This window comes from Saccostrea echinata, unplaced genomic scaffold, assembly GCF_033153115.1.
Source record: "Saccostrea echinata isolate AGI-Se365-2 ecotype Australia unplaced genomic scaffold, CSIRO_AGI_Sech_v1 ptg000008l, whole genome shotgun sequence".
Taxonomy (NCBI): Eukaryota; Metazoa; Mollusca; class Bivalvia; order Ostreida; family Ostreidae; genus Saccostrea; species Saccostrea echinata.
The window spans coordinates 11,111,770-11,172,717 of record NW_026889757.1 but is presented as its reverse complement, the minus strand read 5'-3'; the positions used below and the strand labels follow the sequence as shown (position 1 = coordinate 11,172,717).

Genomic DNA, 60,948 nt, shown 5'->3' with positions numbered 1-60,948 from the left:
AGGAACATACATACACGAACATACATACACGAACAGAATTGTTGAAACTATGGCCTATAATACCTCTCCATTTTGTGCTTCTCCATAAAATACGTGAAAAAAAAAATCAATTGTTGTAAGATGAATATTTCTAAGGAAAATCCGAAGAAAGTTATCTTAATTCTAAGATAATAAATAAATATAAATAACATAATTTATAAACTTTGAAATCGGAGATACATTGCTAGGATAAATTAATGAAATGATGAAAACTTCGTCGAGCACTGTAACCTCGTGGTTCTTTCGGTATTTCCCGCCAGAGTTCCAAGTTTAATGAATATCGTTGATCCAAACATGGGTAAACGTCATTGCTGAATAAAGAAAAGATGGTTCAAAAGTTATCATAAAAGAAGATATACATATGGAATGTGAGGTCAAAAGTCTGTTGTTTTCAAGACTATAATTTGCAAACTTTTTCCGGGTTTTTCCAAATACTTGACTGTACTCGTGAAAAAAATATGGACACTTTCAAATTTTTCTCTGGTATGTCTGGTATTCTCTGGTATGTATGTACATAGATCTAGAGCAAATTCTATGGTATGTATTATGAAGTAGTGGTTCTTTTTGAAGAATTCTTCAGCAATTGGTTTTAAGGACATTCGAGTAAAACAAATAAAAAAAAAAATTCAGACACATGACAGTTTACAATAGGCCCCTTTTTTTGAAAGCTTTAAGATATTTGAAAATCGTTAAACCTTGCCCTTAAGTAAGATGAATGCAGTGGAAAGCTTAAGTACCAAGAATATATCCCATTTATATATATAATGTAAATATGAATACATGCTTACAGTGAAGTGATTCTCATTCCCTGTGGTTTTAAATCGTATTAACTAATCAGATAGTGTTCGTCTCTGGCACTTCGACATAAGCTTGTCTAACTGTACATGACATATGGTTTCTTTTGTGCACCAGCTGAGAGGTCCCGAAATTGTTAGATTGTCTTTCAATATTATTAAATTTTTGCTCAAGGTAAATGGTCCAAAATTTGGGATTGCAGAATATTGACTTACCGTGGGCTGGGTGGTGAAAAAACGAATTTCTGGATTTCTTTAATTTTTGTATTATCGCATACAACTCGTGAGAGTTTTATCTTCTTTATTTCATTCAATTGGGCTGTCAAAATAAAAAAAAAAGACTCATGAAGCATAGTGTATTTAACACAAATTCTATTATCCAATGTTTGAAAAGCTGTAAAACAGTCTTCAAAGTGTTCAAATCTGACAATATGTCATAACAGAGAGAGAGAGAGAGAATAATTTTCTTTCAGAACAATGTTCTTAGCGTAACAACTTTGTTTAGGAAATATGATTCATTTATTTACTGAGAATTTTAAAAAGTGAAGATATCAAACTAATTTTTTTCATAAATCCTGTAGATAATACAAATCGAGAACAGGACAAAAACAAGGACTGCTGAAAAACAAGAGCTAGAGTCATGTGCCTAGGAAGAGATAGTTCCTCATGTCGAACGGTCAAACACGGTGTGGGGTCTACTGAATTGATCCGGTAAACAGAGTAATAGATATAGTAATCATTACTTCGAAAACAATGGTCCGACAATTGGAATAAAACATATCAGTCAAACGGCAATCGGAAGTTCGAAACTTATTCACTATTCATTATTAACTATTCGAAAAGCGAACCGTATATTCTGTGGTGGTTTCACGATTATGGTATTTTATCGAGTCTATCTAGTTTCTTGAAAAATATTTATTAGGACACTTACGGTAATTTGAATCGTGAACCCTACACAGATTACGGTTCCCTATTCAAATAGTGAATAATGAAAAGTGAGTAAGCTTCTAACTTCTGATTGCCCAGTCAAACTTCCACTCATTGATAGGCAGTATTCAAAAGACTTTAGAATAAGCAAAATGATGACTTTAAATGAAACTGTTGAAACCCTTGTAATACCAATTTATTTGTCAGTTGCCCGCTTCGGTTTAAACATTAATCTACACAGAGATAAATGTACATACGGAAGCCATTTGGAAACAAAAACATTATATGTAGGTGATAATGGAATATTCCAACATCAATGAGAGGTTGACGATGACAAAACTGAACTCATCTTGACAGATTTTTTTTAGTTGTTAGTTTGCTATTACCTCCTTTATTATGTAAAAATAACATCAAAATATGAAACAGACGTGGCAGAACTGAGAAAACATACCTCTGTTGAATCCTATTGATAAGAATTCGTTTTCATACCAGAACCTATCACCGGTTTTTAAGTGATTAAACTGTTTTGCTACTATACAGGAAAACGTTGGCCCGAGAAGTCCTCCCGTTAAATGGCGCTCTGACAAAGCTGCAGGATATAAATCCATGTCATCTGGATGTCTATTGAAAAAAAATGTTGGGAAGAGGTTGGTATCAGTTTTCAACTCAGAGAAAATTGATATAATAATGTTATAGTAAAACAGAAAGTGTATGAGAGGACAGCTGTAAAGGAACCCTTTGCTTTTCTTAGAGATATTTTAATTGTGGATGTGAATTATTTGCTAGAACAATTCAACACAAATTGTTAAAAAGAAGTCCATCATGTTATACCTGGCAATAGCTCTATATTTACTTTATACCTGTACAGCGAGTGAAATATTGCAGCGTCTCCCTGATCATGGTCAACCATACCACCTGGACCAGGTCCAAAATGAACGACAGGTTTCAAACCACAAAATTTTCTCCAGTCATTATAACCAGGAATGCCGTGGTCCCGTCCTCTTTGAATATTCAATGCTGCCAAGTCAAAACTTTTATATTCTTTATCTAAAAACAACTTGTTTCTTACACCATCTTCTAAACACTTGTCGTCTGCAGACATTAAATCACTGACCAACCATCGTCCAATTCCGTCATATCCTCTCCCATGTCTATTATGGCTTAATGTCATGGAAGGTCGATTGAAAGTTTTCTCAATAGGTTTAACTTGAATGGGTGTGTGTGTTGCTGAAAATAGTACCTGATGGTTTGGGATTTGTGAGTGTCCAAATCGGAAGGCTGCTACTCCAAATACATTTGAAATCGATGGATTAACTTTGGGGTTATATACTGTACTGTGGCCCTCTATATTTGGTGTAAGACCGTATTTGGAACGAATGTCTTTGGGAAGTAGAAAGGTTAAATATTCTTTATACGTGATATGTTGTATCATGGCGATTACTATCTTTCTTGTCTGTTGATACAAAGTTTCATCGCTCCAATGTGGATTTATTGCTGAGAGTTCACTTGTTATTCGGTTATGTTCACGGACGAATAATAAATGTAGGTATGTCAAAGATGGCACAACCATACTTCTCTTATCTCCTGAAAAATTTGCATATTCATTTTTTTTTCATTTTTTGCATATAAAAACACAATATAAGGAAAATTTTTTCTAGAAATATTTGCTTATGTATAACACGATTTCTCTTAAGTAAACGCCTTTCGAGAATATCGGATAAAAAAGAATTTTTTATCGAGGATTCAATTTTGGCATTTTTAGCAAGAATGATAACATTATTAAAATTGAAAATTGCCAATATTTACACACTGAATTGTCGACGGATTTTTCCGTTATTTCCCGATCATGACAAGGAGCACACGGCGGATGTGACCGGTCGGCAGGGGATGCTCACTCCTCCATGGCACCTGATCCCACCTCTAATGTTCTAGAGGTCCGTGTTGCTCTGCTCCTGATTTGTATTGTTTGAATGGACTTTTGAGCTCGAATACTGTTCGTTATCTCCATATTTCATGCTAAAAATTTATTCCACATTGCAAGTAAGCTTTATTTTTCCTGGTATCCTAAACTCGTTAAAAATACTTCTTGCTAAAACTATTTAAAGACAAATTACTTAATTTCCCTCTCACTAAAAACTTCACCTCTACGATATTTCACTTTATGACAATTTCAACAATATTACATATATACTGGCGCGATTATGGGTATGACTTTTCCTCATTCTTTGCTAATTTGCATAGCAATGAAATTTGATAGTTGTTCACATCATTGATTCTTTTAACTTAAGTGCTGTATCTGCAAATTTTGAATTGATGTCTCGATGTTAAAAATAAGCTTTCACCTATTCCATGATTCATTTATCATTATTTCCAAATATATAGAAAAAGAATATTGTCCGTAAATTTAAAATTTTGTTATTCAAAATTTATACATGTCGTGTTCAAATTTAGAATATCAAAATCTAAATTTAGTAAAGAACAATACTTGACGAACCTGCCTGGAAGCAGTAATCAGACCTTTTCTGTATTATGCAATCACTCTTCTTTGCCTCTGGTAACATTTCATCTTCTGTAACCTTTAGAAGACCTATTTTTAGGGAACACAAAGGGGGGATGGAGATTAGAGAAATGTTTTCTAAATTTTATAGACAAAAATTGCACAGGAAAGTAAAAAAAAATGAAAATTTTACATAGATATTTTTCTTTCATAAAGGTGGATGCGAGTTTTTATAAGTATGTCTTTATTCATCAGATGATCTAAATATGTATTTAAGAACATATTGTTCTCGTCTTGTGTTTTTAATTAGTCTTTGGAGATTCTTAATATCATGCATACAATTCATTATCTTCACCTTTCACATACTTAAAGCACTAACTGTCTTTATAAATTTAAAATATATCTCGATTTATTGAAGAATATATTTGTAAAAGATACATAGAAAAGATTTCAAATACCGTCATAACCAGCACGCATAGATCTGGCGTCCTTGGCCGTAGCGCCATACACCATAGAACCATCTATAAAGGATGTGTGCTGATTAATCTGGTTTCGCCACTCTGCAAACAGAAGAGAACATACGTATATATACTTCTAGTGCAAAAGAATTAAATAATGAAAATATTTTTCGACTAGACAAAAATTCTTTGTATTCTCACGTATTTTTTCATATCTTTCAGAAGTTAAAGAGATTATTTCTTACAGAATTAAGTTCAGTTATCAATACAAGTATTGCACAAACCTATTCAGAACGGTTCTTTGTGATCATGCAAGGTATTAAACAAAAGTAATATAATTCAGGACATCATTGTGAATTTTTAAAACATATTTTGTGACCGTCCCTCCGCTTAAAAATAATATATTTACATCCACTGAATATTATTTCCTTTATGTCTTATAAAAACCATTGCAATTAATCAGTCCATAAACAACACTGAGCAAGTCACCTGCATAGATTTCTTAAGCAACGACTGTTCCATCAATTATGCATATAATGACATACACATCTATAATACAATATTTAACATATTGAATTTGCTTTGATTTTCTTTTTAATAAAGATATAAATATAAACAATAAAATGTCTTTCTTTCATTGTTAGTACGGGAATTAACTCGGGTTATGTATTTTTTCTGCAACAGCTCTGACATTAATTCCCGTACTAACAACCGAAGAAAGCATTTTATTGTTTAAATACATATATAAAATACATGTACTAAGTCTAGTATTCACCTGGCACGCAGTTATCAATTGGAGCCGCTGATGACCGAACAAACTCCATGCACTGGTATTTAAAATATGGGTCATCACTGGGGATTTTTATTGGAAAACAAGACTCCCTTCAATATTGAAAAAGAAGTGTGAATTCAAACAATATTTTTTTTTCATTGTAGAAATAGTACTGATTTTTTAAAATTGAAAAAACCTTTTTTATTTGAAGATGTCTTTTTTGGAAATTATTTTTTTTTACCTCTGGACTAATGTAGTTGGACTTAACTTGCAACACAAAATAGTGGAATCATTGAATCCTGCAATACATTTCAATATTAATAAGATCATAAACGCCAAAACTAGCAGTTATTTCCTTTAAGTTCATAAAATAGAATATCAGTTAATCAATGTCGCAATTTTAGATACATGTATATTTAACTCATTAAAAAGGTTCTTATCTTAGACACAAATGCCATACACATTTAAACAGTGCATCGAATTAATTAACTAAGATATTTTGAACTTGAGAGAATGTCGTCGACATGTACACCTTTTCTCTGCAAAAGATATTATGCCAATTATATAATTTATCGAATCGCCAAGACTAAACCAATTGTTAAAATAGATTAAGATTGTGAAAATGCAGTAGTTAATCAACCTTTAGTCATGGGTGTTCCGATAAAGTCATGATCCAAAAACTGTCCCCATGACATGAACATCATGGTAAGAAATCGGTCAGATGACTGGCATTTTTCCGCGCTGTGAATGGCGTTACTTATATGGCGTGCACTCGGTAACAAGTCCCCTGTGACACTTTTTAGACGAGGCCTGTTAATACCTGTAAAATAAATGATCCCTCTTTAATCTGTTAATAGAATTTTGATTTTTTTATAAAAGTGCAGTTCTGAAGAAAAAACTATATCTAACATTACTTTCTTATGTAACAAAACTATTGTTGTATTGCTTTTCTGTTTTTAAGGTTAGTTAAGATGGAAAAATATGAAATTTTCAAATGATGATTGACAGATATCTTGAACAAGAAAAAGTTCTTTGTTAACCACAATTATACATGTTTGAGTAGCAATACCAAAAATCATAGTCTCACTTTCCCAAGACTCTCGCTCTCGAGACTTTGCATAGTCTCTAGAGCGAGAGTCTGGGGAAAGCGAGACTACAAAATTCACGAAATAGTTCAGATTGCCAAGAAATTATCGCCAGAGGAACAATACAAACCGTCATGATAGGCAGGTGGGAGGTATCTTAACTGAGGGATAAAGGAGGATCCCCATTTGGGATTTTTCACGTTATTGCAAGTGCCATCCGCTGTCCGATAGTGAGCACGGCGATTACACTTTGGTTTTGGACAATTACAATGTGGGGATATAGCTTTTCGCCAAATCTTTTTGAGTCCGTTGTCTCCTTTTAGCTCCTTGAGCGAGATTCCAGACCTGCCAGATAAAAGAATTTAACCTGAGTGCAACGTCGTTTGTTTTTGTTTATTGTTTACACATCTCTCTCGAGAACTTTTCACTCATATGCATATTTGCAAAGCTGCAAATTTTGACTTATACTCGGCACTAAAGGCCATTGAGCAGCGAGGGATCTTTTTCGTGCCAACACCTACTGCGACACGGGGCCTCGGTTTATACGGTCTCATCCGAAGGACTGGTCTACACGTCCCACAGTGGGATTCGAACCCGCGACGTAAGGATCAACTCTTTACTCTGCGCCTCTAGAGCAAACGCTCTAACCACTGCGCCGCGCGGGCGACGAGTGCAACGTCGTGCGAATTTGCTGAAATTTCTGTATAAAAAAAGACATAAAAACAATCTCCAATTTAATTTTTTAGGAATTTTCAAGTTTTCGATCATTCTTTATTTAAAAAAAAAAAAAAACAAGTAATGTGTTAAAGATAAGTGGACATAATAAATACGTACGTACATTTGTTCAAAATATTTGATGGCTCTCAGGACAATAGAGGCTTTTTTGTTCAGCAGTTGTATTTTGTCTGGATCCTCGATTCCCATAAATTTGGAATGATGCCAACTGAAAGCCCCATTCTCAGGAAAACAATCGTTGCCTGTCAAGGGTAGTTACTTAGTAAATGATCATTTGTTCTCTTGGTATATATATATATATATATATATATATATATATATATATATATATATATATATATATATATATATATATATATATATATATATATATATATATATATATATATATATATCAATTAAAAAAAATATGACCGTTCAATGCCATTAAGGAACCAAGGAACCACAACAACCTTAAAAAAATTATCGATCACAGATTTTGCAACTATAAATGAAATAATTACATGTATATTAAGGTCTAATCACAAGTATAACACACGTAGATGTAAAACTGCTCGTGAATTAAAAGTGATGAACTTTGTGGCTTTTGGGCGCTACTGGACACCTGCGTATCAAATTTCTCTGGGACAGACTAGTGTAGTTAAGGATACATAACACAAACAAAATTTGATGAATGTATGACATGTCAAACGTTGCAATATTCGATCTTTTTCATTTGCATTGTATGAATTTTCAATTTTATTGCATACTTTTCAATTTGTATTATATAATTTTTTATTTGTTTTCTATAATTTTCCATTTGTATTGTATTAATTTCAATTTGTATTGTATAATTTTTATTTGTATTCTATAATTTTCCATTAGTACTGTATAATTTTTTGAATTGCATTGCATAATTTTTATGTGTATTCTATAATTTATCATTTGTATTGTAAAAAAAATCATTTGAATTGTATAATTTTTCATTGTATTCTACATTTTCTATTTGCATTTATAATTTCTTATTTGTATTGTAAAATTTCTTATTTGTATTCGATAATTTTTCATTTATAATGTATCTAAAGATTGCTTATTTATTTACGAAGGATTTCATTGTCAATTTTTAGCCTGTATCGTGTTGAAAATGATCGAGCGAGATGTTCCGGGTGCTTAAAGCAAACTGGGCTCCTATATGTATTTGCGTGCATGTTAGAGAAAGGTCATTTCGATGAAAAGGGAGCGCTTGCAGATGGCAAATAAATAATCTGTCCTAGAAAATAGAAAATGCTGTCTGAGAAAATAAATAATTTGGTCGTGACTGGTCCCCCACCCCAACCCCGGTCCTAAGAAACGGAGTTTTCGGGTTTGGTCAGATTTTCTTTTTCATCTTATTTTCCTTGTCTCTGGTCATCTTGGACATAAATTTTTTCTCCTGCAAGAGCATAAAAATAAATAATCTGATTCGATGAAATTTGCCCCCCCCCCTGAAAATTAAATGACCGTCCTTTAGCATTCTCGCAAAAAAGAAGCCCAGGTCACCAGAAACATTTCGCTTCTTGAACACTATACTACAAAAAAGACTAAAACTTGACCAATGACCAACCTTCGTAGCGTAAAAAATAAAACAATCCCTCTGATACAATACAAATGAAGAATTATCGCATACAAATAAGAAATTATACAATACGAATAAGAAATTATGCAATGCAATTAGTAAATATAGAATACAAATAAAAAAATTATACAAAACAAATTAATTTTTTACAATACAAATGGAAAATATAGAATACAAATTAATGTTATACAATCCAAATGGAAAATTATAGAATACAAATGGAAAGTTATACATTCAATCCAAATTAAAAATATATAATACAAATGCAAAATTATACAATACATATGAAAAAATTATACAATACAATTGGAAAATTATAGAATATGAATAAAAATTATACAAAACAAATGCAAAATTATCATTATACAATACAAATGGAAAAGATCGAATATTTCAACGTTTTACATGTCATATGCATGGATTGATATAAATTTTTTGATGATTTTGAATGTAAATGACCTAAATAATAAATCCCTAAAAAATAAAGAAATTGTAAGCTTTCTATGGTGCTTAAATATGCAACTTTGTGTCGTTTTCTATGTAATTCTATACAATATTTTGCACATATTATTAACATTGTGACAAAATCTTACACTTAACTCTCCCACTTTACTTTGTAAACATTATTCAGTTTACCTATCTGAATACAAATCCACGAGAAATATTGGTGATTTCTGGGAAAAAAGTTTGTTTGTGTTATTTATCCTTGTAGTTAGATACAGTATGGTCAAAGAACAATGATTTTGAAAAATACCTTGCACGAAATTTATATGAGAATGCTTGCATATTAATTTGACTTCTTGAGTCTTTGCTGACTTTGAAAGGATATTTTCTCCTTAATATCTAGAGTACATTAATATGCTAGCATATTGGTTCGCCAAGTTATAGTCCTATTGCTTCTGTGGAGAATTCTATAAATTAAATTTGTCTCTGAAACTTTGACACCTGACTGTGGTATAACCCTGTCCTTAATCTAATCTGATCCTTCACTGGTCAAAGAAGCTTCTGCATAATTAGCGTCATTATAACTGAGTTTCTAAATACATCCCGCAGATTGTTTTCATTTTTTTGATTTACCTTTATAATTGTTGGAATGGGTGTTGGCCCTTCATGTGAGCAATTTTGAATCCTTATTCAAAAATACTCTCACGCATTTTTAAAACCCACTTATCAAGAAAACGCAGTATGTACAAAGTAAGACACAAGACGTTATGCATCAAGAAAGTTAACGACGACAGTGGATACCAATAAGTCACCTGAGTGGCTCGCATGAACCACAAACATTACACATTGCAACTCGTTACCATGTGATAATTTTCAGAGAAGGTAAAATATATTTATCTAGCCCTTAGAAAAAAATTCTTCAAATTTCAAATTAAGAAGTTAAAGACTTACCTTGTAGGTAAAATTTTTTCTCAAGTGCTTTCTGTTTTTTGACATCTCTCACAGCTTTGTCTATACATTTCTTTATCATATCAGAAGTAGAGAGGAGAGTATCATAAGCATGTATGCCCTCTACTTCTGAGACAGCCCCTAATGTCACCAATAAGGCAACCATTACTGGAAAATAGGCCTCCATGACCTACATTTGTAGATAAAACGTAGTTGGGATGGAGATATCCGCTGAAAAAAATGTCTTCACTCAATATTTTTACATAAAAGTTATTGACAATAATAATATTATGAAATTTCAATTAAGTGAGCAGAAAACATTCATGCTATATTTGATTCTGATGTATGTATTTAGAAATAACAAAAAAAAGGAAACGTTACCACGTATGCTGTCACATGTAATAGATGAAGACGACAGGCCTTAAAAGTTGGAGAATTAATTAGAACATATTGATAGGTAACATAAGTTTTTATATAGAATGCTCTTGAAATAAATGCATGCAAGCTTGCAAAAATGTTTGATGAATTATTTTGTTAATTGATTGTATTAATTTCAACAAATCTGCAATAAATCAAATGCATTTGAACTAATTAAAGCTATGAGGGAATAAGATCTGACGTCCGTTGATTGCATTAATGTAATCAATATTTCATTTTTGAATAGAAAATTCAAAATTACGCTTTAGCATTTTACACGTAGGTGTGATTGATAGTTTGTTGATAGAAAGAATTAAAGGATATAAAAGTAATATATTCTATGTCCTCTAATATACTTGTAGCTTTTCATTGGGAATATTTGTTTCAAAAAAGTCTTTACAGTAATTATCTTAATGTCGAATTGAAGGCCACAGCAAGAGGACTTTATTTTCTTCATACAGTTTCTTCATGTAGCTTTTAAATAAATTCTGCTTCATAGGAATACAGAAACAGATTAATTGGCTAAAAATGAACACAGTGAGGAATTCCAACAGATTGTTGGAAGATTTCTTTTCCAAAGACGACATAGATATTGTAAATGCGGAACTTCAGAAATTCATATCTCATGCTGTGATTGTAGGCCATGAAAGGCCATGTCACTAGATACTGAAAATTTAAAATAAGTGTCTTTTATGGGTTTTTTTTAAATTTACGATACTATATTATTAACTTAAAACTACAGAAAAAAAAAATGCTTGTGGTTGGATAAAAATCACTATTAGATAATACTCTTGTTCAGTGTACCGGTCTTGTAGAGTAAGCTTTCCCTTCTTGAACCCCCTTCTGAAACTGGCTCAATAGTAGGATTCCCATCGGAAAATAAGCCCTAGAGTAGGATTTCCCCCACAGAAAAATTACTCTAGATTGGATATCCCCGACAGAAATTTAGTTTCCAGGGGGAACCCTACCCTGTGTAATAGCTACAGAGATTTCCCCCACAGCCAATTTCCCCTCAATAAAATATAATGCCTATACTTCTATATGATATACGATTTCCTCCAGACTTTTCCCCCTAAAAGAAATATGTGCCTGTACTTATATATTGGGGACACATTGATAGAAAAGTCCCTTCTATAATTTTCCCCACAGGTGCTCTCACAATAGACAATCTTAATGAAAGTTTACAAAAAAAAAAAAAATCAAAAAGCTTAGTTTAAAATTTTTAAAATGGCGACCAGTTCCTTTGAAACATACGAAATATGCGAGAAAATTGACAATTTTAGATCTCATTTTTTAAAATAACCATTTTTAAAGCATCAAATCTTATTCGTTTAATCTGGTTTTTAAACGATGTAATGTAATCGTTTGGACAAATTTCTAATAGTAGCCATGGAAACATAAAGGTGGTATTTTCTTTGAAATGGGTTTTTTCTCCAATTGCATTTCAAACTGCATGTACAAAATATTAATGTGTAAGTGTCTCTCCAAGTTTCTAGCGTTTGAGTATCCAAAACAGCTGCCGTTTCCATGGAACTAAAATGGGTGAATTTCTTTAAAAAAAAATTCACGGAATTTTGCAAATTTTAAGTATTTGCTTCGTGCTTTTAAATGCGATAATGAACTCCCCTGTAGTCGCGGGGGACATACATAAGAACAGTGCTTCTTGTTTTGTTGTTGGTTTTATTTTTTTTTTCTTTTGAAGTAGTACTCTATTGAAATACTCAATATCAATAATATAAATTCTAGAATTCTCACACACTCTTTGTAAAAAGCAGATTCATAGATAAACTACTGGGCCTTTAGAGTGAAAACAAATTATATTAACGGACAAACAGGAACCGGTACGCCAATAGAGGTGCATCGTCGCAAAACACGGCCAAAATGTACGATCCTCTCACATTATGGAGAAAGCTATATGCGATCTCCGGACCGTGGCTTGAGACGATGAGAGAGGTGTTGAGACATCGAGTCTTCCGATTTTTGGAGTGACTAAATTTACAATTTCCCATGAGTTAAAATTTTGGTTTGAGATTTTAAACTTTATATTTTCAAGCTTCATGCTGAATTTGAACAATTCTTGAGTAGAAAACACTCCTATTTCCTTTTTAAAAAAATCAGATGACTTTCATATAAACTTTTAGCTAAAATATTGTCGATATGATTTAGCATTGATAAAAGAGGGGAAATATCTTACGTTGAGAAAGGAAGACGGGGAGGGGGATTTGGTTCTAGTATGAAAATTTTCCTTGGGAGGAAGTCTATGGCACGCCGATTGCTTCAAAATTATTTTCTGCACGACCTAAAACAAGATTACGTATACACGAGTAAGTAAAAACTTACACAAAGTGAGGAAAATATACACGAAGCTATTGAAATTTACACAAACTATAGAAAAACTGCACAATCAACAAAATATTTACACGATATAGTGAGGAAATTACACAAACGTAAAAACGAAAACTGCACGAGTGAGAATACAACATCGACATAATATGCTACGCATCCTCATTGCGCACATTTCATTAATATTCATTAGAGAACAGTTCAATGTGGTTTGGATGCTTGAAACATACTATAAAATTTTTACAAAAGAAGGAGTAACGTGTTGGTAATCTTTTTAAAAAAAGATTCTTTTAAAATTCCGCTAAACTCTCAAGAATATATGTACAACGTATATTATACATGTAGATAAATTGACAGGCACACAATCTTAAACTTGTAGTATATGAACAACCCCGAATAAAAAACATTCTTCGCAGAATACTTTTATAGATAACGTAAAAAAGGGGGATGCATATTACAAGTTGTGTGTTTAATAGTTGGATTTTTTAAAGTATGTCATTCCTCTATATCGCAATTTCTCTTGAAAGTTTAAAACAATGACATATAGGCCTAAATAAAAATAAATAAAAACATGTGATATAATACAGGAGAGTTAACAACAAATCAAACTCTTCTCCACCACCACCTACTGTGTGTACTTTTGGTAATAATCAAGGATGTGCATGCGTGACCTTTTCATACAGAGATCCTTCCCTGCTGGTTCTGGAACGAAAGACACATGTACGCTAATCGATTTATAGCTATTTGACACACCAACAATACCTTTTGATTAAAGATTATATTACTAGCAATTCATAAATTTTTTTTGAAGCAATGTTGCGATCATCTGGGTTGTGGAATTTGACCGAAAACTTTTTGGACGTCAACAGTAAAGAAAATCGAGCAAATATTAATTGTGCAACTTAAATTTTAATATTGAAACGCATATCTCACTTTTGGTATATGTATGTAACAAAGTACATGTAGTACATGTAGTCTTAACTTTTGAGCAACGTGTGGTGATTTCATAAAAACTCCATGAAAATGTAGAAAAAATTATGGAACGCCATAGCTGCCTGAAGGTCATTTTCATTTTATATGAGGTGGTATAACCTTTATGTGAAGTGGTTAAGTCATTATATATAGTGGTAAAATCATTATATTCAATGAAAACTTTATTATACGCAGTGGTTTTATCTTTATATACAGTGATAAAATCATTATATACAGTGATAAAATCATTATATTCATTGATAACTTTATTATATGCAGTGGTTTTATCATTATACTCAGTGGCAATGTCATTATATGTAGTGGTTAAATAATGTAATGAAGTGATAATATCGATATATTATGTTGTAAAATCATTATATGCAGTGGTTTTTCCATTATATACATTACTGAAATCTTTCTGTGATGTGATGAATTCAATTTATACAGTACAAAAATAATTTGTGTGATAAAGCAATCATTACATTGTATGAAACCCACTGCATGTGGAGTGCCAAGTTAATTTCATTCAGTGCGACACCTTTACATGAAGTGAAAAATCTATTATGTGCAGTACTAACATCATTATATTATATAGTAAAATTATTATATATATTCCTAAAATCATGCTTTGCAGTGGTAACATCTTTATATGAGGTGGTTAATTAATTATATGATGTTGTTAATTTGTTATATGATGTGGTCAATTCTTTATATGCATTAGTCGTTTCATGTTATGCAGTGGTAACTTCTTTATCATCATCTAAACTGGTCCTCTTGCAAAAACATTTTTAAAAAATGCGCGGAGTTCCAGTTTAAAGAGTGTTTGAAAATAGGAAATCCGGGCCGTGGCAAATTAAAAGCTGGGACTATTCGAGTTTTTTCATAAAATTTTCAGACTCTTGTTTTAGGCTAATGTGTTTTCGCTGTAAAAATTGTATTTAAATACTTGGTATTTTAGATTTTCTTGACGATTTTTGGTTTCAAGTAAAATTGGTAGGCAGTTTCAATTTTCTGATTTAATATTTTATCTATTGTGCTATAAGTACTTAGTATTTTAGATTTTTTTTTTTTTTTTTTTTTTTTGGCGATTGTTGATTTCCATGTTGGTAAAATGGGTAGACTGGGTTGGCGATATTTTATGTGTGTGTGTGTGTTTTTGACATATTTGATAAAAATCTAATAAACTTAAAAATTATTCCGATGTTAAACACTGTATTTTAACTAAAAAAACTATTTATTTTTGATAGTTATTTCTTTATTTGAAAATGCTATTTTTATGCAAAATACACATTTTCATTAAAAAAAGGATTATTAAACCAGATCCGATCATCCGGGAAGAACCTGGTGCAAAACACCATAAATCATTTCTAATTTCATAATATGCAAATGTGCACTGGTACATGTATCTATATGCTAGTAGATGGAAGGAAACTGGATTACGTTAAATATGTAATTTGTTTAATACTTTTTTCGGGGGGGGGGGGGGGTTAAAATACTAATATCAACTATTTATAAGACTGTTTCTAAGACTTCAGAAAACCTTAAATCACATTGAAATGCTTAAAATAAAAATTGCTGCATGAAAACATTTCATTTTCAAGTTTCATCTTTGCCGTCGCCAACGTGGCACGGTGATCAGAGTGTCTGCTCTAAGAGACGCGGAATAAAGAGTCAATCCCTACATCACGGGTTCGATTCCGACAGTGGGACGTTGAGACCGGTCCTTCGTAAGAGACCGCATAAAGCCATAAACCGAGGTCCCGTGCCACAGTAGGTGTTGGAACGAAAAAAATCCCTCACTGCTCAATGGCCGTAAGTGCCAAGTATAGGACAAAATTTGCAGCTCTCCACTGGCAAATTGTAGCGTCTCCATATGAGTGAAAAATTCTCGAGAGGGACGTTAAACAGCAAACAAACAACCAAATTAAAATCATTTTAGCCTTTTTGAATAAAATGATAAAATTATAAGAGTTATCCTTCAAGGCTGAGGATCGGATATCCTTAAACCAAGCAACTTACGCGTGATTAAAGTCTGACACAAGGCTTTGCATTAATAGTCCTATAATTACATGTATATGTGATAATACTTTAATTAATTTATATTTTATCAAGTGACATGAAGATAATGAACAAGTATTTCGGATTTTTTATGTTTGACTTCCGGGAGATCAAATCCGATTTTAATGAACCATTGGCGTCGGAAGGAAATTGATAGTGGGGTGGCTAATTGAAATAGAAAAAAAAATCAAACCTGAAAAAAAACTTGACAAGCAAAAAAAAAAAAAAAGGAAAATTGTTCTCTCTCCAAACCCGAAAATCCTATTTCGGAAGGGGGGGGGGGGTCGAACATCTTTCAGTACCAAATTCTTTTAAACACTACCAATTACCCTTCTTTCACTACAATGAATCGTGCCTGTAGAAAATGGGGAGGGGGGGGGGCTAGACTACGCCCGAATTTTCAATGCCTATATTATGTCTACCTTTGTAAAAAAAAAAGGGGGGGTAATAGCCCCCCTCCCCCTCGGTTCCGACGCCTATGTGAACCGGTTTTTCTTAAACGTGTCATTTCACTTAAAAAATGCCTTTCAAAGAATGAATAATTTTTAACATCAGAATAATTTAAAAATTTATTAGCTTTCTGTCAAATATGGCAAAAAAAAAAAAAATAAAAAAAAATAAAAAAAATAAAAAAACAAACAAACAAACAAAAAACAACAAACAAACAAAACACGTAAAATGTCTACTTGATTGCCTACCCGATTTACCAACCTCACGGGCGGATTCAGAGAGGGCCTATGGGACCCCCCTCCCCCCTTGTGTCCAAAATATACACAAGATTTAATAAATCTATTGTTTTTTGGTTTGGCTGTGGGCTACCTACCCCGACCAAAAACTTGTCGGGCCCCCCTTTTCAAGATTCCCGGATCCACCACTGAACTTGGAAATCAACAATCGCCAAGAAAATCTAAATGACTAAGTATTTTAAAATTAAATGCAATTTTTACAGCGAATACACATTAACCTATAAAAATGAGTCTTAAAATTTCAGCACAGTTGATCAAATCAGGAAGCTGTATAATAAAATCAGAAATTAGAAAAATCTCGAATAGTCCCGGCTTTTAATTTGCCACGGCCCGGGTTTCCTATTTTCAAACACTCTTTAAACTGGAACTCCGCGCATTTTTTTAAATAAAAGGACCAGTTTAGATGATGATAAAGAAGTTACCACTGCATAACATGAAACGACTAATGCATATAAAGATTTGACCACATCATATAATAAATTAACAACATCATATAATTAATTAACCACCTCATATAAAGATGTTACCACTGCAAAGCATGATTTAAGGAATATATATAATAATTTTACTATATAATATAATGATGTTAGTACTGCACATAATAGATTTTTCACTTCATGTAAAGGTGTCGCACTGAATGAAATTAACTTGGCACTCCACATGCAGCGGGTTTCATACAATGTAATGATTGCTTTATCACACAAATTATGTTTGTACTGTATATATTGAATTCATCACATCACAGAAAGACTTCTGTAATGTATATAATGGAAAAACCACTGCATATAATGATTTTACAACATAATATATCGATATTATCACTTCATTACATTATTTAACCACTACATATAATTACATTGTCACTGAATATAATGATAAAACCACTGCATACAATAAAGTTATCAATGAAAATAATGATTTTATCACTGTATATAATGATAAAACCACTGCATATAATAAAGTTTTCATTGAATATAATGATTTTATCACTATATATAATGACTTCACCACTTCACATAAAGGTTATCCCACCTCATATAATATGAAAATGACCTTCAGGCAGCTATGGCGTTCCATAAAAAATATATAGTCGTTTTACTTATGTAAATTAAAGTTTAATTTATGTTGTTTTTAATGTATCGGCGGTAGTCTATTTTGAATAGTTAAAATGCTATACATCAATTGTGTTATAATATAAAGGAGTTAAGAAAATTTAAAATTATAAAATACAGGCAAGTAATATCGTTTTTGAAAGCGGGGGAGGGGGGGGGGTCAGATTTTGTTTTTTTTGATAACCTACCTGAAAAAACAAAACAAGTATTTTCGAAACACATTATAATACCAAATTACTTTGATTTAAACTATCCTACAACAAAGGGAGGGGGCAACCAGCTTTTCAGTGGAAATTTACAATAGAAGTAGGTTATGTTTGGAAAAAAAGGGGGGGGGGCAGACCCCTCTTGATTCTACGTGCCTGAAATATTTTCTAAGAATTTAAGGGTACATAAAATAGTCTATCGAAATCAGGATTGCAATTCAACTGAACTGTAACGATATTGTAAGACCAAATTCAAGAAGACATACAAGATGAACTTAATTAGCTGGGACTTGGCTACACATGCACATTTGTTTTCAATGCAGATTTTGACAATAATAAACACACGGTAATAAAACAAAGATTTCTTGAGGTTTATATTCATCATATGTTTTCTTATATTTATTCGTAGTCATGCTCGAAATAAAACAAGACCTGGTTGATGCCATTGATACACATGTACAATGGTGCTATTGAGCAAACTTTTTAATTATTTGTACATGTATACGTACAAAATACAAATTGCATAGATTAGGCTTTTTAACTCATTATCTGATTTTTCAAAATCGTTAGATATGCACATGAATAGTCTTTTAAAAAGTGAATCTTGTATCAAATATGTTCCTTGAATGTTATTGAAGATTATTTTCATTTTATAATTATACAGTCATGTTCTTTTTATAATGACTATAGATTTGGGTAAAAAAGTGTTAGCCTATATTACAAAAACTTAGTGTTCGGAAAATAATTAAAATTTTATGCACACGAATTCGAAATGTAAAGAGAAATTGTTGTCTTGGAAAATATTTTCCAATAAAGAACATGATTTTAATTTTATTTGCATTATTGATACAACACATTCTTTGTTCTTTCTATTTATTATAATATCCATTCCGATTTTCTTATTTGTAACATTGTACGTAGATGTATTTAGTAATTCACTATGTTTTAAAATTTCTGTGTCATTATGGTCCAACGATTTGAAACTTTAATAAATACATAGATTCAGATGTTGCTACTCTATCAATCCACGAACCAGATCCGCCACTGATGATATGTTTTACCAGTGCCAGGATCATTTGAGTAGAGTTTTGTTATTTCATTTGGACAAATTTTAAGTAACAAAACCGCATGTACTAAAGCACATAGAGTATATATATTTTCCCTTTATCTGGTCCTATTTATTAAAAGTGAAAACATTTATCAAGTAATCGCCATTACGAATGAGGGTAACGCTTACCCTTGGGAATGTCTTGTTTTTTATTGAGTAGTTTATGACTGAAAATATGCAATATCATGGAAGGAATTCATAACAGTGTAGGCTACAGATGTCCAACCAAAATTGATATTCTCATATTTTATAAGTAAAGATACATTATAATTAGAAATAAAATATTTTTTTATGTTTGACTTTAAAAACATACTGTGTATATCTAAGGTCAGGTAATTCCCACTTTTTAATCTCTTTGAAAATAAAAATATATCCAGCCAACTGAATAATTTCCTATATTCCTGAATGAAAAAAATCTGCCCAAATGAATTCATAATTAGTACAAATGAGAAGTACCAAAATAAATTCTACAATTTAATAATTATAATCAGCAATAATTCTGCCATCATTTTCATGAAAATCCACGTTATTAATTGTTTTATTACGCATGTGTTAATTTTATTTTATACAAGTACTTTCCGTTAAAGTTGTATCTATAAGTTAGAGAATTTTAAAAGACAATAGAGCGTATTACTTTTAGTTCGGAGTCGAGTACATCATATGCAATGGTACTTTTTTTTCCCCGCATTATAACACAAACATGCAATTCCTTTCTTGTCACAATTTATGTCCGGCATCATATAATACCTCCATATTTTGGCTAGGATCTCGGTCAATATAAGAAAAATATAATATCTCCGAACAACTTTTAAATTTTTTCACACGGTCCACAAGAAAACATTTCATTCCTTCGATTGGCATTAGCTAGAAATCGGATCGAGTTTTAGCAAAGAAATAAAGAAGCAAACAAACATGCATATCATCGTCAACGCCATTTTCTCTCGATTACACCCAGCATTCATGAAGAGATAAAGAGTACAGAAAACCAAGAACACAATGAATATTCTATGTGCATAATAATGATATGCGCAGTAAAATTGTTTGTGTAATTTTTAGTTTCCTCTGCTCGTGCAGTTTTTGATTTTACGTTTGTGCATTTTTTACCCCTTAATCGTGTAAAAAAATTCGGATTCGTGTATTTTTCGTTATGTTAGTGTTAAAATCTTTCAAACTATGTGCAATTTTTACCGATACGTGCATTTTTATTTTACTCGTGTATATTTTTCATCAAGCTCGTGTATAAAATCGTGATCGTTGTGCAGAAAATAATTTTGAAGCAATCGGCGTGCCATAGAAGTCCTACTTTAGAAAATAGATTCCGGTGGAAAGCTGGCTCTATGAGATATCTTACTCAACAACACTGAGGGTATGAAGTATATCTCGGTTGATCTAAAATGAAAGCACACTACTGCAATATCTACAATAATCAATATATTATCCAGTTATGTTTCTTTTATATTACCAAACTAGAAATCTTTTGATTTGAAAAAAATAATATTAATTTTGAAAAAAAAAATAAAAATTTTTTCAAGAATTTAGAGGATTTTGAAACCAACAACTAATGTAGATTATCCTTTATGAAACATAATACTAAAAACACCTAGTATGTGTACTCTTCACAACCGCATTTTACCACCGTTACTTAATATAATAAAAACATGAAGATATTTCAGGATTTTTTTTTAAACATCCGATCATTTTGATCTGAATAAAAGGAGAATGTGCTTTTCTTAAGAAGAATGGAAACTCCAAAAGTACATCTATTCTTTCAAGCTATTTTAAGTTCAAACCCAAATGATTAAAAGTCTCGTAAGAGACTTATGTTTTCTTAAGTGAAAACGGTTCAATCAGAAGCAACATGCGACATGATTGATAATTTTTACATAATAAACTATAAATAAATAAAGCTGTAAATAAATTCAAAAAATTCTGTGGCAGTAAATTAATGATAATGATAAAAATCGTTGCTCTAATAATAATATAATTAAGAAAATTTCAAGATCTTTATTATCAAGAAATTAAATAAGAAGGAGCAATAGAAATAGGCCAAGGGAAGTCAAAAATGGGAAAAAGAGAATATTAAAGTGTCTAGAATATTAGAGCGTCTCTACAGCTAGGTTAAAATAGAGTATTTGAATAATGGTTTGTATTTAAAAAGAAAACAGTTTATATTTGTAAACCTATGTGTAAACTCTTAGAACAATCATATCAATGACATTTTCTAATCGTCATTAAAATAAACGATGAAAAAGAAAGTGGAAATATTGAAAGAAAGATTTTAATTATTGTGAGGACATTTATCATCGGGGAATTATTAATTTTTCTGGCCAACACTGGTACCCAAATAAATGTTCATTTACGAATATAGACGATAGAAAAAACTGAACTATGATTTTGGCATTTCTTCCACTGCGTGGTATAGATTTATTAATTTTTTTTTTTTTGGTAATCTATTCCTCTTTATTTTAAAAGAAAAGAATGCCCCCCCCCCCACCAAAAAAGGCATAAAAAACTTAAGCTCACAAATACCAAAGACAATATTTAGGCCTTTATGTACGTTTCCACTTTGTTAAAAGTCTTGATATTTATGATTGATAATTTACGTACTCAGTTGCTTCCCTTTTTGAACGAAACAGCCTTAATGCATTTGAGCATGTTTAGAAATAAGTTTTCATTTTTTTTTTTAATTGAGCACTGTTCTCACTATGTGCCTTCAACATTTCTTTTAATTTATAAGTTATTGGCATGTTTTAGTTAGATTCTGCTTCCTTTATTTGACGCTAAATGTTTTTATCTGGGTTTGAATAAGGACTGTTCCAAGACAACGAAAATGCATAAACTACATTTCTTCTGCAAAACTATCTTGTGGTGTCTTAGTTATGATTATGCTGTTTAAGATACAAACACATCGTTTTCTGCAAAATATGTATCAAGTACATATATGGTACCAACATCTTTCAGTATCTCCTGATGAGCACAAGATAGCTTCTCAAACGCAATGCATTTTCTACACTAAAGCGACTGGGAATTAGTCATTAATGAAAGTAAAGATTAAATTTTCTGTGGAATAGGAGAGTTTTGTTAATTAAGTTAATACAGGTCAAGGCTTCAAAAAGATATGTTGAAGATATTTCAATGGGAATGGTACTCAATTCCAAAAATAGTCAGTGAAAACTTAATTCATAGCAAACCAAGGGATTTTATGGCTGTTATTCATGCAAAAAGGGGAGCAACTTAATATTTAAAAGTAAATTTCAATCATGAATGTAAAGCCTATAATAAAATTGTAAAATTCAACACATCTTTTGTTTGCGCCTTCGTTAGAGCATTTTTAAAATTTGCATTTAATTAGGTCACAAAAACATGTTAGGTTCAAAAGATTTTGAGCTTTATTTATTTATTTTCAACATATTTTATTTACATATAACAAATAACTGAACGCGGTAGACGAGTAATGTAATTTCAAAATACTTCGAATCAGGTGTACATTTTGTTCTTGGAAAACCTAACCGTGTGCCTGAATTTTCTGAAATTACGACGTTCTGGTGATTTTACTTTTTTATTACTTGTAATAAAAGGGGCTTGCATTATTAAAATTCTGAACTTTCTGATTCAATGTATTATAAGAGCTAGCAAATTAACTGTACGAAAAAATGTTTTCTTAAAATTATATATATATATATATATATATATATATATATATATATATATATATATATATATATATATATATATATATATATATATATATATATATATATGTATGTATATAAAATTTTAAGATTACATTTGATATTCCTTTCTGAGCACGTGTCAGATTGTTTGCCGATACACATTTTCTATTCATTTTTATGTCAACAAATTACTCCACACTCTATACTTCCTTTGAAAATCCATTTAAGCATCCATGTGACAAAACCGGATATGGTAACGGATCTTTCTAGAACATCACAAATATTGAAGAAATAGAGAGAAACTAAACTGTCACAGTAAACAAAATATAAAAATCGGAAACTTACCTTAAATAAACCTGTAAGGGCTGTGATCACAGAAAATCTCAAGGTGACAAGAACATGTCCACGACAAGGGTCAGTTTTAAGCCCATTAATAATTGTGTAAATGTCTACCTAAAAACTGTGTCAGATTTGTTGTAGTTACAATTGTCTGTACACACTGTTTCCCCCTCTCGACTGTCGTTAAGTAAATTATGATTATTTATGATTGATGGGAATCAATTGAAAATCCATTCAGAGCATTTATTACTTCTAATGATATATATCCTCAGGCTTTAACAGAACAAACGCAGGATTGTAAATGACACATTTTAACAAGAAAAATACATGTCCGTTCCTGTCCTTTATAGTATTGTGTAAACTTTATTTTTACACTGAAATTTACATACAAATGTATTTTTAGTGACGGTGAACTTTTTATAGTGTACTGATAATTTTGACAATAAATAATTGATTTATTTGTCTACGTAAGATAGAAGCTACAGACTACAAATTAATCTGTACTTTTATTATTTCTATTCTAATAATACAAGTATAATTATATTTAACTATGCAATTTTTTATTGTATAAACTCATATTATGGAATAAAACTTATATCTATGGCATGAAAGGTGTTTCTATGAAGCACATCGCCAACTGTAATTTGTGAAAGGTGTGAAGTTTTCACCTGCAAGCCGTCACTCATCAGACGTGAAAGTGAAAAATGTTTCCCATCTTTCGTACATGTGCGTACGCTCTTTTTACCTGGAAACAGTTGACGCAGTTACAACATTTTATAGCAATTATATCTGTTGGCAGTTTCCCAATGGATGAATCAGAGCAAAACTTCCATATATGAGACCATCAGATACAGTTCCCCTTCTCCGGTTTATAGGAGCAAATTTATTATTGTTCATCGTTGTTAGAAACTTTCTTCACAGATGAAATAATATGTACTGCAAAGTGATTGATAAAAAGACAAAAGACAATGATTGTCAAAGTAATATGACAATATTCTTGTATAATCTATCATTCACACGCACAAAAAAGGAAGTCATAAAACTACCATTTACCTTCTGTCTGGTAAAGAAACGTACCTGTTTAATTTATAATTTCTGATAAGTACATGTTCCTTCAACTTGGATATAAAAATCAAAATGACAAAAGAGTTTAATTGCAATGATAATTGAAATAGTTATAAAGATAAAAAAAAATATTTTCACATATTTATTAGTAAATATTCACAGCATTATCTTTTACCCTTTCATTTCTTCCTGCCAGTACTGAAGATCAATTCCCGGAAGTGACTTGCACGGAACCCTCGGATTTCTTCAATTGAAAGTAAATCATGATTCACTAAATTTTTTCAACAAAATATCCAGTTTCTCTAAGTTATCTTTTATTTAGTTAATCTTAAACTTGACTTCAATTTACATTATATTTATTGTTACATATTGTGTTTATTTTATTCATTATACGTAATATATTTTTCTAAGAGGTCCAACTACCTGCAAATTACATGATAAACAGTTTCATTTCATTAATCATAGCTTGTTATTAACATTCCTTTCTTCATAGTTTGATTTGAAATAAATGTTATTTTAGGGTCTCTGTATAATCAAGTTGATGCAGTTTTGAAAGACCTACCTCTCTGATACAAATGAAAGTGGGTCTCTCTGAATGTATTGAATGTCAAGGTTCTCACATAAGAGTTTAGCTAACGACGTCTTCTTAATTTCGCTTAATTGACCTGTAATGGAAAGTCACATTTAATGGTATATCGCTGCTGGTATCTTTCTGCAATTCATTCATTTATTTAAAAAAGAACATCATCAAAACAGTTTTTATTTATTCTGATTTTTGTCAAACATGTCCTCCATAGTGTTTTTGATCAATGACTCTGGATAAAGAAATAGATCATTTTAATTGCAGTTTGTTTTGTTTCTTACTTACTTAGAGTAAAGCCGGTGTAAGGATTGTAGTTTTCATACCAAAATCTGTCACCAACTTTGATATTTTTAAATTGTGTTGCAATGATACAGGCAAAAGTAGGTCCGGTGGCAGCGCCCGCTGGGATTTTTTCAGATATTCCTCCGCTAAACAGGTCAATATCATCTGGGTGCCTGAGAATATTTTCATGATGTTATAATATATGACACTGCTATAATTCAGCAGCATACATTTTGAACCTATTCATCTTGCAACATATATTTATAATGTACTAATATTATATGATATAAAACTTTTAAGAAAAGAATATATAGAAACTACATATAATGCAGTAAAAAATCAAATAATTTTTCCCCATCGATGACATAATTTTTATTTACTAAAATGGATTTAAAACTATTTCTTAAAATATATTTATAAGTACAGTAACCACAACCTACTTATAAACTTGGGATAAAAGTTTGACGACTTCCGGTTCATGATCCACAAGCCCTCCTGGAGCGTTGGAGAAGTACATAGCTGGCTTCAGTCCACAAAGTTGTCTCCAGTGATTATATGGGGGAATACCCTGCTCCCGCGCACGCTGAATGTTGAGTGCAACAAGGTCAAAACTTTCTCCTTTATTGTCCAAGAACAGAAAGTCACGAACTCCGTCTTCTACAAAGCGATCATCTTCCATGACAGGAAAAGATATCAGCCATCTTCCAAAATCAGCAAGAGCCTTTCCAAGGTTTTGTAAGACAAACTTTGGTTTATCAAAGGTTTCAAATATAGGAGCATCATGTCTAATAGTGTAATCTTTGTTTACCATTGACTGAACATTTGGAATTCTTGTGTGAGGGAATCGCATGGCTGCGGCAGAAAATCCCATCATAATAGAAACATCCTCTGAAGGATCGTACATATGATTGTAACCGTAGTCGGTGGACCAAAGGCCATACCTATCCATGTCTTCTTTCCGTAGAATTGTTGGCAGGAGATGGTTATAAACAAGATGTTGTAGACATCCAATAATTATTTTACGTGTCTCTTGAAAAATTCTTTCGTCATCCCAGTGTAGATTCAGGAGAGCCAATCCAGTTGCTATTCTGTTATGTTGTCTTAAGAATATTGTATGCAGAACAGTTAAACCGGGCACGTGATTTACCCTAAAGTCGCCTGAAAATATAATTTATGCGTATTTTTCTAACAGAAAACACATTCCTCATGCAGAGTTTTTTTCTCATAAAAACGATAATGGCAAATTTTTTGGCTAAATGAAATGAACACTTAGAATCAGATAATTATTATTTTATCAAAACAACAACCTTACCTGTGCCAAAGCAGTAATCTCCCGGTTCTTCCTGAATACAAATTGCTTCTTCTGTCGGTGGAGGAAGACCTAGTGGCGTCATCTTCATCAAACCTACCACAAAACGTTTGCTATTTATTCTAGTAATTTTCTACCTATGCTTTCATTTAGGTCTTTAAGCTTAATTAAAGTTTTCTTTATTAAGCAACTGTCCTAACTCAAAAGTATGAGGACTTGGGCGAATTTTTTGCATGTAGATTGTCGCTTGTGAAACTTGAGGAAGAAAATTTGAAGAAAGAATTTTGATAGAATGCAATGAAAAAATTCAGTAAGCTTTGCTTCAAAGATAAACGTCAGATATTGTGTGTTGTAGTTTTTTTTAAGTAATAGATTAAATAAAGATTCTTTTGTTTCATAGTCTAGTACTTTGCTAGAAAGATTGAATTAATTGAAATACTTTTATTTTGTAATTTCAGAACCTGACATAAGTCAAATGTCGTTATTTATAAGATTAATGCTTACATTTTCAGATAATTGTAAATTTGTAACTTTGTACTAAAAAAAATATTGCAATTCATCATATATTATATGGTACATATTTTGTAAAAAAAAAAATGTTGTAATGCCATATCTATGGAGTTCTAATAAAATCGAAGTTAATAAAAAAAAAAAAAACATGTCCCTTTCCTTATTTTTCCCCTACTCCCACGGTCCCATTCCCTTGTGTATGAATAAAATCACTCTTGAATTTCTGCAACTCAGTGATGTGTTTGAATGTAGCTTATAATTTCAAACCAACAATAAAAAGGAAAATCATTTTACTTAGATAATATCAATCGTTTCAGATTTCACCAATTTCCGAAGCCTGATTTAAACACTGGCTTTAAGTTGGACTGTCTGTCTTATTTATCATTTACTCAAGTTACATGTATTTCTTTTCTAAGATAAAATCTTACCCCCGACTCCAGCTCTAAGTTTAAGTTGCTCGTCAGCATCCACCCCATAAATCTGGGATCCGTCCAAGTAAGATGTGGCTTGATTCATAGGTGACCTGACCCCTAATGGAAAGACGTGTGGAAATCTCAACCAATATTTCTGCATAAGCTTTTAAATCTTTTCTGATTTATGAATGAAATTCGGTATCATATAGTTAAAAAGTATGACAGGAACACGCTTTCTTGATAAAACCTATTGCAGAGTAATTTTACAATTTTAAAGGTCAAGATCATGTGTGGTATATGATATAAAATGACACATCAGCTTACATGTATGTTGATATCCCTCCATGTCACATAATATTACTATATTTAAACATAGTTTAAAGATAAGGTAGTTATTTGCACATGATTTTATGTTACGTCTCATTTACCAATGCCCATATGCCCTGATCTTTGAAAATCATGTGCGAATATGAGTCAAGATCATGTAACATGTTTGATCATAACAAGAAGATGTTAGATATTCTTTGTTAATCAATGATTACATATTTACATTATCTACATTTCTCTATAAATTCATAATTTCTTTAAGTGTAAACCAAACTCATTTTCTCTAGGTTTCCGAACGATTACTGACCCGCATCACAGTTTTTGTCCAGTCCTGGAGTTGCTCGTACAAATGACATACAATGGTCTTTAAATCGAGGATCTCCGGAGGGGATATTTATAGGATAACACTGTGATCTGTGACAAAACATTTTGATTTAAATTGAATTAGTTCCTTCATTTAAATATCGACGAACTGTTTTTGAAATATTTAAATATTTTTTTTTTTAAATGTGACTATTAGTAATGTGAAAGAATTGAATAAACATTAATTTACTTTCTGTGATATGGAAATATTCCCAAACTGAACGAATGCGCTTTTACCTTTTCTGTAAAATGTCGTCTGGAATTCCACAACACATAATATCAGAGCTATTAAAACCTGAAATGAATGAATACATAGTGAAAAAAGCTATTGTAAAATAATTGAAATGCCGACAATACAAATTTATTTTATACGCGATGTTGCTAAATAAAGTGTTGATAGTAAAAGTGAATATCTTTTTCCACAACACAAAATTTCATAACACATAATATCCAAGCTAAATTAAAAACCGAAAAGAATGAGTACGTAGTGAAAGCAAGCTATAGCTACATAGTATTGTAAAATAATTATTTATTTAGAAAATGTTGGCAAATGAAATCAATTTTATACACCATGTTACTAAATAAAGTTTTGTGAGTAAAAGTAAATACTGTAAAATCGTTAAAATTCAAAGGGGCCAATTTTCGTTAATTGTATTCGTATTCACTCATGCCTACAAAGGAAATATAATTTTGTCACCCTAATATATTGATTCGTGAAGGATGTTAATTCGTGGATGAAAAGTACCCAGGAATTACACGAATATTGAACCACCCCGAAGGCTAATGATTCCAAAGTATCTACATCCCTCACAAAAACTGCTTTTGCTTTGTTTTATATGCACTTTTGAAACGCACCTCGTTGTAAAGGAGTTGAAATGACGTCATGTTCAATGAATTGTCCAAATTGCATAGCTAAAACAGTAAAGCGTCTGCTAGGAAGGGAACAGTGACCAGATTTATGGATGACATTACTGATCATGCGCGGACTTGGTAGAGAACATCCGGTAACGCTGGTCTGTCTTGGTTGATTGATTCCTGTTTTGAAAAAATGAACTAAGACATATTTGTAGCATGTACAAATGAATTTTCTACTTTTGTTTCAGTTTTACACTTCTACGTTTTGAATTTACCTAACTAGGTGTATATCAATTGAAAGCATGTTTTGATATTTGTATTTTCACCCACCAAGGTAAATTCAGAACTTAACAGCAGTATTTTTGTTCCCTTGTAGGTCATCAATTCAAAGACAGTACTTTCAGTACGATGCATCAAAACTGTTTTTCCCCAAAAGTTGATACATAACATGAGTCATGTCGTCATCGACATCGTCATCAGCAAAATAAAGAGCTTAAACGAACCGTCTTCGTAAGCGTTGTCCATCATTCTCCTCTGCCTGGTATAAGCAGCGCCAACGGACGAGTCGTTAAGATTATTACAGGAGCCGTCGGCAGTTCGGTATATTACCGTGGGGTCACACTTCGGCTCTACAAACGGACATGATTGAGAGACTTGCCTCCTCCATGCGTCCACAAATCCAGGATGATTCTTGAGTTGTTCGAGTGTCATACCAGTTCTGTAAAATGTGATTATTAAGCGTGATCAAAAGTTAAATTGGTATAATTGTATTTTTGAATGCATGTATTCTTAGGGAAGGTCAAATTAACATACTGGTATATTCAAACATTTGGTCAAATCTTTATCTAATAAATATGATTAAACTTATTTCTGAATTGAGAGGCTTAAAAAGATCGAAGACAAGTTTAAATGAATTAAAGATGACCATTTAAATCTTCAAGCACTAGACTCAATTTGAAATGAATTACACTTATAATTTATAATCAAATTTTGTATGCATCTATTACACCTTTTTGTAGAAAATTTAACACCTTTTATTCATTCTAGACCATATTAACATCCACTGAATATTATTTTCTTTATTTCTTATGAAAACCACGTCGTTATTTAGACTTCAACGTTGCAAAGCAAGCCCCTAAGAGATTTCTTGAGCAGTGGCTCTTACGTCAATGGAACATACAATGAAGTAAATATCAAGTATATTTAACGAACTTAATCCTACTTAATATAATTATTTAGATAGACATAAATATGAACAATACAGTGTCTCTCTTTGTTTATTCGTAGGGGAATTAGCAACTCCCTTACGTGGGTCATGCATTTTTTTTGTATTTTTCTGCAGCAGATGCAACATTAATTTCTATACTAATAACCAAAGAAAGCATTTTATTGTTTATCTCTAATATTCAAATAATTTGGTCGCCCGCGTGGCGCAATGGTTAGAGCGTCTGCTCTAGAGTAGCGGAGTAAGGAGTTGTTCCTTACGTCGCGGGTTCGAATCCCACGGTGGGACGTGGAGACCGGTCCTTCGGATGAGACCGTTTAAACCGAGGTCCCGTGTCGCAGTAGGTGCTGGCACGAAAAAGATCCCTCACTGCTCAAGTGTATAGGTCAGAATTTGTAGCCCTCCATCGGCAAGTGGTGGCGTCTCCATATGAGTGAAAAATTCTCGAGAGGGACGTTAAACAACAAACAATCAATCAATCAATCAAATAACTTGTGACCGTCACGGTAGCTCCGAGATCGGAAGTTCGTGGGTTCGAGCCCCGGCCTCAACTGATAAAAAAAAGTCGATAAAAAATGGGTCCTCCGGATGAGACCTTAAAAACTGAGGCACCATGTCACGGCAGGCGTTGGCACGATAAAGAACCCTCACTGCTCAATGGCCCTGAGTGCCGAGTAAAGGTCTAAATTTGAAGCCCTTCAAGGGTATATGATGACGTCTCTATATGAGTGAAAAATTCTCGAACGGGACGTAAAACAACATTCAATCAATCAAATAATTTGCATTTTTTGTTAGAAATCCAAGGGATGTTGAACACCTCAGAAGATCCCAGTTTGTTGTAAAAGATATAATGGTACTGTACGAGCCAAATTGGTCAGTAGGCAAAACTATACATTTTAGCTATGGACAAACAAAAATCGCTTTAGTCTTGACCTCTATCCAAGAACTTTGGTTCTAGGTCACTGCATATCATTTACCCAAAAGTATTCCTTATTTTGGGACATTAGCAGATTGAGCCATATATAGGAAAATCTGCTCAGGCAAGGATTGGACAGAATCCTTGATCCAGCTTTGACCTTTTTAGGCACAAACTTGGATCAAGGGCACATATAGACAGACATATATCATTATAAAGGGCCCACAAATCGGAATCCTGTTTAAAAATATTAGGTAGAATTCAATTTGAATCTTCAATTAATTAGGTGCACAATTATTTGCACAAATGATTTAATGATAGGTGCAAGCATTTGAAGATAGCTGCAGATATTTGAATATATTGTTATTTGGCTTTCCATAAATATTTGCTGTTTACTACTGATGTATCCACAACTTCAACTTAGACAAAATTTTCTGCTGTGTCACAGGGTCAATCGAAAGGTCAAACTACAAAAAGGCAGTGTAAAATTTTATGGCCCCAAGGTCATAAAAAATGTTAAATTATTAATTTATTTAACTACTTAGAATCGTTTTCCCTTTCTTCTTTTTTTAAAGAATTTTTTCGACAATAATTACCGTCTAAGAAGTTTCTTTGTGGCTGCCACGGTTACCCAGGCCTTGTCAGACAAGGTGTTGACCTTCTCGGCGTTTTTAGTGTACAAGAAACGGCCAAGGTGAGTGATAAAGCTCACCCCTCCATCTCTTTCATGATGATCGATACCTAGTGAAGAAAAATAAATAAAAATCAATATTTCTATAAAAATACCCTGGATTCCTAACTTCGTCATCAAGACAATAAATCTCACGGCTCAATTATCAATCTTCTGTTCGATCAAAACCTTGCGCATTTCATCTCCCAATTTGAGCATAAGCTAAAAGACATTTTAATGCTAAAATACAATACAACTGATACAGCGTTTTAAATAATAGTGTCATTACACAAAGAGAAAACATTAAAGATCCTCAATATTCTTATTTCAGACAAAATAATCCTTAAAATTTTAAGAACTATTAATTTTGTTTCGTGAAATTGTATTAATCAATACGGATAGCTTAATAAATGACTTTTTTTTTACCTTTTTTGTGCAGATTTTTTTCATTTTAAGATCCCTGCATCTTTACTATGAAAAGTAAATTCTCAGTACAATGTAAAATGAATTCATCCAAAAGTATCTACAACTAAGCATATTTGATAAAGGAAGCATTGCTGATCTAAGACAATGCAATGCTGTGTTTATCAGCTGTATTATATACTTCAATCTGGTGTGATGGTTGAATATTTGATGGGGATGGGGATAGAATACATGACATACATTTGTATTACAAACACTTTTCCCCGTGTAACTTTTTCTGAATAAAAGAAGTAAAGTTTTTAGAATATCTACATATGTATTACTTTGAAGAGAGTTTCAGTTATCCTGATGACGAACAATTTATCAGCAGTAATATCAGTCTGATGGTCTACATGAAGCTCAAATAAGAAAATGTATATCCTAATGTCCTTTTTGTGTGTTTGAATGAAATACTGAGTAAATGGAAGTGTTTGAAATTTATTAACTAAGAGTATTTTATTTTAACTTTAAAATTATCAGAATATGATCTAATACTTTTCATGGAACAGTGACGCGCTTTAGGCAATTTGCCTGACCGAAAAGCATTAGGGCATATCTTCATGAACTGTCAAAACTAAAATACCTGTCATTAATAGAATCTTACCGATATCCATCATATATTTGTCAATCTGTTTTTGTAACGTCAATTCACTGTTGGCCTCCTCTATTGCATCTTGCACGGTTTTGTAAATCATGGGGTACGAAATTTGGCGTTTCTCGCGTACCGTTTCTTCTGTTGCCCTTTGATGGAAATTATTCAGCATCAACAGAACAAGAAACGACCAGCCCCAAACCGCCATCCTGGAAGCCCAAAAAATCTCTTTCTTATTTGGGTAGAGTTGTTTCAGATGATTTAAAAACAGTATGGTCCTTATAATTTATATTTGAATTGCACAGTGATGATCTTTTCTTAAATATTTTTCTACACATGAAAAATGGTTTCCAGTTCTACATACCTATCGTCTGCTCGCAAGCACGGTTGTTGGAGAAAGCGTCCTGAAGGGTGTCGTAGTTGCACAGGATGCGCGTGATGTAAAACTCGTGTTTCGGCAAGAAAAACATGTTTCCCGCTTTAAAACACGAGGTGGTCATGTTAGTTCACAAAGACGAAGACTTAAATACAGGACTTCTTGTGTTTTTCACAGTTCATTTTTGGAAGGTAATTTGCTTTATTATCATTTAATGTGAGAAGTGGCGAGGGAAATGAGAGCAGAGGAGTGCTATTGCAAACATGACTCACTGCTTTCTTAAGTATGTCCAAGGTACACGATGATGCATGAAGCTGATACAATATATCGGAAGGTGACTTGGCATTTCCACTTAACATATCTGATTCTATACAAGAACCAAATTTTTTATCGCATCTATAAGCATAATCGAAGGGTCATTTTTTAAACAAATGACAATATGTCACCATATTTGACTTTAGTCATGTATACTTAATTTCACCTGTTAATCCACAATTTAACATCTGTAATAAACATTTTTAACCATATGTGCGTAAGAAGACTGAAACTATGCATAGATCTAAGATCAAAAATTAAATAAGATTGTCTTCATAGGCATTTAATTGTCATTACGGTTGTTCAGTATGATATTTAAAGACAACATTTAAATGTGCTTGGTCATGCATTTATTTCCCTTTTCACTTTGTGAAAGCAATGAAATCGGATAAAATTAAATCATTGCATATTTATTTCTAGTATGAAAAAGTAGTATAAATGTAAAGAAAAAGTCTAACTTTATATTAAAAGGTATAGAAAGAAATATTGTCATATCATTTCTAACTCTCTACTATCGACTCAGACGTGTCTAAGAGAGGAACGAACAGCCACTCTGTACAAGAGATTGACCATTTCTGTGTCAATTACTGTCGTGGATCTAGATCAACAAAGGTTACTGCTGTGCTCCATCTTATTATATCTATTGCTTGACCGCATAATTAAGTGCTAATATATCCGTCGTTCTAAAAGTTTCTCTCATTTCATTTAATGGAAAGAGAGAACACTGTTTAATTCTTAGAAACATTATCCGTAAATATACCATAAATCCGACACATGCTTTTAACAGAAACAAGCCATTATTGACAGTTACCTTATTTAGGCTTACATTTTACAGTTCTACTAAGCAGATGATGGTTACTTGGCCATTAAATAGTGAATATTCCGACCTGCAGATCACTCCTCGTGTAATCCTCTTATATATATCTCTGCTATCTTATTTTATTTGTAAGAGTTAGAGCCTACATTTACTGGGTATTTTTTTCTTAATCCTCAATTCTGTTTTATTTTTCAGGATCTGATTTAAAAAAATGCCATTTAAGAAATTGTAAAATTATCTACATGTAGTTATAAAAGTGTATTTATTTTTCATTAGTCTCACGAGACTGTGCAAAATGTTCTCGGTGCTTTTGGTTTGTTATTGACTTACAATACAAAATTATTATGTAGAATTTTACCTTTGTCATTCATGTAATTATATATTCATATGTCAAAACATGTACATGTATTAATTTTCATCATGGAAATCTCCATCATTAAAAATGATGCAAAGTTTTTGTATTCGTGACCTATTGTTTGAATAAAATATGAAGATAACGAACAGTATTCAAGCTCAAAATCCATTAAATCAATACAAATCGGGAGCAGAGCATATGGACCTCCAAAAACATCAGAGGTGGGATCAGGTGCCGTGGAGGAGTGAGCATCCCCTGCCGATCGGTCATACCCGCCGTGTGCTCCTTGTCATGATCGGAAAAAGAAAACAGAAAAATCCGTAGACATTTCAGTGTGTAAATAATGGCATAACAATTAGTATGAAAAATGTCAGTCAGCATTTGACTTAATGATGTGTTGTATTTGCTGACAAGGTCATTGTATCGACCATTAAACTTGCGAAATGATGACTTCAAACGAGATTGTTGATATCCTTGTTTCATCAACTTGGTTTTCAATAGCTTGCCTCGATTTAGAAATTGTTCATACGTAGAGCATGCTCTTGTGTATCTAAACAACTGGGAGACAAAAACCCATATGCAGGTGATAAGGGTATATTGCTACATAAGTAAGGGAAGTTGACGATTGAAAACTTGAAGTCATCACGTTTATCATAAAGCTTTGTTGTTAGGTCACTATTAATTTCCTTTTTTTTTAGTAAAATATCCAAATATGAAGCAGATGCATCGAACAATGTGGTATCTTTTATTTCAAGCTCAATGGGATATATCGAGTCGACATATGAATGGAAGTAACTATTGTTGATTGATAATACGTCGTCAATATATCTAAATGTCAAGTTGAAGGCCACAGCAAGTGTTTTCTACTTCTCGTGTAGAAGTATTTGAATAAATTCTGCTTCATATGAATACAAAAAAGTCGGTCTGCTAATAAGGGGGCGCAATTAGTACCCATGGGCATTCCAAGAGATTGTTGGAAGACCTGATCTCCAAAAGCTACATAGATATTGTCAATCAAAATCTCATGCATCTTTTCAAATCAACTTCAGAGTACTTGTGTGTACAATCAGAATGTTTTTCAACAAAATAATCTTTCAAATGATCAATGACAAGGTAAGTATATTTACGAGGTTAATTTGTATTGTTTGTTTGTTTGTACGTATGTTGTTTAACGTCCCTCTCGAGAATTTTTCACTCATATGGAGACACCACCACTTGCCGGTGGAGAGCTACAAATTTTGTCCTATACTCGGCACTTACGGCCATTGAGCAGTGAGGGATCTTTTTCGTGCCAGCACCTACTGCGATACGGCCTCATCCGAAGGACCATTCTTCACGTCCCACAGTGGGATTCGAACCTGCGACGTAAGGATCAACCCCTTACTCCGCGACTCTTGAGCAGACGCTCTAACCACTGCGCCACACGGGCAACTCAATTTTTATTGAAAAAGCAGCTGTCGATGTCAAAAAGCATGGATTTAATTTATCGTGGGGAATGAATGGTTGTATAAAGTGTTAAAAGTCTTACGTTTTGATGATTTTGGTAAAATTTTGTGATTTCAAATTTTCTACAGGTTTCTTGGAGCTTTCAAGTATCCATAACTGATTTACACCACTTCTCAAATATACTGTTGTACATGTAGAGTACTCCTAAAGTTTCTCCTTCACTGCTGTAAATATTTCAGTGAGGAGAAAAGAAAGAGGCTTGAATATGAATTTGTGATATCGAAAAAAATATTGTCTGATATCAAGAACTAGATTTTTAAAATATTATTTGAATTTTTTTTTTACATTAGAATATGAAAGTAATGAAAGTAATTTTTAATTGAAAATTCAACGTTTTCTCATTTTGGATTATTATTTTTCAAAATCTTATAAAACAGTAGTTTGTAAAAATATAAAAAGAAATTTGTATCAACAATTCGAATCATGAAAACAAAAATGATCTGACATTAAGTCTTAAATTTTTATGAAAGTAAATATTTATTTTCTATCGGAAAAAATAATAATAAGAAGAAAAAAGAAAAAAAGAAATAGTATGTTAGTATGGTGTGTTTGAGCTTAGGAGATGATATAACGTTTAAAAAAGCAATTTATCATAGAAAGCTATACTGCACTATGAAACATTAGAAAAAATGGACTTTAACAGCTTTGTTCTTTTTTTGCTTACATTAATGCCTCACATGTCATTGCTGAAGTGTACTTTCTCCTTCAATAACATGTTCTTCCTTTTGTAAAAGGTTAAATGGAGACCTGAAGAGTCTAATTATAGAGACTATCGAATGTATTCTGCATTTGTACAAGAATGATATTTCGGCAAGAAAGGACAATAAAAAGGAATGTTTTCCTATTCGAGCCTATTGTAGAATCGTGCTTACTTGATATTTTCCATTCAGCCATTTATTTTCTTTATTTTCCTGATATTCATTATCCCTCAACGGCAAAGTTATAAATAGAACCACCTTTTTGTCTAGGCTCTTTCATTCATTGTCCTAAGATGCTCGTTTTTTTTTGTTTTGTTTTGTTTTGTTTTTTTTTTTTTTTTTGTAAAACGCTTCTCAGAATTTTTTTGCCTGTTATTAAAAATTTTGTTTTTGAAAATTATGATAAAAAAGTTGAACAATCCAAGAGATGCCACCGGGAAAATTTATAATAACAGTTTTTACTTTGGCATTGTTTTCACATTTAATGCTACAGACCCAGAGAAATTCTATAGTAAGTTTTTTCCTCTCATCCAATTTTACTTATTCGTTTCAGCAAATTAACATGGTTTTTTTCTTATGTCGATGCCCTGAATCAACAACATAGCCTCATAATCCATCAATTTATAAAATGATCTTTGCAACAAGTGCCATTTATACACTGTAACAAGAGGTACATGGACCACAACACTAACCTAACTCGCATACAAAATAAAAATGAGACCCTTTTTTGAAGACAGTAATTTAAGTTTGAGATTTTAACAACTTTGATTTACGTACTGATGCTTAAAAATTGCAATCTTCTTGTTACCGCGGAATTAAATCTATATTCATGTAAACTTTGAAAACTAGTTGACACATTGACGTTTTAAAGATGATTTTAAAGATTGTTCCAATGTAAATCTGGGTCAATCTTTGATGCCGAATTGTGGTAGCAAACTGCTGTAAATCACTTTTTATTCGCAAGAACAAGAAAAGAAGGCGTCCGCTCGCGAAAATTTAATTCCTGCGTATTACAGTATTATCAAAGATATATACCGGTCACAGTAGCCTAGTAGTAGGGCGCTCGCTGAACATGATCGGGAGGCCCGGGTTTGATTCTCGTTCATCGCGCCGCTTCAAACCTAACACGTAAACATAGGTAGTGACTGTTCCTTCTCCAAGCGCCCGGCACGAGAGGTGAAAGTCACGGGTCTTTCAAATGAGACCTTAAAAACCGAAACCCCGTGTCACAGTAGGCGTTGGCACGATAAAGAACCCTCACTGCTTAATGGCCCTGAGTATCGAGTTTAGGTCTAGATTTGAAGTCCTTCACCGGCATACGGTGACGTCTCTATATGTGTGAAAAATTCTCGAATGGGACTTTAAACAACATACAATCAATCAATCAATCAAAGATTATATAGAACAAATAACCAGATATCGCGAAAATTCTGTCTCTCTTATAAAACATTACTATCTTGCAAAATATTGGTGATTTACAGTAAAATTATGGGACCGTGCTTTAATCAAATTTTGAATATACTCTAAATTGATATGCCTTTATGTTAAATTGACTAAATATGACTGTGGCCATGCTATAATTTAGAATCATCATTGTTCATGGGGTCACCCTTATCCTCGAATTTACATTCCCACGAATGATTATTTTATCAACGTATTGTTTCATTTTGTTTAACTGTATAAACAAGTAACCAAAGAAATTACGTCCCAAAGAACCAGCAGTTTTTTTCGTGCCCACGAATATTGACCCCTACGGATTAAAATGATTCCACAGTAATTCATAAGATGTCTTTTAAAACCTTTCTTATATATTTTTATGCTAAACTTTGATCCCATATTGTGGTTATACCAGGACAGCATGATTTGAACAAACTTGAATTTATACTACATAGCTAGCTTACATTGTATTTTTTTATCAACTGTGATTCACATGTTTTTGAGAGAAAAAAAAATCAAGATTATTATTACAAACCGTATTTCCCAATGAAAGCATTCGACCTCCTTGTGGCTACACTATGCTCTTTTGGCTATGTTTGATCATTGGGGAAGCTTTGTTATAAGTTCTGTTTTTTTCTGGTGCAGATGTTCTTGATTTTTAAATACCGGTGGTCCAACCAACATTTACTACCTATTTCATAATTATAACACTTGAAAAGAATCAGGGTTCTTATATAGAGTACACATAGATTCTTTTACCCAAAGATGCTCTGATTGAAGTTTGATTGCAATTGGTCCAGTCATACTTGTCGAGTGATACTTGAGAGGAAAATCGAAATGTGAAAAGTTTACAGACGACAGACAAATAGACGCCGGACATTGTTGTGTTCCAGACGTATCTTATAACAAATAAAACGAAAGTGTAAAGATACTAAGATTTTATTTTTTTGAGATCATACAATGTAATAAATGCAGTATTTTAACAATCCAAAGGAAAGTCAGAATTAATAGAAGATGAACAAAATGTAAGAAAGTTCAAAGGGCATATCCCTTCGTTGGAATGTTTACTGAGATCGGACACCGAGTTATCCTGAGCGGAAAGTTAAGATAAAAACAGGATTGTTTTCCGAGACCGGAAGAGAGCAATATGGCCAATACAAATTTAGCTTTTTGAATTCTGCAAAATTTTACGAATAATACCATTGTTCATTTTTCAAATATTGACAAAATTCTGAAGGGGGAAGAAAAAAATTGCGGGTGAACTGCGTAGTCACCTCATGACATTTCACCGTTGTTATATGCTTTCGTTTCCAAAAGGCCCAGGGCTTTAAGTAAAGAGAAAATCTGTACATCTTTTGGTTCAGTATTTGATTTGCACTTGCTGTTAAATGAACACGCACCTGTAAATGGATTAAAAGATGATTAATACATGTTAATGCAGCCAGGAGTCGATGTCAGAAAATAAACATTCATGAGAACCAAGCATAGCTCTTTAGAGCAATTAAACAACGCTTATGAAATGTCGATAAATGGCTAGAGTAATTGTTTACAATTGCTTGATTTATCTGAGCTAGTACATTGAAAAGCACAATATATTTTTCCTTTAGCATGAGTTTTGTAATGTTTTATCAAATGCCTGTCAAATTTTTACTTCTTTTTAAAACTTCTTTATAATTTAAACTTTGAACGATTTGCATAAAATTATTTACCTGGATCACAGCAAATTCCGTCTGCAACACAGTTTCCTTGATTGCGACTTCCACACGGTGGGCCTGAAACAGCACAAGGAACAGTACTTTCATTCTCCTTTTCGCATACACTTGACTGAGATGTACCCATATGACAACCGAAAGGACCGCAGCAAATATCGGGACCCACACATTGCCCCTGCAATCCAGGTCCGCATGCCATACACTGCAAAAGCATTAAGATTACTAATTTTTGGATGCTTGAAAATTAATGATCCACGATGCATTTATATGTTTTAAATAAAAAGAGTATGATTTATTTTCATAAATGCCCTGAAAGATGCTCATGAAATGCCAAAATAGAACAGTTATACTTAATGGTAAGGTAAAGTAACAAAAGAGAACCTTTCATAACGTTTCGATAAACTACCCTTGCATTTCAGGTAGTCTGTATTTCCCAGCATATGAGGAAAGTGCAAAATGAAAGCATGGTCTCCCCCCCTCTCTCTCTGTTAGGTGTATCATGTATTAATTAAATTATTCAAGTATACTCATCGAAATTGAAAATTTTTAATTTAACATGAATCTTTTTTCATAGATAACTGTATATTTGTGTTTAAAATTATATGCTTTCACCAATTTTGATTTTTATGTCCTTTAATTGTTTGATAAATACAACAGAAAAACTGGAACTAACCAAATGCTCAAGTAAGGTTTTTGGATCTACATAAGTTTACTTGTGAACACGGCATAGCACGGACCCCTGGGAACCCCAGAGATATGATCAGGTGCCGACGAGGAGTAAGCATTGACCCGTCGACCTGTCACATCCGTCGATAGCCCTTTGTATTGATCAGGTAAACGGAATACCTGGGAAATCCGTTGTCAAATTTTGTATACAAACGACCTAACAGTTGGCATGTAACATGACAATGCTAGATTGTATTTACAAACAAGGTCATTATAAAGACTGTAGAATTTTCCAAATGCTGATTTTAAACAAGAATGTTGAAATCCCTGTTATATTATTTATTTGACAGTAGCTTGCCTCGGCTTAAATATTGATCGCATAGAGTATTCTCTATATCATAGATATACTGTATCTAAATATCGAGTTCAGGGTCATAGCAAGAGTTCTCTTCTTCTCATATAGAAGTTTTTGAGTAAAAAGAATATAAAACAGGTCGACTAATACAGGAGCTCAATTACAAAGTATGAAAATTTCAAAGTTCCATTTTTACTGAAGAAGCAGTTGTCTATGATATAAAAAACCCAGTTTTTAATCTGTCGTGAGAAATATATCAATAAAATATTGATTGATTGATTAATTAATTGCATGTTGTTTTACGGTCCTTTCGAGAAATTTTCACTTGATAGAGACGTCACCATACATGTATGACTGAAGGGCTTCAAATTTAGACCTTTACTCGGCTCTCAGGGTTACTGAGCAGTGAGGGATATTTATCGTGCCAACGCCTGCCGTGAAACGGGGCCTAAGTTTTCAAGGTCTGTTCTGAAAGACTCGCAACTTTCCTTCAAAGTCTTTTGCGCTAGGTGAAGGAACACTTTCTACCTATTTTTTTTATCGACTTAAGTCAGTCGCGCCCACAACCTTCCAATGACGGAGCGAGTCCTCTACTGACTGGGCTACCTTGATGGTCATAAAATATTGAAAAGGCATAGGTTTTAATGTAACCGACTTTGAAAAAAAACATATGGCTATAAATTTAACTAAAAGTTCTTTACAGTTTTTGAGAATCTACATTTGATTTACATCACTTTATGAATATGTTGTACAGTACAGAGCGTCTGACGTTTCTCCTTCACAGCAGTTAATTTAGACAGGGCTTGATAAAACATTTGTTTTATATTAAAAGGCGATTTTTCCATTCTCTTCCCATAAAACAACTACTAGTAATAGGTTTCAATATCTTTAGTATATATTTTGAAGCATCCTGCAGCAATTAAGATTCAAGTTTGAGCAAGGCGTAGCCCCTGGAGTAGGAAAAAGACAAAAATATTGGTACATGCTTAAACATGGAACAAACAAAAAATGTTTTGCAAACTTGTTATCAAATATATTGTAGATAAATATTGCTGAAAACGTATTAATTAATATAAATGACCCCATGAGGTGTTTCATTGACACATTCATTCAGCAGGAAGAATAAAGTGGTTCAGATAAGTATTTTAACTATTTTGGTTAGAAAAACAAAAATATAGGAAATATTATATATTTGTAAACTGGCTTTGAGGAGGCTAGCCCTCCGAAAAATAATTACTGTGTTGTGGGGATATCAGATTTATATTTTTTTTTATATCCAGTAAGTACACGTATATATTTTATTATACTAGGCAACACTAAGATATATGAAAGGAATTTGGCCGAAAAAAACATGTCACATTAAATAAGTTCAATGAACAATACGAAGCCAAAGATCAAGAATTATCAAATTTATTAACTTTAAGTCACGAAGAAAAATAATATTTTGATGATTGACGAAATACACTGCACTCATTTTGTTGCACAATTAGTTTTTGCTAAAGGTTTCATTTGATTCTTCAAGAAATAATGTCAATACAATAAATTCTCATAAAATTAAATCAAAAATGAAAAAAATGCTTTCTTGTTTAAATAATGCTTTCTTTTAAAGGATGTTGAAGTTCAAGTTAATTAAACATGATCAAAAGAATCTAATCGATGACTCGAGAGTTGACGGCCTGCTCTTATATGGAACCCATGCTATGACTATCGGTACATGTAAGCAGATCTGTGTTAATGGTCTAATCATGATAATATGATAAAATATTTTTTTTAAATTCAAAACATATTTCTATTGCACGTTATGCAAATTTTCACAGAAAACAAATACTATTAAAATGAAATTTTGAAATATTTACTTTTTGAATGAAAATCTGAAAGACTTGATACTGCAATAAAGTAGAAGTCTATCGTTGTTTTTACACTGATATTGATTAGAGCGCCACTGAGAAAAAAGTTCATAAAGAGGTCAAAATAAATAAAACTGTGATGTGTTATCACTTTTGATATATAAATAAGCAGTTTATTTTAAAATATTAATATTAAAACACGTTAAAAATATATTAGAAATATCAACAAATTTGTAACAATTTACATAATATGGTGTTAATAACGAGGGCGAGCGACTTCACGAGCCCTGTAATAAACCACACGTCACACAATTCTAATCTAGTTTCCTTTATTAATTTTGTCCTATTTTTATACAAAGGAAATCAATTCACACTGAAACACCATCATTTGTTATATAATCTAAAAATGTGTTTTTGAAGCATTTTGATCACAGGACTGAGTATGTACGAGAAATTTGAGAAATCTGATGGAGCGGGGGAAATATAGACTTTATCAAAACTAATACTTCGAGATTAATAAAAAAATAAAATATTGTAAGCTTTGAGATCGACACTTGCACTTACACTGTCTTTAAATCTCAGAGAAACTTGAGTAAGATGAAAATGAAATGTCAAAATAGTTACAATTTTAATATCTTAACAGTTATTGAGCAGACACTATCAGAATTTGCTCTCGTCTCAAATCCGTCAAAGTGCAATGGGTCGTAGTTTACTAGTGCAGTTTTTGTACTATTTTTGTAATGTTTTTAACATAGTTTTTTTAATCATAGATTTTTATATTCGTTTTACAGGAACTATCACTTACAAAACACTTTTATATAAATGTTCCCTTAGAAGTATTTTATTTGCTTACACATGCGTGCTTAAATCAGACAGTGTCTTATGTATTTAACAACACGCAATTGGTTGATAGTGCACTTAAAGCAAGTCGTCTTGTTGAGGGCGGAAGCCGGTAAATTTCAAAGAGTTGTCTGCAGATAAGAGAGAAGTACAGAAAAACAGTGCTCCCACGCTGTATACATTTGACAACTTGCGATATACATTGATATTGTTTAGAATGACATCGTAATTATTTACAATATTTGCAATTAATGATAAAAATCTACAATCTGACTTGTGAGCAGGTTTAGAGATTGATTTTTTGTGATAGGTTTTAGAGTTAATTTTGGTTCATTTACTTCAATGTTGAAAGTTTGACATAAATGAACTCCAAACTGATAGAGTCAAATGAAAAAGAGATAGTGGATTGTTCAATTCATGGTCAATATACAGTGATGAGCAACTACAGACCTATTGCAGAAAGATTTATTGACTAAAGTTAATTTTTGGAGGGTTCACAATAAATTGGCAATTTCAAGGTCATTTATATAAAATTTCCTCCTTTGCAGACTTTTTCTTAAGTATTAAAGATATTTTTATTCCCACTCTCAAAGTTTCCAGAAATTGAGTTTTAATTTTGCCTCTCATTTTATTCTGAGAAATAAAATGTGGGCATTTACACAAATATTTTTTTGTGCTTATTCTAATCAAAAAGTCCAGTTTATAATAAAAACACCAAAATGCCACAGAGATGAATTTTTGTGTTTTTCTTAGTCACACAGTTGTCCTCTTGCTGTTCTTGTATGTCGTCGTCCATCCATTTTCTATCGTCTGTCTTGCTTAAAATTTTCACATTTTCATCTTTTTCGTAATCACTGGGTCTATTTCAACAAAAGTCGTAACACGACATCTTTTGATGATTGGATTTCCATTTTTTTCCAAATAAAAGAACCAGTTCTTTTTTAAGTTTAAAATCGTGAAAGTGATTTTGTACACGATGGCTGCAGTGAAAATGCAGAAAAAAAATCTTCAAAATCTTATTCCCAAAGATATGAGCTTCACTAAATATCAGATTTATTTTCAAAGATTCTCATGTAGTACAGTTTCAGAGATAACGGTACGTTCATGTTTTTACACTGAATTGTATAAAGCAAATTATTTCGATTCTCACTGACTGTAGGACTATATATTATATTGTCTATTCAAATACTTTTTTCAATCTATGCCAATCCAAATACCCTTCCCGAAATAAGCCAGGAAGTGGCTGTAATGTTTTTGAATAAGAAAACATTTTTTTTCTTCAATTATCAAGACACATAATTCTTGACTTTATATTCTAAAGAAATCCCCCCAAATGATTCCACTTGTCAAATTATTACAAGAAATATCGTCGTGTAGTTGTTTGCTTTTAGGCTTTCAAGTTTTAACAAAGGTAAAATGATAATGATTTTAAAAAAAAAACATAGCACGTGATGTGGTCCAGTAAAAATAATTGCATAGTAACACTCAGATGTCTTTTACGCGCACGAGCCTCTTGTTTTTTTTTTTAATTTGTTTTCTATTTTAGGTATATTTTGTATAGGCACCCTCAATGGTAGATGGCCGCCGAAATATGGCTGGGAGATTGTCGACTAGGCGTTAGACAATACTCACTCACTCACTCAATCGATCAATCTATGGAAAATGGAATAGCTAAAGCAGGTGTTTTTAAAATCATGGCGACGTGCACATAAGTAAACAAAATACTTTAATACGTCATTCAAATCTTGAAAATTGTTATGGGGGTCAATACATGTTTTGAACTTGTATCCTGCTTAATGCAGCATTTTAGAACTCGTTATTTCCCCATTTTGATATTTACCTTCTACCATTCACTTATGGCACAAATGCAATTTCAGTGTCGGTACCAGGTAAATTACAGTTAAATTGCATGCGTTCATGCAAATGTCTACTTTTCTTTAACGTCCTATGCTTAATACTAAAAATGTCTACCGAGACAAGTCGCTAAGCAGTCATTGTTAGAAAGAAAACAATGAATGTATACTATATTTGGTGAGAAAAGATAATACATATTAAAGCTAAGGATTAACAAAATTACTCAGAGTTAACAATTATTTGTCCAAATTAATTTTTTTTTCATCTTCAATTTGAACACATTAAGCTGTTTTTACCATCTGATGAGATATAATGATAAAACAGCTTGTAGCAAACAACAGGAGTGCATTACTTTCATTTATGATACATAGGTTTACAATGCTATTAACTGAAATCTTGATTTTCGTTTTGTTTGAGTAATCTGGCGACTCGCCTGGGTAGCATCCAGTGCTACTTAGACATCTGAACTTAGACATTTATGGATATACAATTCATGCAATGTAGATGTTGTATACAAATAGATGTAAACGAATCTGAATTTCGAGATCAAAAGAAGGGTATTTCAAATTCAAATAAAGTCGAATTCTTTATGCATTGATAAAGTCGATCTTCACTTTTTTGAAAAAAATTGTGAGAAATTACATTACCATTTTAATAACATCTGAAAATCGACCTATTGTCCATAGCCTATGACTTTTTGTGGTACGTCAATCGATTTTAATCCTTCTGACCTTTTTTTTATAATAATAATATTTTTTATTCTTTTTAAGAGTTGTAACTGATGAGGATACATATGGATTGAGAGGTAACGGATATTATTACCATCTTGTTGTCGATTTTACTTCATTCTTTTTAATTTAGTTGCATGTCATTTTAAGTGGACATTTTAATCCCGATTCATTAAAATTATGATGACAATAAAAGCATAATGTTTTAAAAAGCATAAGAAAACAACTTAGGGTCTTTCTGACATTAAAGTGTTGGAAAAGACAGTTATTCATGCATAAATGCCTTCATGTGCGGCTCGCATATTATGCGAACTACCATTCTCTCAAATATTTATAAATTGTCAAATCTAGATCTATCCACCTCTTTAGATGTTATTGAAGAAGCAGTTGCTTATCTGTAGATTTGAAATCAATTTAAGATTATTGACCTTTGAAAATCTTACATTTTAGATTTTGTAGTACCGGAAAACTTGATAAGTTTGGGTTCAACAGATTCAAATGTCAATATTTCTTTAATACAAACGATTTTCGAACTTAAAGAAGATTAACAATGGCACCTTCAATAAAAAAAACTGAACTCCGAAATTGTCGTATCTTTTGATTAGTCATCTACAAACTTTGTAAAGGATAATTTTGATTCTACACACATATTCGCTGAAGATGATATTAAAAAAGATGCTTGAGTTCCTCGGTGACATTTTCTATGTAGTCTTTGAAAACCAGGTCTTTCAATAATTTACTGGAATTCCAGTGGGTCCAAACTGTGACACTTACTAAGCAGATCTGTTTTAGTGTAAAAAGAGGTCTCCTGTTGTGATCTTCAATTCGACATATAGATTTATCAACGATGTTATAAGACAGCATTCATCTTCATACATACTTTGATTTGGTATACTCCAATGAATTTAAAATGAAAGAAACACCAGAGTCTGACACATCTCTTTCATATTCGGATTTTACTTGAGAAAAACATTGAAAGAAAATTCACAATTAAACTTAATGGTAAACGTAATGACTTCAACATCTGTATCTTCAACTTCTATTATTTACGTAGCAATGCACAATCATCGCCTTATAATGTTGCCAAGGTTATTCGATATGCAAGGGCATGTTCTACGTACAAACATTTTTTAACCGAGGAGGCAGACTATTGAAAATCAAGTTGATGATACAAAGATGTCAATATTTCGCAAATTCTATGGTCGACACAATGACCTTGTTTGCAAATGCAATTAATGTCGTTTTATCAAATGTTGACTGACGTTTTTACATTTCAATACAAATTGTTAAGCCATTATTTTCATACTGAATTGTTTACAGATCACCCCGTTCTACCGATCAAGATAAAAGGCTCACAGTGGATGTGACCGGTACAAGGGATGCTACTTCGTTATGGCACCTGATCCAAACTAGGATTTTTTTTTTTCAGAGACCCGTGTTTGCTCTGCATGCTCTCAATTTGTATTTTAAATTGTACGAGCATGTCCAATATTCGTTATCTTCACATTTCGTTGGTAAGAAATCAAACCTTTAGCATGTTAGTTAACATAATATTTACCTGATATATGTACATATGTAAGTCACGTTTAGTTTAAACATTGCCGGTTTACGCTTCTTAAACATATATATATTTAGTTTTGATTTGAACTTTGAAATTAAATCTGACTAATTTGGTCGGTTTAAAAAGTTTTTTTTCAAGAGAATTTTGATTTTTGAAAAGGATTTAATGTTTTCGAATATATATATATATATATATATATATATATATATATATATATATATATATATATATATATATATATATATATATATATATATATATATATATATACCGGACGCAATTCATAGCGCTCCGGATTTCTTTGTTCACAACTGTTTATAAACTCCAAATTAAACATGTAACATTGTAAATATTTAGTGTTTGGTAGTTTAGTAGTAGTGCTAGTTGTTTTTGCTTCTCTATTTCCTTTGTTTTTATGACTTCTTAACTTTTTTCTTTGTCCTGAGGAAGGGACAGGTTGTCCAGAAAATTTGACAATTATTATTGTTCGTGTCGTTGGTCATTTTTAGTGCTTTATATAAATTTCCATCCGTGACCTTGTATCTACTTAGTAGATCCGACACTTAGGACATACAGTGTTGTTGGTTTTTAGTGCTTATATATATATATATATATATATATATATATATATATATATATATATATATATATATATATATATATATATATATATATATATATATATATATATATATATATATGAGAAATCTGTATTGTTCATTTATGTATAAACTCTACTGTGTCACTCTTAAACGGCTTTTAAAGAAACAAAAAATCCACGTACTTGGGTATCGGTTCTTTTATATTTGCAGAAATTGTCATCATCGCTACACACAACTCTCATAAATATTCGACAAGCTTTACGCGAATTTAATTTTCAGTTGATATTTTTCTCATAAATTTTCAATTTGATCAAGGCAAGGACATTTTAGACACGTAAATTTTCAGGGATTTTTCAAAATTCCATGAAGCATGAGCTGATACTTTTCAACCAGACATATTTCCGGAAGATTGTTAGTGTATAATATAGATTTATCAGGTGATATCCCTTTGTACATTCAAAATTTTTTTTATACATAACGCATAACAAAATTTAACATTCCAAATCTTTATTAGTTTCATTTAAATTGACAAACTGTTTTGGATTTATTTCCCATGTCAGTTTAAATTCGTACTTAGTATCATCGAACTTGAAAATGAAACAATCTGTTGCACTTATGATGCAAGAGAAGAAATTCATTTAAAGAACTCGTTAGTAGAAATCTCAAGTCAATATTGAATATTGTAAAACGCAAGGTATGTATGTTCTTGGTGTAAAAGACAACTTGTTAATTATCAAATTCCAAGATTTTGTAATCATGGGGATTCAGCGGGATCTTTACCCTTGAGAACATCAAATCTGGAATTCTACACAATCTCGTTAGTTATAATTCTGCAATTTGAGGACAAGGAATACGGTGTATTATAGTTTTATTAAAAGAAAAATTTTCTAAATTAATTATAAATGCTGGAAACTTCGTGTAAGCATTAACACATCTATATTTTGATGATACAAGAATTTCAAAAAGTTGAAAAAGTGTACAAGACAAGACAAAAAAAAATGTCCACTTATAATGGACTAATTTTGCATGAGTTCCAATCAATTGCATAACTTAACTGTAGAAAATAAGTAGTTTAAGCTAATGGTATTTTTGATTTATCTGATCCTCAGAACAGAACTTTTTTGTTTGATTTTTAAAAAAAAATATTCATCGATTACAATGATAAATTTGCATCACCACAATAAGATACCTTTTAACATTCATTTCTACAATAAGTTAATTTTTTAAAATTTTAATTAAAGTATTGACCTCTTTTTACCTTCCCACGATATGCACAAGTATGGGTTATGTTAACGAAACACTTCCATTTTTACATGATACTGATTCACGTCATTTAGGGAAAAAATCCAGTAAATGACTATTACGAAACTCGGAATATCATCATTATTATCGTAAAAAAAATTACAGTCTTCCGGTATTTTTACCCCGATAATTAGTAAACAATTAAGTGTACTCACGTTAAACTAGTGTTCTATTTTTTTAATCGTTCTGTTGCATGCCTCTTCCCCCTTATAGTTTAATAATTTCTCAAAATTATTTTTAACTGCTTTCTTCTACAAGTTGGCTTAAAGATAGTTTAAAGGCGCCTTAAAGAAGTTTGGCCATTAACGATCTATAAGTTGCAGCTTTAACGGGGCTTAAAGAAACTATTTTCTTTAAGCTTTTTTAAAGTCGCCTTTACTTATAGCCGCCTTTAAGGGAATACCTAAAGATGGATTTTCGTCCAGGGAATTCGAATGACTTTACATGTCTCTTAAAGGTTAATGTTTAGCATAGGTGAAAAAGGGGGTGTCCACATGCCATTGTTGTTTTCATGTTAGAGTTACTTATTATATGTCATAGGGGATTAAAGGGCTGAACACATATCAATATATATTATTAGGGTGGAAAAAAATCTCTGTCTCGAAAAATATCCTTTATTCCCTTTAATGAGAGACTTAATCGTTTTTCTGATTCAATAATCTTTTTATCGACCTGATTTAAAGTTGCAGGTTTTTGCATTACTAGCTGTTAACCAGATAATATGCTAATTCAAATTCTGGTATTTTATCCATTCTACGAGTGTACTAAAAGCTCATTCGTTACAGGTTACGATTTATTTCAAAAAGATCTTTGATAAGGCCAGAACACACCCAAACAAGGAAACGCAATGGGATTTCCCTCAGATAGACTTTGATGTTTTTGTTATACATGGAGATTTTGTTTTGTTTTGATTATCTTTGATTCTGCATAATTCATCCTCACCTTTATGAGTCAACTTTACATTAACTTAATGTATAATTTTAATAATATCTGAATATTGTAGAATTCGGTTTTTCTAAAGAGAACAATTTATCAATTTTCATGTATACTATACTTTATTTATTTGGTTTCTTGAATATAATGGTCTAAACTAAGAAATTGATGGAAATTAAGTCTTTTAAAAAGCTCTATTTAGATTGAGAGAAATAAGAATTTTGTATATCGAGTATTCTTTTTTTTATATATATATCAGAATTAACTTGTATTATATTTATGATTTCAAGTAAAATAGGAATTACTTATATAGGTAATTTTGAATAGAGTAGATAAAACACTACATACCTCTTTTCCTGGTCGTGATATAATATCCATACTTCTTTTTCCGCCAGGTGGACAGTTTCTTATGAAGCAACAACTGCTTACAGTCATTAAAGCGAGGAAAAATAGGCAGAATTGTGTCAGATTAAGTTGAAATGTTTTGCAGTATTCCATCTTTTGCATAAAGTCAGTAAAACCAATGTTCCTGTACGTTAATTGAAGTTGGTCTTCAGGCACGGGTATGCTAAATATTCTAATGGAAATAACCCTTTGTTTCACAAGGTGTTGTTAACTAGATACTAGGTAGCATAGCGTATTGACACTTTTATCCAATTAGACAACGGTAGTGGGTTTGTCGAACGACATTGTGTGGGATACGGAGGAATAACATACTCCCGATGTCACTACGGAACAAATATTGGTCGGGCTCGGGAAACTGACCAATCAAAGACCTGTCGATTTTATCGATGCGGTGATGCAGCAAATGAATTCAGTGATCGTAAAACGTAACACCACATAATAGGATAGACAAGATTTATTTCAAGATAATTTTGTTCTAAAACCAAAAAATTTGACCTATGGAACTCTGTTATTGATGGTTAATAGAATTAAAGTGCAAGTTAATCATTATATTCAAGTGCAGGAACACGAGCGTGGAGGCTCATGACAGATTCTGGTGTATGAAGTTTAGCCGTTGTTTTAAACTTGTGAAATCAGGAAATTAGGTAGTTTTTGATGAAAAGAACGTGCCATTGTTCCTCAAAATATGAACGATTCTGTCCAAACCGGAATGTAGGAGTCACTGATGAATAATGAAACATTTTATTAAATTAAAGTTTAATTAATTGAAAAAATATATTGATGTAATATACAATCATTTTTATTATTTCTTCATAGTCATGAATACGTTGTCTTAATCTGTTTTTACTATCCTACAAGCCTTGTTTTTCATTTCCATTATCTTTTCGATTGATAAATTGTATAAAGCCAGTTGTCAGGACTGTTCCCCAGTAGTGGATGAAAGAAGGCACAACGCAATGTCATATTTTATTCCCTCTTTTAAACTTAAACATACTATTTGGTTTCAATATTCAAATACTCCCAGCTTGGTATGTGCAGGTTTGGTTAATCATTCTTGTTTGGTTGTTTGCTTATTGTTTAACGCCCCTCTCAAGAATTTTTCACTCATATGGAGACGCCACCACTTGTCGGTGGAAGGCTGAATTTATACCTATACTCGGCACTTTGGCTCATTGAGCAGTGAGAGATCTTTTCGTACCAACAATTACTGCGATACGGGACCTCGGTTTGCATGGTCTCATCCGAAGGACTGGTCTCCACGTCCCACGACGTAAGGATTAACTCCTTACTCCGCGACTCTAGAGCAGACGCTTTAACCACTGCACCACGCGGACGACTTAATCATTCTTAAGCCAATGTAAAATATTGTTGATTATTTTTACACTGCCTGGTACGACTATACATATCACGACAGTTCTAGAGTGCGTCAGGTCTTTGTTACAAACAAAATACCAGAGAAGAACCCTATATTTTCTGCGCATTACTTAGCAGAACAAATCCCAAGATACTGGTGATTAGAGGTATCTTTATAATTAAAACAGAAGAAATACAGAGAGCAAAAATGAAAACACCAGGACTTTGAACTTGTCTACTAGTAATAAGGTTCGAAGAATATTCAAAGACGCTGTTTAAAGGAAGGTTAGTTGAAATAGTTATTGAAAAGAAGATCATAATACCTAACAAATAACTTCTTCGGAAATTTCTGCTTTTCTATATGAAATGTGCATTTCATTTTAAATTTTCATTCTTAAGTTTTGTCAATCCCGACTATCATGTTATGTAAAAGTTAGGGATGTCAACGAATAGTCGACTATTCGACTGTCAGTCGAATGGACCGACGATCGAATAATGAAACGGACATTCGAATATTATAATTTTTAAAACAATGCAATAAAAGAGTGATAACGATATGGAATTCTCATTTCAAAATTGAGTCTTTCCTCGGAGACACTTGATAAGATAATTTTCCTCTACAAAAAAACTTGATTTTCCATGTGCGCATAGAAAGTACAGTAATTATATTGAATGCTTCACTACCGCGAGAATTAATTATCTACCAGTTACTGCTTGTGTTGTTTTTGTAATAAATCAACCATCAACATATATCTGGGCTTTGTTTGTAAAAAAAAATTAATTGGACTTGATTTTATGCGATGTACCAATTATCTTTTATTTTAAGATTGCTCAAATGCGAGGAACATGTGACATGTTTTGACGCTTCGATAATTATTAGAACAATTCGCTTGCATTTTAAATTGTTCATAATTAAGGACATTTTGATAGCCAGAACCATCAATAAATGAATAAGCAGTAACTGACTGTTTAACAATTTAACGGCCACCCGGCGTTTGGATAGTGTGAGACCCCCCCCCCCCCCAATTTATTTCACAATAAGCTTTAAAAAATATCGGCTAGCAAATGTTGAATGCTAACTAAAATAAAAACTAACTGCATGTACAGACCAATTTATGAATTTGATTGATGGAGAAATCATGAATTTAGGAATATTAGATTTCTAAATTTATTTCATATAATCTTGCTATCCAACGTTACGCTGCATTAATTTTTATGTTACTTTTTAAACAGATTAAGGGTTTTTGAGTTATAAATACGTCATGTACCAGTGAAGTTTGAAGTAAAATTTTATTTTCACAAAATGTTCCGAATATTCGACTATCGTTCGAATAATGCAATCGAATAATCGACTAAGAAAAATAAATATTTTGACATCCCTAGTAAAAGTATATACGACTAAGACAAAATTTTACTTTTGTAATTCATTTTGAAAGGTTCATTATTTCAGCTGCATTTGAGAAGAACTTTAATTCTACATCTGGAATCAAACTTATACTCTTTCTAAGGATTAATCACAAAAATCTTTACAATAGTACAATAGCCTGACCATCAATGATACATTACAGGGTCGGATAAATGCTCTACAAAGCTCCTTTTTTACTCTTCACAAAATATATTGACTAATGTGAAGGAAAAACTGTTACAACATATTCAAAAAGTGGTGTAAATCAAAGTTTGATTCGCAAAAACTTCTTTGAAAATTTAAAATCATATTTTTTTTCCAAAGTCAGTAAACATTAAAACGTAAATGGAAAAAGGTGAAGATAACGAACAGTGATCGATCGTGAAAAACCTATAAACAATACAAATCTGTGAACAGGGCATAAATCACAGACCCCCGGATATTCCAGAGGTGGGATAGGGTGTCTAGGATCTATCTACTGTTAACCGGTCACACTCGCCGTGAACCCTATCTATTGATCAGGTAGACAGAACATTCCGTAGACAATTTAGTATAAAAACAAAGGCCTAACAATTGGTATGAAACACGTCATCCAAAATACAACCTAATGATAGGCTATATTTGAAAACAAGGTCATTATAACGATTATAAGATTTACGAAATGCTAACTTTAAAAGAGGTTGTTGAAACATGTAACTTGAACTTGTCCGTCAGTAGCCTGCCTCGGTTTAAAAACTGATACTAGTAGTACTCAGAGCATGCTCTTGAGTGTCGAATAAGTTGGGAGACGTAAACACCACATGCAGGTGATAACGAAATTTAAGGTATTCAATGTATAACGACCATATTTTGTACCTAATAAATGAATGGTCCATGGTTTTTGATTATGGTAGCAATACGAAGGTGTTATTAAATAAAAATGCTCCACCAGAGGAATTTGCCAAATTTTGATTATTGTCCAATCAATTGCACCTTGAATTTAACATTGAAGTCTATGGGTAGCGCATGTTTTTTTAAGATATTGTAAATAGTAATTTGAGTTTGAATCAAATCTCTAGGTGAAAATATGCATAAACTCTCTCTTTATTTAACTATGAAATAAAATAAAACATTTTCCGCAGATATTTCGACAAATTAAAATTTTTCTCTTTTTCATCAAGGGCAGATAACTCTTCAGAAACTTTTAAGGAGCAAAATGACCGGCTTCTTACATGTTATCAGTCTTGTGAATTTGGTTCATTTAACTTTTATTGTTATTTAGCATTGCATTTTTAACTAGTTTAAAATCATTCAAAATTGTTCAAAATCCCTTCATTATACATTGAATACCTTAATTACATAAATAAGGAAAGTTATTGATGAAAAGCCCTTGTTAGTTGACCCTTATCGTCTATAAAAAGTTAAACATCCAAATATGAAGCAGATGTACATGTAGCTTGTTCACTAGGATTTATCGAGTCAACATGTGAATGGAAGTAACTATTGTTAATTGATATATCTGGATTTCTAGTTGAAGACCAAAGCAAGTGTTTTCTTCTTCTCATGTAGAAGTTTTTGAATAAATTCTGCTTCATAGGAATATAAAAGCAGGTCGGCTAATAAAACATTTTGTTGGAAGACCTGGTCCCCGAAGACTACATAAATGTTGTCAGTGAGGAACCCTACCATCCTTTTAATATCAACTTCAGAGTACTTGTGTGTGGATTCAGATTGATTTTTAACAAAGTAATTTTGTTGATGACCAATCACAAGATACGATAATTTCTGAGTTCCATTTTTATTGAAGAAGAGGTTGTCTATCAAAGTTGCGATATCAAAAGCATAGTTTTTAATTTATCGTGTGGAATGGTTTATAAAGTAGAAAATTCGCACGTTTTTATCTACCCTACCTAAATCGATTCTCATTAGGTATCTATTTGAATTCGTTCATTTCTTTAATAGCTATTTACCAAAGGAGTATATTTATCTTTTACTCTTATTAATGGTTTTGTCCTTTACTTATTAATTACTTATAATTGTCATTTATTCATTTAGATGTACTCATCGACGATAAGAATTGCTAGTAAAAGTGATGTTAACTAATGTGACAGATGAATTCAATGCGAAACAAAATTCTTTCCAACATCATGTGATACGATGTTTCGTAACAAATCTCATCTTTCTATGTTCATTTATGTTGTCATGAAACACAGTAATCGTGAGGCACCTAGATTAATGTATAAGAATTTGAAATCTTTACAATTATTTACAATTATTTATAGAAAAATGCCTCTGTACGTACTTTTCCCATTCAAATTTAAATTATCGGTTGAATATGTTTAGGGAAATTGAAACCTTAGGTATTGACGTGTATGTAAAAAAAAAGAATCGAGCAGATAAAAACTAAAAGGAAGTTGCCATTCGGAAACAGTTTAGCGTCTAATTTTTTACCCCGAATTCGAACCATTGGATTCGTCAATCTGCAAATATTGATGAGAAAATTTTACCATTTAAAAACAAAATTCAATTGAATTGTATTCTATGTTTTCAATTCCAAAAATTATCAATTCATTGCTTTAGATATATTCATTATGTTATTTTCAACATTTTTGTTACACCGTGAAATATGACTGCGTATAAAAGTTCTTTTTCACTTTTGAACAAGCAGTTAATGTAAATTATATTAAAACAATGCTTGCCACCTTTTGGTTTGGCGACAGAACGGTAAAAAAAAATTAATCTAAAATTCTCGTAAATCCCATGAGCAAATAAATTATCTCTATTTATTTCATAGATTTGTGGGGAAAGTGTTCGATTACCTAATGTTTACGACATACACGATCTCTCGTTACAATATATTAACTATCAGGATCTGTTAAATTGATTGTGATAAAGTGTTGAATATTTACGCAGATATGGGTTTTGAACACATCTAGTTGTTATTAAACAAGTCAACAAATGAATTACTTATCGGAATTTCACCCTGCCATCACAAGCAAAAAATTATTATATCTGGGATTAAACCTTCAACATTATTCAGCAAAATATAGTTATAATTATTGTGATCCTATCTATTAAAAAAAACATCAAAGGATTATATTTTAAAATCATATATTGGTGCATTATCTGACTCTTAAAATTTTTTGATCACTTAAACTGTTTATCAGTAACCTAATTTAAACTAATAAACAAATCTTTAGGACATATGAATATTCTGCTTGGTTGAACATTAAATCTTCGAATGGTTTGAAGAAGTATTGAAACTTCTGTCTATTTCAAAAGCAACCAAGTTAAGGAATTTAAAAGAAACGAAATATTACAGCAAAACTAGAAAATACTTCATATCATTTTTCAGCAAAGGAGATGGATTGAAATCTGTATACGACCTATTTACGGAAACATATAGGTCCCTACGCTTGTTGTGTAATAACTTGTACATTGTCTTAATTTTCGGTGGCTTTTTACTCTATGACGTGTTATAATTTGTTATTTATACAATTATTTTGCATTATATTTAGTTGTTTGTACATATAATTTAAAGCGACATCTTTCATTTGATTGGTTTTATTGCGACATATATTGTTGTATCGACTGAAAAATACTAATTTGAAAATATTGATCTAAACATGAGATTCAAAGACATAGATGTAGAAATGTTGACATGCCACAATAAAAATATATGCAGAGTAGTTATATTGATATTAATATGCTACTATTTTTAAGGAAAAAGAGTGAAAATTTTCTCGTTGAACTAACTTCGTGTGCGCGGGAACTCAAACAAAACGTCATTTCACTCGGGATTTAGTGACGGTATACTTGTGTAAAATGTCAAATATTTGCTAAATGATTACCGAAAGACTCGAAAACGTTTTGAAGAAGAAGGGAGTGGGGAAATATGAGCATTAAGATTGTCCCCAAATGAAGCAAATATTCATTAACATTATTCTAATTAAAAAGAAATCAAATACATGCAAGTCTAGTAAAATTTTAGAATCTTTTTTATCAATAAAAAATCATCAATTTCTTTTTAAAATAAAAATCATACGTTGCACGATCGTGACAAGGCGCACACGACTACAGGGGATTTTCACTCCTCCATGGCACCTGATCCCATTTTCGATGTTTTTAGAGGTCCGTGTTGACTCTGCTCCCAATTTATATTGTTTCAATGGACTTTTGAGCTTGATGACTGTTCGTTATTTCCATATTTGATTGCCAAAAAAACCCCATAATACTGTGAGGAGTAAAATAATTAACGACGGCTCCCCATCCCTATTCTGGTTTCCATGGTCTATTCATAAAAACATGTTGTATCAGGTCTATTCGTGGATCCATTAAAAGTAACAATATTATAAAAATGACACTGGCTATGTAAATCCTATAAATGTTTGTTGTTTTGTCACCATGTGGTTAAAATAGAATCCATCATATAGAAATGAACCTCCACGCTTTTGACACCACCCCCCTCCCCACTCAAAAAATATACACAGTGAATCATGACAGAATATCAGATAGACTGCATATCAATATCAGCAGATAAGATCTAACTTCTTTTTACTTGGAATGTTGTAATATAAGTTTTGCTTCATTGCGGACAATCTGCATATGTTTGGTTCAAAAGTTTAAGGTTGGAGGTGGGGTAGGGGGTGGGGGGTGTCAACCGAGATAAATATCGGTATTTGACAAGGAAATGAGAGAAAGAGATCTGATAATCCGAATACCAGCAGTCTCCATAATTTTTGGGTTTACTACTCGCATCAAAAGAGCTGAAGGAGGGGAAACAAAGATAATCTTGCCCCTCCCTCCCCTTTGATGGGGACAATTGCCCCTAACACTATGATCTATGATCTAACTGTTTATGTCTTCTAATAACCTTCTTCAGAACATTTCAAAATCTCAAAAATAATATACGTAACACTCTATTGTCTATTTATTGTTACATACTGACTTTATTATATCGATATGAGTAAATATCTTGCTTTAATCAGTATTTTAAAATCAATATTTCACTTAGATGTGTAACTCGATATAACTTATAGCAATAAAATCAATCAAATAAAAGATCTTAAATTATGATCAAACACCAAGAACACAATTCAAAATATGTATAAATAAGGAGTTATAACACTTTATATGTTGAATAAGACAATAACGGTGAGACAATGTACAAGTTATAACATCTATACTCTTCTGTACCTTTTACATGAAATAAAAATGAAAATGTATAGATACAACTGTAAAATTTCATATTTTCCCCCAAGAACTTGGAATTTTTAACACTAAGGTCCACTCACTAAAAACAAGACGTGACCTTAATATCACCTGTTTGGTCCAATCTGGAACTGGTCTTTGACCTTTTCGCCCAATCTGCAACTGGTTAAGACTAGCATGAAAAAATATAGATTTTAATTCCGTGTTATCACGTTAGATCGTGTTCATATTTATGCAACATAGCTCCTAGAAATTCAGGAGTAAAGAATTAAGATGAGGTAAATTTTTATACATGTATAAGACTGATCTACATGTAGCCCTTCCTTAGGTCTCTACACTTGTTATAACTTGTACATTGCCTTATTTTTCGGTGTCTTATTAACATATAAAGTGTTATAATTTGTTATTTATATACTTATTTTGTACTGTATGAGGTTTGTTAGAAAAGTTCGCGGACAAGTTCCATTGTGAGCGCGCTATTTACTTGAAACTGTTAAAACTCTGCAGATAAACACTATACGTATTTTCCAATTAATATGCAAAGATTTGGTGTTTTCCGATGATCTTTAAAAAATATACAGCTAAATTATTTAGATAAAACATGCTTTAGGGAGCATGTTACATTACAGAGACTTTTTTAAAAATTAAAAATTGCACTGTTGTAGCGCATAAATCTTTATGATATTTCACCTGTCGCTAAAATATTCATAAAACGTCATATGGCAAAATTCTGAATTAGATTGGAGGAGTTATGAATGTTTTATTTCTAATTATAGATGATCAATGCGTAAAAACAAAGCCAAGAATAATAACGCCATTGTAGCACTGACCTATTAAAAAATTATGTGTGCGGACAGGCAAATGCCCGAAAGAGACAAATATTTTTAGATGCTGCTGGGGATTGCCTACACTATGTAGTACTAAAGTGTTCAAGTTGTAGCAACTTTGTAAGAATGGAAGGACTGACATTTTTTTATATCAGCTCCTGCGATATCCCAATATCCTGCTTATCGCATGGACATTGCACCTATGGATTTTGCAATGTTTCTCATATCTGATCGCTGAACTGCGTAGACATTGTTTTTAAGATCTCACCAATATCCGATAAGTCACAAAGACATTTTAGAAAAAAAATAACATGTCTTGATATGGTTATTCAATTTTTAAGTAAGAAAAAGACATGAAAAGTCTATAGAAATGACAGATATTTAGAACTGTGAAAAAGCTTAATTGGTCTGGAATCAGGTTGTCACGTCACTTAATGTCATAAAACGTCGTGATTGCACAGTAAAAATCATTATATATTTTATAAATCTTAATAAATTGACCTGATTCTTTACATACTAATAAACGAAAGATAAAAAGTTTAATTAGACATACGTCATTCTTCAAATCGATGTGTCTGCAAACTTTTCTAACACCCCTTGAGGTGTTTTATATAGTTTGAGTCACTTTTTTAATTTGATTTCTTTTATTGCTATAGGTTTAAATTATATCGACTTAAAAATATTGATTTAAAAAAATATTGATCTTAACAGGAGATTTAAATATTTCAATGTAGCAATCTCGACATACAACAATAAAAAAAATGCATGCATGGTAGATATATCTATATAAATATGATAGTATATCTGGGGAAAATGTGTGAAAAAATTGTTCTCAAATATAAACTTCGCGGGCGCGGGAATTCTAATGAAACTTCACATCACTCTGGATTACTGACGGCAAATTGACATTGTACCATGCGTGAAGTGCCAAATTTCATAAAGAGACTCAAAAATGTTATGAAGAAGGGGGTAAGGGAAGTCATGTGTAGTTGATTGTCTCCATCTCCAATGAAGCAAGTTTCAA

At 32.0% G+C, this 60,948-nt stretch overlaps 2 protein-coding genes across 2 annotated transcripts; both read right to left on the bottom strand.

Moving 5' to 3' along the window:
* Nucleotides 1-216: 216 nt before the first annotated feature.
* On the bottom strand, nt 217-33,119 carry LOC133181364 (uncharacterized). The gene is made up of 25 exons (XM_061315881.1): nt 32,853-33,119; nt 31,713-31,857; nt 29,479-29,693; nt 28,976-29,155; nt 28,358-28,415; nt 28,065-28,171; nt 27,446-27,547; nt 26,511-26,603; nt 25,639-26,356; nt 25,202-25,371; nt 24,896-24,998; nt 24,509-24,577; nt 24,322-24,328; nt 10,297-10,483; nt 7,411-7,549; nt 6,703-6,917; nt 6,128-6,307; nt 5,729-5,786; nt 5,491-5,597; nt 4,716-4,817; nt 4,255-4,347; nt 2,621-3,344; nt 2,212-2,381; nt 1,050-1,152; nt 217-350 (listed from the first exon to the last, which is right to left on the bottom strand). Exons 1-25 carry the CDS (start codon nt 33,046-33,048, stop codon nt 224-226), a joined length of 4,368 nt encoding a protein of 1,455 aa, XP_061171865.1. The 5' UTR covers nt 33,049-33,119; the 3' UTR covers nt 217-223.
* Nucleotides 33,120-39,267: 6,148 nt separating this feature from the next.
* Nucleotides 39,268-51,466, bottom strand: LOC133181069 (terepressin/terephysin-like). The gene is made up of 3 exons (XM_061315611.1): nt 51,093-51,466; nt 40,054-40,258; nt 39,268-39,744 (listed from the first exon to the last, which is right to left on the bottom strand). The coding sequence occupies exons 1-3, from the start codon at nt 51,249-51,251 to the stop codon at nt 39,620-39,622; spliced, it is 489 nt and encodes a 162-aa protein (XP_061171595.1). The 5' UTR covers nt 51,252-51,466; the 3' UTR covers nt 39,268-39,619.
* Nucleotides 51,467-60,948: the final 9,482 nt, after the last annotated feature.

Coding starts and splice junctions, on each gene's coding strand:
- LOC133181364 (XM_061315881.1), bottom strand. CDS start 33,048: ATGGCGGTTTGGGGCTGGTCGTTTCTTGTTCTGTTGATGCTGAATAAT. Junction 4,818..5,490: donor AATTGATAACTGCGTGCCAG/GTGAATACTAGA, acceptor TTCTGTTTGCAG/AGTGGCGAAACCAGATTAAT. Junction 1,153..2,211: donor ATCAATAGGATTCAACAGAG/GTATGTTTTCTC, acceptor TTATTTTGACAG/CCCAATTGAATGAAATAAAG.
- LOC133181069 (XM_061315611.1), bottom strand. CDS start 51,251: ATGCAAAAGATGGAATACTGCAAAACATTTCAACTTAATCTGACACAA. Junction 40,259..51,092: donor TATCACGACCAGGAAAAGAG/GTATGTAGTGTT, acceptor ATGCTTTTGCAG/TGTATGGCATGCGGACCTGG. Junction 39,745..40,053: donor CGGAATTTGCTGTGATCCAG/GTAAATAATTTT, acceptor ATCCATTTACAG/GTGCGTGTTCATTTAACAGC.